The sequence below is a fragment of the Schistocerca serialis genome, chromosome 4 (assembly GCF_023864345.2).
Source record: "Schistocerca serialis cubense isolate TAMUIC-IGC-003099 chromosome 4, iqSchSeri2.2, whole genome shotgun sequence".
In the NCBI taxonomy this organism is placed as follows: domain Eukaryota; kingdom Metazoa; phylum Arthropoda; class Insecta; order Orthoptera; family Acrididae; genus Schistocerca; species Schistocerca serialis.
Window position 1 is genome coordinate 221,271,335 of NC_064641.1, and position 72,089 is coordinate 221,343,423.

The 72,089-nt window shown below is 42.7% G+C and overlaps 1 non-coding gene across 1 annotated transcript; it reads left to right on the forward strand.

Annotated features, from left to right (window-relative positions):
• Nucleotides 1–41,161: 41,161 nt before the first annotated feature.
• Nucleotides 41,162–41,245, forward strand: Trnal-cag (transfer RNA leucine (anticodon CAG)). Its single transcript has one exon. It is a non-coding gene; the product is annotated as a tRNA-Leu (tRNA).
• The last annotated feature ends 30,844 nt before the right edge of the window (nucleotides 41,246–72,089 follow it).

Genomic DNA, 72,089 nt, shown 5'->3' on the forward strand with positions numbered 1-72,089 from the left:
TTTACCGAATGACAGAAACAAATACTTTCCTTGCACCAGACACACCGGGCAAAGGAAAAACTGATGCAGTGACGCACTTTGCAGTAACCACTGGTTTTATTTAGACAGAACTGAGATGGAGTCAGAAATAGTTCCGGCCGTTGTTCTGCATATTGCGCTGCATACCAGGCATATTTGATCAAATTCGTAAAGCAGAACGAAGAAAACTGGGAATGCACAAATGACTGGAGCTTAACAATACTGTTCCGCTGATAAACAAAAAATGAGAGATAAGTATCGGAAATTATGTTGCCCGATAATTTCCTGAAAATGCTTTCCACTGTTGAAAAAATTCTTTATCGAGAGGTAGAATCGCACTAGCAGTTCCAGGCGGAATCCACATTACATCTACATATTTTTCGCCGTCCTCCACAAAAGCAGAGGCGTCGTTATATCCAGACCCTGAATCCAACGAAAGCAATGAATTAGTATCTGCAGCTGGTGGGAATACGTTTCGAACGTAATGTTTAAAATTATTCTTTCCAATTTCTCCAGATTTTGATACGTCGATTACAAGATTTTTTCAACTAAATAGTCCATTTTTTTATTTTTGGTCCTAATTTACCTTGCGGTTCATGAAGATAGGTATACAGCTCAGGAAACAGCAAACCACTCATACTTATCACTGACATTATCATATACGAATGTGTCATTGCGATCATTGATCGGGCAACCGACTCCGTCTTTTTTTTTCATCCTGAAATGATGAAGTGCGGTGTGCACACAGTTCTTATCACGAAACCTGACTGATCAGCGTTATAAACAGCAGTTGCGGGGATGACAGCAAGTTTCGTCTTTACGTCAGCTATGAATTTCTGCGTAGCACTGTCTATCACTGGCAGCTGCTCTACACGTTTATGTGACGTAAACTTGATAATTTTGGGACTTCCTACTATGTACGATTTCTTGAACTTGCGTAGCCAAGTCGACGCAGTCTGGATATTAGCAATGTTCATGTCAGATGCAATTCGAAGGGCCCAGTCTCTATCTCCATCGGTAACGGTGCATAGCCTCTAACGAGCAGTTCTAAATCTTTCGAACAGTTTTTCATTCAGATGGTTTCGGTTTTCCGTTTGGCGCATAATTCATTCTTCCATTTGTACAGTTCACGCTCTGATTTTACGAAACGAAAACGCCTTTGCACACTGCGTAACTTCAAGCGTTTTTCCCTCCTTCGTTTAACCAATTCTTCACTGCCTTTTCCCCGCTGAAAGCTGTTGCAGTGCGTGGCCTTTTATTTCCTTCTCTTTTTAGGCTTGGAAGGTATTCTTCTTCAGAACTGTTACGTCGTCCGAACCCCAATTCATGGAATTCTCACAGTTATTTCCTATTTCTTCTAACGTATCCACAATTTCAAACGAAACGTCGATATCATTCGAATGAACGTCAAGGAAATCAACTATCATACGAGACATATGTACGTCCTCAAGAGAAGTAGGTGATTTCGGCTGGAAACTACTTTCTTCCTATTTCATCATTGCCCAAATGAGAACGTTAATTGTATTCCACATTACTGTGAAACTGGAAGAAAAAAAAGGTGTTATTAGCAGACATGTCTTACGAAAGCACAATAAATATTAATTCAGCTTTAGCTGTATTGTCAATACTTACCAATACTGCAAAGAGCAACTGACAATTTGTAATAGATGTTACTTGAGTGGTTAACTCGAGAGAATAATAACTGTACTGTAGTGTCAATGAACGGTAACCTGAAAAGTCCTTTACAAATTACGATCAGGCTGTGTCGTGTTTCCTGTTTACAAATGTAACCCTGACTTCGGCTGTGTGTGTGTGTGTGTGTGTGTGTGTGTGTGAGAGAGAGAGAGAGAGAGAGAGAGAGAGAGCGCTCGCAAGTGCGCGCACCTAGTTGCGCATGCGTAGTTGCTACAGCACCAGTAGGGGTGTGCATTTCTACCGCCGCCTGAGGGGTCTACGAATTTGGCAATTTTCAACTATTTTTTAAATACTTGCAGTGCCTCTTAGCAGCTACAATTTTGACAGTGCCTTTCTTTCGTTGTCTTCTTCCTGTGTAAATAAGTTTCAGGGTAGGTTTTAACATGTCTTATTGGATCATTTTCTTGTCAGCTCAACCCAGTCGTTCATCAGCAAATCTAATCAATGACACTGAAATTAGATATACGTCAACGCCGAATAAACTGTCTAAATATAGGAAAAAGATGTATATAAGGAATTTTCAGTTTATTAATAGTGGGAATTCTATGTGGTCGCGAAGGCGCGCGCCCATGTGTGTGTGTGTGTGTGTGTGTGTGTGTGTGTGTGTGTGTAGGGGAGGGAGGGGGTCGGATGGCCGAGGGTGCGCGCGCAGTTTCAGATTCCTGGTGGTTGTGCCAGTCAAAAGTTCCCAAATACACTACTGGCCATTAAAATTGCTACACCAAGAAGAAATGAAGATGATAAACGGGTATTCATTGGACAAATATATTATACTAGAACTGACATGTGATTACATTTTCACGCAACTTGGGTGCATAGATCCTGAGAAATCAGTACCCAGAACCTCCACCTCTGGCCGTAATAACGGCCTTGATACGCCTGGGCATTGAGTCAAACAGAGCTTGGATGGCGTGTACAGGTACAGCTGCCCATGCAGCTTCAACACGATACCACAGTTCATCAAGAGTACTGACTGGCGTATTGTGACGAGCCAATTGCTCGGCCACCATTGACCAGACATTTTCAGTTGGTGAGAGATCTGGAGAATGTGCTGGCCAGGGCAACAGTCGAACATTTTCTGTATCCAGAAAGGCCCGTACAGGACCTGCAACATGCGGTCCTGCATTTTCCTGCTGAAATGTAGGGTTTCGCGGGGATCGAATGAAGGGTGGAGCCACGGGTCGTAACACATCTGAAATGTAACGTCCACTGTTCAAAGAGCCGTCAATGCGAACAACAGGTGACCGAGACGTGTAACCAATGGCAACCCATACCATCACGCCAGTATGGCGATGACGAATACACGCTTCCAATGTGCATTCACCGCGATGTCGCCAAACACGGATGCGACCATCATGATGCTATAAACAGAACCTGGATTCATCCGAAAAAATGACGTTTTTTCCATTCGTGCACCCAGGTTCGTCGTTGAGTACACCATCGCAGGCGCTCCTGTCTGTGATGCAGCGTCAAGGGTAAGCGCAGCCATGGCCTCCGACCTGATAGTCCATGCTGCTGCAAACGTCGTCGAACTGTTCGTGCAGATGGTTGTTGTCTTGCAAACGTCCCCATCTGTTGACTCAGGGATCGAGACGTGGCTGCACTATCCGTTACAGCCATGCGGATAAGATGCCTGTCATCTTGACTGTGGCCGAGCGATTCTAGGCGCTACAGTCCGGAACCGCGCGACCGCTACGGTCGCAAGTTTGAATCCTGTCTCGGGCATGGATGTATATGATGTCCTTAGGTTAGTTAGGTTTAAGTAGTTCTAAGTTCTAGGGGACTGATGACCTCAGAAGTTAAGTCCCATAGTGCTCAGAGCCATTTACCATCATCTCGACTGCTAGTGATACGAGGCCGTTGTGATCCAGCACGGCGTTCCTTATGACCTTCCTGAGCCCACCGATTCCATATTCTGCTAACAGTCATTGAATCTCGACCAACGGGAGCAGCAATGTCGCGATACGATAAACTGCAATCGTGAAAGGCTACAATCCGACCTTTAGCAAAGTCGGAATCGTGATGGTACGTATTTCTCCTCCTTCCACGAAGCATCACAACAACGTTTCACCAGACAACGCTGGTCAACTGCTGTTTGTGTATGAGAAATCGGTTGGAAACTTTCCTCATGTCAGCACGCTGTAGGTGTCGCCACCGGCGCCAACCTTGTTTGAATGCTCTGAAAAGCTAATCATTTGCATATCACAGCATATTCTTCCTGTCGGATAAATTTCGCGTCTGTAGCACATCATCTTCGTGGTGTAGCAATTTTAATGGCCAGTAGTGTACTAACGTAGAGGTTAATCAGATCAATTCCCTGTTACTACTTCAGCAATGTATGTGAAGCTCCAGTGATACATTAATCGATGCGTAGTAAGAAATTCCCACGCCCGTTTATCTGTAATGTCGTGCATATCTCGGGGTGAATGAGATAAACGGGCTGGTCGATAGCTGTCGCCTCTGCGAAGACAGCCGTTTCTTATCAAACGCCGTGAGTGCCCGCAGAGAGCAGGAATGACGAGTGTTGTTCGCTATCGGACGTCGTCAGCTCCGAAGGTGTCGCCACTGACGCAGCGTTTCTGCGTAGCGTGACGTCGGCCAGACGGCGACCAGCGTGTGCGAAAGCGGAGAAAGCGTCTGCCAGTCTCGCGCTCAGCCCGAGGGTCAAACCGCAGCCGCGGGAATCGAGTTCGGCTATTCGTGCGTTCGCGGGTAGCCGTCGACGCAGTGGTTAAAAAGTGGAGACAGTCACTGGAGCAGACTCGTAGGAAACCTTGTATTCGAACGCCGTAAACTTTTTGACGCACACACTCCTTTCCTGTTCCAGTCGCGATTTCTCTGTAATGCTCTATGGCACCGGTCGTCAGACAATTTGCTCAAGAACCAATACTAAGACTGTAAGGCGATATGTCGGGCCGCATATGCACCAATCTCATTATTAATTAGTGACCTTACTATGTTAAAGCGCCGCGCGGGATTAGCCGAGCGGTCTACGGCGCTACAGTCATGGACTGTATGGCTGGTCCCGGCGGTGGTTCGAGTCCTCCTTCTGGCATGGGTGTGTGTGTGTGTTCTTAGGATAATTTAGGTTAAGTAGTGTGTACGCTTAGGGACTAATGTAATGACCTTAGCAGTTAAGTCCCATAAGATTTCACACGCATTTGAACATTATGTTAAAGCTCCAATAGACTTTTCACTCCACTCCACACCTCACGTGACCATTCCTTCAACAATGGCTTTTCCCCTCTCTCCCAGTGCAATATCCATCCCTTCTGCAGTTTTACAACTAAAGTGCGAGGTACGTCTATGCCTTGTACGTTTAAATTGTACAAACTTTAGGCGTCACTCTAAGGATATTGTGTATAAAGTGTATAATTTTTTCAAAGCGCTGGAAAACTGCCAAGAAAAGGTTTGTGATTTTTTCAGAGATACGCAAAAAAATACAAGCGCAGAAGCATAAAGTGTATAATTTTTTCAAAGCGCTGGAAAACTGCCAAGAAAAAGTTTGTGATTTTTTCAGAGATACGCAAAAAAATACAAGCGCAGAAGCATATCATGTCGGGGTAAGAACAGTGAAACGCATCTCTGAGGAATCCAATACAAGTGAAATCCAAAATGAAGATGCCATAGCGCCAAGCGTTTCCTCTCCAAGAAAAAAGAAAAGAGAAACACTACAAGCTAAAGACCTGTCACAGGGTTAGGTGATTTCCAGAAAGACATAATCCGTCGTTCAGTTCATGAATTTTATGTTAATGATGAATTCCCAACACTTAAAAAAACTTAAATCTGTTTTAAAAGTTAAAACAGATTGCGCAGGAGGTATTATTTCTTTGTATATAATTTTAAGAAAACTTCGCTTTAGATATCGAAAAGTTAGTGACACTCGGAAATTTTTGTTGGAGAGAAAAGATATTGTAGCCGCAAGAGCCTCATTTTCAAGAAGAACGCATGAGATAAGGAATGATCATCTTCGTCATATTATTCACATATATGGAACTTGTCACTCAAATCTGCTCTAAAAGTTTTATCTGGCAGGATTCTAAGAGAATCGGTGGTCTAAATTCCCGTAAGGTAAAGGACCACGTCAGATAATCTCCCATGCAGGATGGGTCAAAAATGATTTCACAGAGGGGGCAGAATTGGTGTTTAAATGCAGCATTGATTATCATCAAGAGATGTATTGCGAATACATAGAAAGAAGGATCCTTTACTGTATGATTATATGATAGTGGAACAAACACTGGTAGCAGTTACTTCTGTAAAATATCTGGGAGTATGCGTACGGAACGATTTGAAGTGGAATGATCATATAAAATTAATTGTTGGTAAGGCGGGTGCCAGGGTGAGATTCATTCGGAGAGTCCTTAGAAAATGTAGTCCATCAACAAAGGAGGTGGCTTACAAAACACTATACGAGGTGCATTCAAGTTCTAAGGCCTCCGATTTTTTTTCTCCGGACTGGAAAGAGATAGAAACATGCGCATTGTTTTAAAATGAGGCCGTGTTCATTGTCAATACGTCACAGAGATGGCAGCACCGTACGGCAGATGGAATTTTACCGCCAGCGGCGAGAATGAGAACTGTTTTAAATACTTAAAATGGCGACGTTTTCCTTACTTGAACAGCGTGCAATCATTCGTTTTCTTGCGTGGTGTGAAACCAATTGAAATTAATCGACAATTGGAGGAGACATGTGGTGATGAAGTTATGGATGTGTCGAAAGTACGTTCGTGGGTGCGACAGTTTAATGAAGGCAGAGCATCGTGTGACAACAAACCGAAACAACCTTGGGATCGCACAAGCCGGTCTGACGACATGATCGAGAAAGTGGAGAGAATTGTTTTGGGGGATCGCCGAATGACTGTTGAACATATAGCCTCCAGAGTTGGCATTTCTGTGGGTTCTGTGCACACAATCCTGCATGATGACCTCAAAATGCGAAAAGTGTCATCCAGGTGGGTGCCACGAATGCTGACAGACGACCACATGGCTGCCCGTGTGGCATGTTGCCAAGCAATGTTGACGCGCAACGACAGCATGAATGGGACTTTCTTTTCGTCGGTTGTGACAATGGATGAGACGTGGATGCCATTTTTCAATCAAGAAACAAAGCGCCAGTCAGCTCAATGGAAGCACACAGATTCACCGCCACCAAAAAAATTTCGGGTAACGGCCAGTGCTGAAAAAATGATGGTGTCCATGTTCTGGGACAGCGAGGGCCTAATCCTTACCCATTGCATTCCAAAGGGCACTACGGTAACAGGTGCATCCTACGAAAATGTTGTGAAGAACAAATTCCTTCCTGCACTGCAACAAAAACGTCCGGGAAGGGCTGCGCATGTGCTGTTTCACCAAGACAACGCACCCGCACATCGAGTTAACGTTACGCAACAGTTTCTTCGTGATAACAACTTTGAAGTGCTTCCTCATGCTCCCTACTCACCTGACCTGGCTCCTAGTGACTTTTGGCTTTTTCCAACAATGAATGACACTCTCCGTGGCCGCACATTCACCAGCCGTGCTGCTATTGCCTCAGCGATTTTCCAGTGGTCAAAACGGACTCCTAAAGAAGCCTTTGCCGCTGCCATGGAACCATGGCGTCAGCGTTGTGAAAAATGTGTACGTCTGTAGGGCGATTACGTCGAGAAGTAACGCCAGTTTCATCGATTTCGGGTGAGTAGTTACTTAGAAAAAAAATCGGAGGCCTTAGAACTTGAATGCACCTCGTACTTGAGTATTGCTCATCAGTGTGGGATACGTACCAGGGTTGACAGATGAGATAGAGAAGATTCAAAGAAGAGCGGCGCGTTTCGTCACAGGGTTGTTTGGTAAGCGTAATAGCATTACGGAGATGTTTAGCAAACTCAAGTGGAAGACTGGAAGAGAGACGCTCTGCATTGCGGTGCAGCTTGCTGCCCAGGTTTCGAGAGGGTGCGTTTCTGGATGAGGTATCGAATATATTGCTTCCCCCTACTTATACCTCCCGCGGAGATCATGAATGTAAAATTAGAGAGATTCGAGGGCGCACGGAGACTTTCCGGCAGACGTTCTTCCCGCGAACCATATGTGACTGGAACAGGAAAGGGAGGTAATGACAGTGGCACGTAAAGTGCCCTCCACCACACACCGTTGGGTGGCTTGCGGAGTATAAATGTAGATGAAGATGAATAATGTAGTGATTACGGAATGGTTTACCAATCTGCTGCGAAGCCTGGAAGACGCATGTGTGATAGTCATGAAGAATGCAAGCTATCATTCCATGCTTAACGAAAAAATTTCCAATACAAATTCCAAAAAAAGCTGACATTTTAGAACGGCTGCAAAGCAAAAGTATACCTCATGATCCGCCGATAGCTGAACTGCAATGCACTTTCAGGCAACACAGCAGTAATTAGCCAATTATAGGCGATATGAACTTGATGATGTAGCTGCAGAAATGAGACATGAAATAATACGGCTTCCTCCATATCACTATCAGTATAATCCCATGCAACGGATATGGGCTCAGATAAAGCGAGCGGTAGCAGACAAGAAATATAGATTTAAAATTATAGACGGAGAAAATTAATGAGGATGCCATTAAACACGAGACGACAAAAGACTGGCAGAAACACTTTGCCCATGCGGAGCGACTGCAGGAAGAAGACTTCGCGAAGGAAAGATTCTGAGATGAACGCATTCAGAACATTGTAATAGATCTGCGTGAAGATAGTGACGACGAAGGCAGTGAAGGCGATGTCTACCCTCTCTAATAATTATTTTAACTTAATAATCTCAAGAGTCGTGAATAAACATATTGCAAAGTGCAAAACAAAGCTCATTAAAGTGTAATAAATTAATTCTAAAACCGACAATGCTTATTATCGTTCGTACAGTACCTTGTTTAAGCGGCAATAGCTGTTGACCGTGTAATGTAGTTCGGGAGAGCGTGTGGAGTGGGGATAAAGCGAGGCAAACTTGAGCCGCCTGGCCAGGATGAAAGAGTATAGCTATAGTAATCTGTCCGCCGTCCCCCAACCACTGATCGTTAAAAGTCGGTGCCATTCGAGCACAAAGATGTGACATTGCAATTGTCTTACGAAGTGATGTGTTGTCTGTGCGAACAGCCGATTAATTAGTAGCAGTAATTCCACTTGTATTTAAATGCATTCTGAAATGTGTGAATGTAAAACGCTCTTACAAGGGAATGGTCAGACTTGTCATGTCGAAACCTGTGTTGATTTTTTTACCACTGTGAGTTAACATTGCAAGAAGTCTGTATGCAGAATTTTAGCTGCTGACATGACCTGGAAGTCTGTAAACAATTTTATGAAGTAAGACATTATTGTCGCACGGTTTCCGAGCTTATAACTGCCTCTTGTACAACCCTGACCTCTCTCGCTACGTTATACCAACGCCATCTAGGGACAAGGTGGCGTTAGCTACGCGCCGCTCTCTTGCCACAGCAGTGAGAGAGCTGATTCCCCAGTGAAAGCGATCGTATGATAATTCAACATTCGTTGACAAATATGACTGATATGTTATCTACAACATTCTTTCCAAATAGCTATGAAATAGACACAAATACACTCCTGGAAATTGAAATAAGAACACCGTGAATTCATTGTCCCAGGAAGGGGAAACTTTATTGACACATTCCTGGGGTCAGATACATCACATGATCACACTGACAGAACCACAGGCACATAGACACAGGCAACAGAGCATGCACAATGTCGGCACTAGTACAGTGTATATCCACCTTTCGCAGCAATGCAGGCTGCTATTCTCCCATGGAGACGATCGTAGAGATGCTGGATGTAGTCCTGTGGAACGGCTTGCCATGCCATTTCCACCTGGCGCCTCAGTTGGACCAGCGTTCGTGCTGGACGTGCAGACCGCGTGAGACGACGCTTCATCCAGTCCCAAACATGCTCAATGGGGACAGATCCGGAGATCTTGCTGGCCAGGGTAGTTGACATACACCTTCTAGAGCACGTTGGGTGGCACGGGATACATGCAAACGTGCATTGTCCTGTTGGAACAGCAAGTTCCCTTGCCGGTCTAGGAATGGTAGAACGATGAGTTCGATGACGGTTTGGATGTACCGTGCACTATTCAGTGTCCCCCTCGACGATCACCAGTGGTGTACGGCCAGTGTAGGAGATCGCTCCCCACACCATGATGCCGAGTGTTGGCCCTATGTGCCTCGGTCGTATGCAGTCCTGATTGTGGCGCTCACCTGCACGGCGCCAAACACTCATATGACCATCATTGGCACCAAGGCAGAAGCGACTCTCATCGCTGAAGACGACACGTCTCCATTCGTCCCTCCATTCACGACACCACTGGAGGCGGGCTGCACGATGTTGGGGCGTGAGCGGAAGACGGCCTAACGGTGTGCGGGACCGTAGCCCAGCTTCATGGAGACGGTTGCGAATGGTCCTCGCCGATACCCCAGGAGCAACAGTGTCCCTAATTTGCTGGGAAGTGGCGGTGCGGTCCCCTACGGCACTGCGTAGGATCCTACGGTCTTGGCGTGCATCCGTGCGTCGCTGCGGTCCGGTCCCAGGTCGACGGGCACGTGCACCTTCCGCCGACCACTGGCGACAACATCGATGTACTGTGGAGACCTCACGCCCCACGTGTTGAGCAATTCGGCGGTACGTCCACCCGGCCTCCCGCATGCCCACTATACGCCCTCGCTCAAAGTCCGTCAACTGCACATACGGTTCACGTCCACGCTGTCGCGGCATGCTACCAGTGTTAAAGACTGCGATGGAGCTCCGTATGCCACGGCAAACTGGCTGACACTGACGGCGGCGGTGCACAAATGCTGCGCAGCTAGCGCCATTCGACGGCCAACACCGCGGTTCCTGGTGTGTCCGCTGTGCCGTGCGTGTGATCATTGCTTGTACAGCCCTCTCGCAGTGTCCGGAGCAAGTATGGTGGGTCTGACACACCGGTGTCAATGTGTTCTTTTTTTCATTTCCAGAAGTGTAAATATACGATTTACAACACGTCCAAATTTTATTTCTTGTAATTACCGCAAAAATGTGAAATATTGATACAGTGTTCAAAACATAGGTTTTTTGTGCACAAAGAACATACAAGCAAAGACGACATATGACAGCTCTGCGAATCACAGACGTTGTTAGATGTCCGTGACAAAACTGGGCTGGTGTTAGGAATGAATCAGGCCTATTATCAGTATATTTCGAGGAGTGCCACGCATATTTAATCAAATTCTGAAACCGTGGGGAGGTAAATTAATAATGTACTACTGATTGCAGCTTGAGAATATTGTCACGTTGATAGACAGGAAACTGCAGTGATCTGCACACAATAATTTTCTCTGTTAGTTTTCTGTAAAATGCCTTCCACTGACGGAAAAATACTCTGTCTAAAGGTTGAATTACGTTCGTCGTGCCGGATGGAATCTGAAGTATCTCTACTTCTTTGTCAGGGTGGGCTCGAAATACAGCTTTTAATGAATTTGTTCCCGCAGAACGGAAGAAAAGCATGACGCATGAAAAGTGTAACGTTTTCATTTCCCATTTTTCCAGACTTCGATGCGTCTAGAGAAGATTGTTTGCGTAGAACATTGTTCTTTTGACACGTGGTCCAAAACGTCCAGTTGGTTCTTGAAGACACACTTATAGTTTAGGCAGCAATGAACCATCCAGACTAATTATGAGCATTATAGTGTATGAATGGGTGAGTGCAGTCGTGGATTGCGCAATCGCCTCAATATGTTTTTCCCCTTTGAATGACAGTGCTCTTTTCGCACGCATTTCTCTTTGAAAACCTGACTGATCTGCATTGTACACGTACGATTCACTAAAACTAGCGATCTTATTTTTTGCATTCGTAAGAAAAGCTTCTATCATTTCGATTTGTGTCACTTCATTTTCCGACCTGTTTCTCGATACAAATTTTGTTACGAGGGTTGTTTTTTAAGTTCGCGCTTATAGTCCCGTAGTTCGTGCGGACGCCGCAACAAGCCACCGCGCCACTTGCCGGCATCCTTCCCGTTCACACTGACGGAAGTTGCAGCTCTGTAGCTGACGTGTACGCATCACTGTGCTACTTTATAATGTTTACGATTATTGAATCGCCCGCCGCGTGTGAGATACGGTCAGTGATACGTTTTTTGACCGCGAGAAGCGTATCAGCTGCAGAAATTCATCGTCAGTTAACATAAGTTAATGGCTTGAATGCAGTGAGTGAAGGTAAAGTGCGTCAATGGGTTAGAGAGTTTAAAAATGGCCGTCAAAACGTCCATGACGAAGAACTGATGATTTGGTGGCTGCAGTCGAAACAAAGATTCGTGAGGACAGAAGATTCACAATTTCCACTCTTTCTTTGGAATTTCCACAAGTTTCAAGATCGGTTTTGTACAAAATTGTGTCTGAAAACCTAAACTTTAAGAAACTGTGTTCTCGGTGGGTACCCAGACTCCTCACAGAGGACCACAAAGGGAAGAGATTTGCCACTTCATTGGACTTTTTGATTCGTTACGAGGAAGAAGGGGATGACATGTTGAGTCAAATTGTCATTGGAGATAAAACATGGGTATCCCGTATCAATCGATGGAATGGCGACATACAACCTCAACCGTCAAGGTCAAAGCCAAACAGACGCTGTCAAAGCGCAAGATTATGGCTACTGTGTTCTGGGACTGGCGCGGTGTTTTGCTAGTGGACTTTATGCCACGAGGAACGACAATCAACTCAGATGCCTACTGTGCAACTCTAAAGAAGCTCCGCAGAGCAATTCAAAACAAAAGGCGCGGCATGCTGACAAAACGAGTTTTGCTCATGCACGATAACGCTAGGCCTCACACCTCTCAAAAGACTTGGGATTTGATTGATTCTTTTGGCTGGGAAGTTTTGGACCATGCACCATACAGCCCAGACCTTGCTCCTAGCGATTTTCACCTTTTCCGGTACCTGAAACACCATCTTGGCGGGCAGCGCTTCAATAACGATGATGAAGTGAAAGCGGCCGTGAACTCTTGGCTGTCGGAGCAGGTGGCCAAATTCTTTGAAGAGGGAATTAAAAAATTAGTTGTACGGTATGACAAGTGCGTAAATAAACAAGGCAACTATGTAGAAAAATAGGTAAAAGGGTGTAGAATCAGAAAATAAAAAGTTTTTTTACAAAAGTATTTGTATCTTTTTTAAAAAATAAAAACGGCCCTTACTTAAAAAACAACCCTCGTATTTTTATTGCCACAATTTTATGTGATCTTGTGAAGCGACTACTCCAACTTTGAGAAGCTGTAAATTCTTTAGCGCCTATCGCGTTGGCAATCTCAAACGCCCAGTCACGCAAAGCTGTATCGCTGACACTAAATGACTGTTGTCTGGCTTCGGTAAATACCTCAAAAAGTCGCGCATTTGTCTCCGTCATAATTTCCAGTCGACTCTTAAGTCGTCCAGCGACTTCCTTTTTCCATCTATACAATTCACGTTCAGAACAGACAAAGCGATACTTATTTTGAACAGTACTGACACGTAGGCGTTTCTTATCACTGTCGTTCAACCAATACGTCACCGCTTTTTCTTTGTCTGATAAGGTAATTGTAGTTGCTAGTGTTACTTTCAGAGATAATTGATGATGGTACGTGGCACTATCACTCGGAGAGTCTTCATGAGTGCAACTTCCGTCGGTGTCTTCACCGTCTGTAGATTCACAGTCTGCAATATCGAGTGTTTCAGTTGCTTCTAGCCACATGTCTGCGCCATTTACATTCTCGTCTGGAAGTTTAACAACCATGTCGCACAACACATAGTCTTCACGCGTGTTTTCTATTGATTGCTTCATTTGGCGTCTGTGGTACATCTCCATGGCAAGCAGCAAAACATTTACAAGGTTCGCCATCACCTGTGAGGGGAGATTGAATGTTCACCGTAAAGTGGCTTGCGGAGTATAGATGAACATGTACAGAACATCTTTCACATATCTAACCAGTTTCAGGACGGTATGTTTCGAAATACGTACCAGAAATTAAAAGGACGTGCATGCGACAGAAACGAATATTCGTTTCCCCTTTCCACCAAAACCCTGCAGCGATATTCCTCTCTAGTGAACGCCGCGATAAGACGGCCGCACTTCCCGACCATGCGAACAACGCTCGCGACTCGCCATTTCCAGGGGTGGCCAGCCGTCACTCAAGCGCCAAGCAGGAAACACAGCCATGTTCGTGATTTTTTTTAGGTGACTTCCAGTTCATGTCAGCAGCTACAATTTTGCATACGGACCTTTTGCACAGTTAAATAACAGTGCTAAAAAAAGCAATACATGTTTCGGCATGTCAAGTCTGACCATTCCCTTGTTAGTGACTTTTCCCACGAAAAGCGTTATCAGTGCTACTGTGTAATCTGTTGCATGTCTCTACACTTATTTCAACTATCAAATCACAGAAGAAATGTTTCAAACATCCATTACTGGATGGCATGTTCTTTTACCAAGTAATGCTTCCCCATATATTCCAAAGTGCCATACATACAGGTCTCCTCTATCATGAAGCCTAGAATGGTTTGAAGAGAGATCGCGCACGTTTTTCACGAAGAACCAAAACTCAACACTAAGAGAATTTTTTCTTGAATTTAATTATGTTATACATTTATAAAAATGTACAATAAATGGCAACTGGTTTTTGTTGACTAGCCGGCCGAAGTGGCCGTGCGGTTCTAGGCGCTGCAGTCTGGAACCGCGAGACCGCTACGGTCGCAGGTTCGAATCCTGCCTCGGGCATGGATATGTGTGATGTCCTTAGGTTAGTTGAGTTTAACTAGTTCTAAGTTCTAGGGGACTAATGACCTCAGAAGTTGAGTCCCATAGTGCTCAGAGCCATTTTTTTGTTGACTACAGTTTCACTAGTTAAATTTACTGCTGCATTTCTGTACCTCTATTATCACAAATAAAACGTAGAGCTTCTGTATTACTAACAGTTGATACAAAAACTTTCCTATTGGATCTTAAGAGCCAAGAAGTTTCCTGGTGTGACACTTTGAGTGTTCTTAATTATTTATTTCTTCATTTGTTTCATTTTTTTGCAGTAATGAAATGAACAACATATTTTTGTGGTATCAGAATACCTTCTTTCTTTTTTGAATATAAATTGAGAGGCACCCACATGCCTTGCTCATACTGTGGCATCAAGCAGTCAGGCCTGCAAGATGAGTGGTCTGCCAAGCGAGTGGATTCATTCTTATTTATCGAGTAACATGAACTCTAGTACTCACACTTAAGTTACAAATTATCCACCTGTATGAATAATACGCAACGGAAACGCTCATCTGACTATCAGTGATTTACAGAACTCTGACTGTTCACTACGCACTGGCAATACCACATTTTCTTTTTGTCTTTTATTTAACGGCTTTTATCAACACGTGGCCACCGCACTGAATATGAATGGCGCACACATAAATTCGGGACATTATGACAACATACAATTCAATGGAAAAGTCCACCCATCTTTTTCTTTTCACTATCTTATTTATTCCGATAAATTCTCTAACCTAAACACACAAATTCTATAACCTACAACAATAACACATGAGAAATTCCGCCCAGTGGGCATGGCTTTACAATGGTGAGTCTCTATATTATGGTCTCGTAATTATTTTTAACGCTACAGTGCACTTTCTGGACAGGATGGTGGATCTTTTATTATACCTCACTCTTCGACTCTCACAATCATCATCACGAAACTTTCCTCCAGACCGAGCGGTACCGAAGGAACAAGCATAGCCCACTAATCTTTTGAAACTACCTCGCTACTCTCCCATGCAAACCACACATACCCAAATTACATGACATACACCACACTACAACATGAAATACTACACAGAGAATAGTCACAACATTATCACTTTCAGCTTTCCCACTTCAATTAATATTTATCCCAGTTTCACATGACACTGCCCCACTTTGTAATTCTACTTTCCTACTGTGAACTCTGGAGATATATGCACGTCTTCCTGTGCAATGCAAGCCAAGTGGCGTTGCTGGATAGACGGCCGACTCACCTTGATTCTCTCTGAGTTTAAATCTAGCGTGACATGGAATCATATCACACAATTTAACTTTAAGAACATCACACACGCGAGTCCTCAACTGATACCATGGACGAGTACTTCTCTTTATCCTTTGTCTCATACACAGATTGAGACTCACACAGTATTCACCACGTGGAAGTACTCGTCTCTAATTTCAAGTCCTGCACACGCCATTTCTTAAATATTTCAACTTATTGTACACACGCTAGTAATTCAGCTTAACTTAAGCACACGGAAGTATTTCAACTTAATGCTACACGTGGTTTCATTGTGACCGTTGGTCACTTCCAATGATTCCTACAATCCCATTAATATTACCTGCCTGACATTTAATTCTCCCCACAAAAGTTCCTGAAATAGAGAAATTAATATTTCAAACTACTCTTAAATATTCCACATGCATACCATGTCTCCACTCTTTCGTCATTACGGAGCACAACTACAACAGGTCTTAATAGCACAAGATCCAGCGGCAGAGTGCTGAAACATGGCCGTTCTCTAGGTGCTCTCCCATCTCTGTCGAGGTGGGGGAAGCACCATGCTATCGTATTGGTCAGCCACATTTCAGGCGCTCAAAGCTCTGGTAAATTTCATCTCTTTGGTCCCAACAAAGGTGGCCAAAGGATCGACTCAAAGATGATCATATATTCACATTCACTATCTGCGGTTAGCAGACGACCATACATTCATTCATTTCACAGATCTCACCAAACTGGATGTAGGGATTTACTTTGTGGGAGTGCACATGTGATCAATTAAATAAATAAATTGTCATTCTTTCCCACACTGGTATCCGGCTTCGCTGTATTAATTGAAATTTAGTTATTTTACAAAAAAAATGTGTTGTTCTGACAAAAGTAATGAAGTATGTTGTACCTATTTTCAATGTTGGGCGGTACTGCACCCTTTCAAAATAATTCATTTACCAAAAGTGCTACATTGCTTTTTCTATTCTCCTGACAAATGTGGGATTTGGCACTTAGAACCTTTCCCAGTTCCAATATGCAAATGCTTATTAAATGTTTGATTGACTTGGCTGCATGAGGCCCACGGGCCGCAATTTGATGATCACGGCTCTGTGGTGTTAAAACCAGTCCTGTAGGACTTTTGGAAGAAAATCGTTTACCTCCATACCTATACACGTGCAGCTAATGGTAATGATAGAGTTGTGGTCTTCAGTCCAGAGACTGGTTTGATGCAGCTCTCCACGCTACTCTATCCTGTGCAAGCCTCTTTATTTCCGATTAACTACTGCACCCTTTATCCTTCTGAATCTGCTTAGTGTATTCATCTCTTGGTCTCCCTTTACGATTTTTGCCCTTCAAGTTTCCCTCCAATACTAAATTGGTGATTTCTTGATGCCTCAGAACGTGTCCTACCAACCGATCCCTTCTTTTAGTCACTTTGTGCACACGAATTCCTCTTCTCCCCAATTCTATAAATTACGTGATCTACCCATCTAATCTTCAGCATTCTTCATTTCGAAAGTTTCTACTCTCTTCTTGTCTAAAATAGTTATCGTCCATGTTTCACTTCCGTACATGACTAAACTCCATACAAATACTTTCAGAAAGGACTTCTTGACACTTAAATCTGTACTCGATGTTAAATTTCTCTTCATCAGACGCGCTTTCCTTGCCATCGCCAGTTTACACTTTATATCCTCTCTACTTCGACCATCATCAGTTATTTTGCTTCCCAAATAGCGAAACTCATCTACTTTGTGTGTCTCATTTCCTAATCTAATTTCCTCGGCATGGCCTGATTTAATTCGATTACATTCCATTATCCTCGTTTTGCTTTTGTTGATGTTCATCTTGTATCTTCCTTTCAAGACATTCCCATTCTGTTCAACTGCTCTTCCAGGTCCTTTGCTGTCTCTGACAGAACTACAATGTCGTCGCCAAACCTCAAAGTTTTTATTTCTTCTCCACGGATTTAAATTCCTACTCCAAATTTTTCTTTTGTTTCCTTTACTGCTTGCTCAATATACAGATTGAATAACATCGGGGATAGGCTACAATCCTGTCTTACTCCCTTCCCAACCACTGCTTCCCTTTCTTGACCTTCGACTCTTGTAACTGCCGTCTGGTTTCTGTACAAATTGTGAACAGCCTTTCGCTTCCAGATTTTACACCTGCCACCTTCAGAATTTGAAAGAGAGTATTCCGGAAGCAGGACAGACACCACAGAAATTAAAACAAGGATAGCAATGGCAAAAGAGGCATTTGATAATAAAAGGTGAATTTTCTGCAGCGGTCTGGACAGAGAACTCAGGAAGAGACTCATAAAATGTCTTGTATGGAGTGTTCTTCTATATGGCGCTGTAACATGGACTATGAGGAAGAAAGACAGAGAAAGGCTGGAGGTTTTTGATATCTGGACATGGCGGAGGATAGAAAGAATAAGGTGGATGGACAGAGTAAAAAATGAAGAGGTACTGAGAAGAGTGGGAGAGAAAAGACAGTTACTAGATGTGATAAAGAGAAGAAAAAGAAATTGTATTGGGCATCTATTAAGAAAGAATGACGGACTGATAAAAACAGTTTTAGAAGGTTATGTAGAGGGAAAAGGAAGCGAGGAAGGAAGAGATTCCAGATACTGGCTGACATGATGGACGGTACAACATACAGCAACTTTACGAAGGAAGCAATGGATCGCAGAAAATGGAGAGGCAAAAGACCTGCTAATACAGCAGATAACTGATGATGATGATTTCGGACAACATGGTCAATATCTGAAACAATCAGCACTATCTGCGAGTTTCCTGGGTGTAAGATGAGCTCCTGTTGATCCGCCCTATTACATAACTAAAAGACGTCATGAGGCTTACGAAATTCACAAGACCATTACATGTACACGTAACTGAGACACAACACTGGCCATCAGCGAGATAACGTGCTTCTTAAATACATTCTTCTTCATCATCATCATAACGCAGCAGGATGAAGGAAATGGTTTATTTATCTTGCATGAAATGTCCACTGGATGACAGTTATTTATCTAAGACAAAAAGCGAAGCCTAACAGTGAATTCGTTGACTGAACACAGAAAACAGCACAGTCACTGCAAAAACAGAATTCCGTAACTCAACGTACTCGGGTTCTTGGTCACATTCTACCAACCATAAGTAAGAGACCGACAGTCTACGCCTCTACGGTCTTCCCTTCGGAGAAACCTGTCTTGTGAAAGTAGAAGAGTTACTTCGTGACAAATGAGAGTCGTACTTTCGCGCTGTTTCCTCGATATGGCGCAAGAATTGCTGCCGATACTTTCAACGTCTAGATTCTGTCATTTGAAATATATACATATGATAATGGCCTTGTTACATGCATTCCTAGCCATTGTCTAAGTTTTGCTTACATACGTACTTTTTTTCACTATAAGTTCAAAGCTAATGTAAACTAACACAAACGCATCGACGAATCGTCCGGCGCAGGGCGTCGGTTATTTCGTTGTTATTATAGCGTGACTGATACGCCGAGGCACGTTAAAACACTGGAAATATGTAGTGTTTTTGCCAGTCTCCGTGTTAAATGCGTAACTCGTGTTCTGAGGGCGTGCTGAAAATTAACGCCTCCGAGTTTTTAATGCGAAAACTGTTCATGTTTTTTAAATAAAACAAACGTCATTCATATTTACCTATTTGGTTTACAAGTCTACATATCTGCAGTTCTCTGCTGTTACAGGGCACCGCACATTACCGTATAACATGGCGGAGAACATCTTCATTCCTTACGTTATCAGTCCATTTAATTTTCAACATTCGTCTGTAGCACCACATCTGAGATGCTTCAATGCCGCTCTGTTCCGGGTTTCTCACAGTCCATGTCTCACTGCCGTACAATGCTGTGCTCCAAACGCACATTCTTAGAAATTTCTTTCTCAAATTAAGAACTGTGTTTGATACCAGTGGACTTCTCTTGGCCAGCACTGAATTATGTGTGATTTTTATTTTGGGTACACAGTACTTCCACATTATTCAAAATAAAAGGCCAAAACAAATTTTATTCTTATGATTATTAACTTGTTGAAACAGTAAACCAGAAATGTTTACCAATTTGTTGTTTCGTCGTATTTAAAAAGCGTTTTGTAAAAGTCACTTTTTTCTCGTAATAATTTAAGAACATATTACATGCTCCTGCTTAAAACATTTAATAGAGAGTTGAATAATGCTGTTCACTGTAAGCAAGCACTGTTATTAGTATTCACGAAAAATTTTGTTTTTGTGTCAAATAATGGATGAGATAATGATACTCAAGTGTGCGAAAAAGTTGAGTACGGGAAATTGGAAGTAAAGATTTGCATACAATTTTTTCCTGAGTGATAACATCAAAACGCTCCATCTCCATAATCTTGTTGACTCCGAATGTCCTTGTCAACTTCTTTAGTTTTGTTTCTTTTCTTTGTTATTCTTGCGTCATGTTACGCTTTCGCCAATTTTTCCAGTTTCAATGACACGTTACCTGTTCATTTACAGCAGCCCACTTTCTATGTTGTCCCCAGTGTTGAAGCTTGGTCTGCTCATGGTTTTTAATGTTTGTTACACCAATATTAAAACATATGACATTCATCACGCCAATCTGAAAAGATGACATGACAACAAAAACAGTATTTGGCAAGTATTCCAAATGTAACTATTGAAGTTTTTATTTTGATTCTATGTTTTGCCATGTAAACATTTTTCCAGGAGATAGAATCTGCAAACTCTCTATATACTGGGTTTGGTTCTACTATAACAGTTTCTGGCATGGGCTGTGCATGTGTATCTTTCCGTCCATTTCCTTCTCATCTGTTAGACTTGCACCACGAAGTGTTTCCTTTTGGGCTGAGTCCATGCTGTGAAAGCTCGTCAGTGGATATTCTGTGATATCGAGTTGCCCAAATTGCTTTTCTCATCTCTCTTAATTTTCCCCGTTTCCCTCGATGACTAGACCATAATATACTTCGAGGTTTTCTATTTTTGATTTGGTGAGTCTGCCTTATCCACTAACTGCTTTGCCCTCAGAGTGTTTTTTTCCTTTAACGTCTTTGTAGAGTTTGCTAAGGTTTGCCCCCATTCTCTTCTGCACATGTCCTACGCATTTCACCTTCTTAATTTCAGTTTCACCACATGGTTTAAAAGCCACTACACTACTGAAGCCTTAGGAGTTACCATCACCATAGTAGTCAGTGTATCGCACACCACATCTACCAGCTGACTACTAAAAGTCTAGACTGCCCCTTGCTTTCCCTACCACCTCAAAAACCTTCACATTTGTATTCATTTACCTTATTGGCACAAAACTGGCAGTGTTTTGTCAGACATTCATAGTCCAGTACCTTGCTTCTATCTACAGAGAGAACTGTGAAAACTCTATTCAGTGATAATAAGGCCACTCTTCTGCCAAGAACCGTCCAACACAGCAACAATGTCAATTCATTGACAAATACCTACAGTTTCTTTCGCTGCTCTCTGCACAGATGCTTCACTGACTTGTTACTTCATAATGCAAACCTTTACAATACCCAAATTTAGCAGGTGGCGGTAGTAGATTTATCATATCACAAAATATTGCGCTGCTTTTCTTCCCTCCCAATATACCTCATGGCATAAGCAATGTGAATATTCACTTCACTATCTTTTTTGTGCATGTTATAGGTGATTTCACTGTATGACTCACTATTTTCAACACTTGAAATTCCACTACAATTTTGCTGGAACTATCTCTTCTTTTACTTATGTCCTCATTAAACGCAAGGGATTTTTCACTGTTACAGTATTTACATTAATCAACAGACAAAAGTAGTTCTGAAAGCTTGCACTTATTAATTAAAATGTAACCGCTAACTTCCTGTTTACAAAACCAACATCTTGTTCATTTTCCGTAAGATGTTTCAACGTGCATATTGCCTGGCGGACTTTGAGGCTTAACCTCATTTCGCTGTGTCATAATTTCTTCATTTTACGATACCCAATAATACGCTGGTGTTGTTACAATAAAATTTACGACTGCAATAAACTACTTCGTCGTTGGCGTTTTACGATAAAAATGATTGAAATGCGCAGTCACAACTGGTTTACAACACGAACGCACGCGAAAAACACAATGTCTTACGTTTTGTGTCGACAGAAAGGCCGGCTGCAATAAATCCCTGGGCATAGTACAGTCGATATTTTCTTCAAGGAAATCAGACAAATGAGTCGGTATATAAATAGGCAAGGTTTTGTGTTTGATAGTAGCCTGACAGCTAGGCATTCACGCGCCGCATCTGCTTCAGAAAGGCATTTAAACACGAACATGATGTGATGCTATACGTGAAGTACACATATTTGGAAATCAGGAAATATCACAGAATTTTCTAAATTGTACCAAGTGACCATCGTCATAAAAATAAGAGAAATGAGTGCTCGTATCTAAAGACACAGCCATTTTTTTCCACGTTCTATTCTAGATTGAAACGGTAGAGAAATACCGGTATTCTAATAATGGTTTTTGGAACGTTCGCCAAACACCGAAGTGTAAATTGCAGAGTAAACGTGTAGGTGTAGAAACAGAATTTGAACTTATACTGTTTGCTAGTATTCATCGTTTTTACGGATTTCATATACAGGAAACTTGAAATTAGATTAATGCTGGTTATCACTGTTAGCACTCAACCGCGATTCTTATACATATATTTTAACAACGCGTTTCAAGAGACAATGCTCTCATCATCAGGTTGTAAAGTCTATGTCATGAAATTAAACGGACTAAAAAGACAAAATACCATCACAAATAGTTGGGAAGTCCATAGAGTAAAACAGAATTAAAAGCATATTGGACTGTGGGTCCTCGTCTTACATAGCGATGAATAGCGGCTACAGAATAGATATGGTTAAAAAACTGTTATGGAAAAGTAATAAGCACAAAAAGAAAAAACCTAATGGAGAGAAAGAGAAAATTATCACGATGCCATACTACGGAACACTCTCACAAAAGATAGCAAATATTTTTAAGCCATACGATGTTAAAATAGCTTTTCAGACTAATAACCTAGTGAGGTATAGCGTTAAGCACGATATTGGCGAGAAGAGAAATAAGTTTGAAAAATCGGGAGTTTATAAGATTCAGTGCAGAACTTGTGATGCAAAATATATAGGGCAGACAGGAAGATCATTTGCGATCCGGTATAAAGAACATAAAGATGCGTTCAGGTTAGGAAATTATGACAAATCAGCTGTTCCGAAGCATATATATGAAACAGGCCATCCCCTTAATAGCATAGAAGATAACGTAGAAATATTGCGTGTAGAAAAGAAAGGGAAGAAACTTGATTTACTAGAGGAATTCGAGATAGCTATCCATGAAAAGAAACAAAGCAATATTCTAAATGCACAAGATAATTTTAAAGAAATGGGATTTTTTAGCGGGTTTTTGGAATTATTTTAGGGTAGGTATGCGACGGAGTTGCGAGAGGCTAACTGCCATCGCAATGCAATAAGGAAATAAGGCGCCCAATAGCATAGCGTTACCGTCAAGCACACGGCTGTAACCACGCCACAACACCTAGGCACAGTCCACAACAGCTCCCGAGCCGGCACAGTGCGACAGAATACTCGGTAGCTATGGGACGGCCATCGACTTGTGTCAACAACTTCAATGTAAGACGAGGACCCACAGTCCAATATACTTTTAATTCTGTTTTACTCTATGGACTTCCCAACTATTTGTGATGGTATTTTTGTCTTTTTAGTCCGTTTAATTTCATGACATAGACTTTACAACCTGATGATGAGAGCATTGTCTCTTGAAACGCGTTGTTAAAATATTTGTATAAGAATCGCGGTTGAATGCTAACGGTGATAACCAGTATAACGACAACTGCTACCTCGACTCAATAATGGATTATATTAGATTAATGCTCCTCGCGGCAGCGAGGACAGCGCAGCTGACCGTAATACTTACAAGTAATTTGAATACACTCGACAGCGTATGATGTACTTTCCGCTGTGAGCATACACCAATGAAGTAACAAGAAACGCTGTTTGCTTCTGTGTTAAAATGAACTATGAACGGAGTATAATACGGTAGGCCAGACGTTCGAGCGTCCTCTTCACCTGTCTTCATCTAAATCTACTTCATATTCCGCATGCCACATTACCTAGTGTGTCGGAGGGTAATTCTGGTACCAGTGACTGACTGGCCCTCCCTTCCCCGACCCACTCGCCAATAGCGCGTGGGAAGAGTGATTGTCGGCGGCTAGTGGTTTGCGGCGTTCTTACTTTCTTAGCTGAGTGGTCAGCGTAAGAGAGTGTCAATCCTAAGAGCCCGGGTTCGATTTCCGACTGAGCCGGAGATTTTCTCCGCTCAGGGACTGGGTGTTGTGTTGTCCTAATCATCATCATTTCATCCCCATCGACGCGCAGGTCGCCGAAGTGGCATCAAATCGAAAGACCTGCACCAGGCGAACGGTCTACCCAACGGGAGGCCCTAGCCACACGACATTTCCATTTATTTACCTTCAGATTAAGTTCCACACATACAGAGCTACTACAAATGATTCACTCATTTTCAGAATTCTATATTTTCCATAGTATTACATGAACAGTATGATAGATACACGAATGAAAACAAACATTTTGCATTGTGCGCAGCAGTTAGCGTTACGAATGCAGCGCCTTCACAAAATTGTGACAAAGCAAACAGATGAGCATTTCATCTTCAACCTGATATTCCGCACCGAAACGACATTCCATTTACAGGGTGACAATTATTGAACTACAGGGAGTCCATTGTTAGTGACCGGGCCAAATATCTTACGAAATAAACATCAAACGAAAAAACTACAAAGAACGAAACTCGTCTAGCTTGAAGGGGGAAACCAGATGGCGCTATGGTTGGCCCGCTAGATGGCGCTGCCATAGATCAAACGGATAACAACTGCGTTTTTTAAAATAGGAACCCCCATTTTCTATTATATATTCGTTTAGTACGTAAAGAAATATGAATGTTTTAGTTGGACCACTTTTTTCGCTTTGTGATAGGTGGCGCTGTAATAGTCACAAACGTATAAGTTCGAGGTATCACAGTAACATTCCGTCAGTGCGGATGGCATCTGCTTCGTGATACATTACCCGTGTTAAAATGGACCGTTTACCAATTGCCGAAAAGGTCGATATCGTGTTGATATATGGCTATTGTAATCAAAATGCCCAACGGGCGTGTGCTATGTATGCTGCTCGGTATCCAGGACGACATCATCCAAGTGTCCGGGTCGTTCGCCGGATAGTTATGTTATTTAAGGGTATACGGAATGAGTTTTTCGATGAAAAAATCAATTTTTGGGTAAATGCATTTTCGAAAAATTTAGACTCTCCCGTTTAATACCATGTATAAAATATTTGGATGACGTGAATAGAACTATTTTAAATAATTTTTTAAAATAATTTCGACACACGATGTTCCGCACCTTGTATATGAGACGCGAAATATACCTGACATAGACAGCCTTGCCAGAGATATAATTGAGCACAAGAGAGTTAGCTTTTCTGTTGGCTACACTGCTAGACAGTTGACAATAGATTCTGCACCATTTGTATTGTTTCCTTTGTGAGTACATCCATGTCATTGTTGTGAAAGTCGTATGTGGAGAAGTCATTGAGTTTTCTTTCCTTCAACATGCCAAGACCTAGTCTGAAGGTATTTAGAAAGCTTGTACATTGGCGCAAGAAAGTAAAGTGTACTAAAAATTCGTCTGATTCATCTTCATCAGTATCTGATGTCCCAGTAGCGACAAACCTCAACACTGGTAGTGATACATTGAGTGATGCTGCTGCCACTACACCGGAAAGTGCTTCAAGAAGAAAACTAGCTGGAATTGAAGAAGAATACAAGAAACTAAATGCTGGGACTACAAAATATGAGGTAATTAACGTCTCTTTATTATCAGACGTTTTGGGGAACAATGTGTGCTGCATACAATGTGGAAAATGTGGTGTTTCATTGAAAACAAACTTACATGTAGGACTTGCTTGTGAATTACAGTTGATGTGCAGTTATTGCAAACACAGTGTTACTTTCTTCAATTCCTCACATGTTACTGCAGATACAGGTAAACTATACGATATAGACATTAGACTGGTTTATGGATTACGGTGTATAGGAAAGGGCAGGGCTGCAGGTGCCATGTTGTGTGGTGTGATGAACCTCCCCCCTCCACCTTCAAAATTTAACAAACACAGAATTGCAACAGGCTCTGCTGTAGAAGATGTGGCACAGGAAAACATGAAAGATGCTGTTGAGGAAGCAGTTGCTGAAAATAGTAATAGCAGAGACTTGTCCATAGCTTTTGATGGAAGTTGGCAGAAGAGAGGCCACACATCTCTGAATGGTGTAGTAACAGCTACAAGTGTGGACACTGGTAAGGTAATTGATGTGGCAATACTTTCCAAGCATTGCAGATGCAAGGAGAAAATGAAAAATAAACATGAAGAGGAGTGCATGGCAAATTACTATGGGTCAAGTGGTGGTATGGAAGTTGTTGGTGTAAGAAGTATTTATCAACGCTCAGTAAAATGGTACAACGTAAGATACATAAATTATCTTGGAGATGGTGACTCAAAGGCTTTCAAAGAAATTGAGGAACTGAGACGCTATGGTAACGATTTGAAAATTTCCAAACTGGAGTGTGTGTTGGCCATGTTCAGAAAAGGATGGGATCAAGACTTCGACGGCTCAAGGCTAGCATGAACGGCAAGAAATTGAGCGACGGAAAAACTTTAGATGGGAAAAATAGACTGACAAATGCTACACTGGATCATATTCAGAAGTGCTATGGTGTAGCAATAAGACAGAATATAGCAGATGCAGAATTAATGAGAAGAGCAGTCTGGGCTCTGTTCTTTCATACAGCTTCAAACAATGAGAATCCCCAACATGGGCTATGTCCAAAAGGAGACGATAGTTGGTGCAAGTACAACAGAGGCAAGGTAACTAAGAAACCAATACAATCACCCTCATTACCTGCCATAATGGATGAAATAAAACCAATATTCCGAGACCTCGCAGATATTAGTCTACTAAAGAAATGTCTTCATGGCCGGACTCAAAATCCAAATGAGTGTGTGAACCATGTGATATGGAATAGACTGCCTAAAACTGTGTTTGTGGGTATAAACACACTTCACTTTGGCGTTTATGATGAAACAGCATCATTCAATCAGGGCAATATAACAAAGTGCAAAGTTCTGCAGAAGTTGGGGCTCTGTGTAGGACTACGAACTGCCGCAGCTATGCTTTGTTTGGACAAGGAACGGCTCAGGTCTTCAGATAATGCCATAAAAGTATATTCAAAGATGACTAGACAGCGTAGCAGAGCCATCAAGAGGAAGCTGTTGGACGATTCTGATGATAAAAGCTATGGAGCAGGCTTGTACTGAAGTAAAAACTTCGAAGCTAATTTCCCGTAACTTTAGTTTTTTTGTGTATAAGGTACATTTTCTCAGGGCCTATTTATAGTAGAAAGATGAAATTTTCTGTAGTTGTCCCTTAAGACCTTCTAATATATCTGAATTAAAAGATATGTGGAATTATTTTGTATTAATGGATGTAAATTTTAAAATACTTGTTAAAATGTATAACTTTTTTAACATTTACAAAAAATGAAATATCTGAAAAACTATACATAATGTTTTCAAAATTTATAATTCGGCATAAAAGCAGAATATATCTCTGCGTTCTGTGAAAAAACCAAGATATCGTCCAAATAACAAATGAGAAAATGTTCCTAACTTTTAACTCAATTTAACATTGTAAACATAGGGCGTTCCGTATACCCTTAAGGAAACAGGAAGTGTTCAGCCACATGTGAAACGTCAACCACGACCTGCAACAAATGATGATGCCCAAGTAAGTGTTTTAGCTGCTGCTGCGGCTAATCCGCACATCAGTAGCAGTCAAATTGCGCAAGAATCGGGAATCTCAAAAACGTCGGTGTTGAGAATGCTACATCAACATCGATTGCACCCGTACCATATTTCTATGCACCATGAAGTGGATGGGGATGACTTTGAACGTCGTGTACAGTTCTGCCACTGGGCACAAGAGAAATTACGGGACGATGACAGATTTTTTACACGCGTTCTATTTAGCGACGAAGCGTCATTCACCAACAGCGGTAACGTAAACCGGCATAATATGCACTATTGGGCAACGGAAAATCCACGATGGCTGCGACAAGTGGAACATCAGAGACCTTGGCGGGTTAATTTATAGTGCGGCATTATCGGAGGAAGGATAATTGGCCCCCATTTTATCGATGGCAATCTAAATGGTGCAATGTATGCTGATTTCCTACGTAATGTTCTATCGATGCTACTACAAGATGTTCCACTGCATGACAGAATGGCGATGTACTTCCAACGTGATGGATGTCCGGCACATAGCTCGCGTGCGGTTGAAGCGGTATTGACTAGCATATTTCATGACAGGTGGATTGGTCGTCGAAGCACCATACCATGGCCCGCACGTTCACCGGATCTGACGTCCCCGGATTTCTTTCCGTGGGGAAAGTTGAAGGATATTTGCTATAGTGATCCACCGACAACGCCTAACAACATGCGTCAGCGCATTGTCAATGCATGAGCGAACATTACGGAAGGCGAACAACTCGCTGTTGAGAGGAATGTCGTTACACGTATTGCCAGATGCATTGAGGTTGACGGACATCATTTTGAGCGTTTATTGCAATAATGTGGTATTTACAGGTAATCACGCTGTAACAGCATGCGTTCTCAGAAATGATAAGTTCACAAAGGTACATGTATCACATTGGAACAACCGAAATAAAACTTTCAAACGTACCTACGTTCCGTATTTTAATTTAAAAAACCTACCTGTTACGAACAGTTCATCTAAAATTGTCAGCCATACGTTTGTGACTATTACAGCGCCATCTATCACAAAGCGTAAAAAGTGGTCCAACTAAAATATTCATATTTCTTTACGTACTACACGAATATGTAATAAAAAATGGGGGTTCCTATTTTAAAAAACGCAGTTGATATCCATTTGGCCTATGGCAGCGCCATCTAGCGGGCCTACCATAGCGCCATCTGGTTTCCCCCTTCAAGCTAGACAAGTTTCGTTCTTTGTAGTTTTTTCGTTTGACGCTTATTTCGTGAGATATTTGGCCCGGTCACGATCAGTGGACCACCCTGTATATATAATTAAAAAAAAACAAAAAAAACGTAAATCTGTTACAAACTACGGCGTGCACACATTTTATTCAACATGTAAACGGATTTAGGTTATGACATGTTCGATATGCCTGCCTTTATTGGCGATGATGTGGCGCAGATGAATAGCGAAATTCTGCATGGCCCGCTGAAGTGTCGGAACATCGATGACTTCCCGAATGGCTGTTTTCAGCTCAGAAATGGTTTTGGGGTTATTACTGTACACCTTCTCTTTAATACGGCCCCACAAAAAGGAGCCAAAAGTGTTCGGATCGGAAGAATATGGCGACCTATTGAGGCCCAGGCCAGTGGCCTCTGTGTACCCCAGAGTCAGAATGCAATGCAATCCCCAAAGCGCTCCTCCAGGACATCAAACACACCTGCTTCGATGGGGTCGAGCTCCGTCTTGCGCGAACCCCATGTCTAAATCAGGGTCACTTTGGATAATGGGGATGAAATCATCTTCAGAAACCTTCATGTACCGATCGGTGCCATCAAGCAGTATCGCACCGATTATTCCGTGACTGGACATCACACAGTCGATCGCGAAATAGATTCTCAATCTTCCAAATGCGTCAGTTTTGCTTATTGACGAACCCATCCTAATGAAAGTGGGCTTCGTAGCTAAATCAAGCCATGCGCATACTAATTCCCATCATGCCCCGCAGCCAACCGTGCAGTTTCCTAACTCAAGCAGTTTAGAATTAATGACGATTTTATTTCATATAGTTCAATAACTGCACCCTGTATCTGGAAAAGTTAATCGCCACAATGTGAGAATCTGAGGCACTGAAAATCCGCATGAAATTGCGGCGCCTGAATCAGATTCGCTGAAGGTTAATGTTTTCTGTGTAATGTTACAGACGACGCTACATGGGCCTTTCTTTTTTTTTCTCTCTGGGGAGACGGTGAAAGGTTCTTCTTACCTTCATATGTTATGATTGCTTCCACAACAGATGCTGATTGAGAGAATTAATTCTGGTGATGACTGGGTGTTGTGTGATGTCTTTAGGTTGGTTCGGTTTAAGTAGTTCTAAGTTCTAGGGGACTGATGACCATAGATGTTAAGTCCCATAGTGCTCAGAGCCATTTGAACCAATTAATTCTGCCGACAAGACGGGGCACCCGCTCATTGGAGCATCATCAATGTTCGTCGCTACCTAAACGACGAACTTTGGCACCACTGGATTGGAGGTGATGATGAAGATGTGACTCTTTTCCCTTGCCTCCCTCGCCCCCCAGATCGCCTGCCCTAACACCTTGCTTCCTTTGGGGAGTACATTAAGGACCTTGTGTACGTACCCCACAACATTGGAACAGCTCAGAGTATGCACCAGTGCTCATGTGATAACCGCTGACAGGATGTCGCTACGAACTTGTGCCACTTGGACATATGTCATATGCACAGAGGGGCACTCATAGAAAAGCTGTAGAATTCAAAATGCAAGCTCGTTGAGTTTACGGTTCTATTCATGCATCAGTCATATTTGTGCATGTAATAATTAAGAAGGTATAGAACTCTGAAAACGAATTAATCGTTTATAGTTGTCCTGTATTATGTTGTTAACGTCGTCTTCGAAAGCTCCTTCCAATGCTGCAGAAAAAGCGTACAGTGTCATTAAAAAGACTGCTTCATAATTTGGCACCAATAAACGTTAAAAACTACCTGCATAATCACAAAATTCCCCACACTGGCTTCTAAAACTTTACGAAGAGCACACCTCGATACATGTAAATTCGTCTTTTTTTTATAACTGTCTCACCGTATATAATGCGGAAAACAATCTCAGGTCATATTTCACCTATTTATTAGTAGCTTAGCATTAAATAGATCTGCTTCTTTATAATAAACAGACTGCAACAGAACTGAATAATAGCACTTTATTTACATTGCTGAAACAATTTACCGCGCTAAAAAATTCATTGCGCTACAATACATGCTACTAGTGGAAAAAGAATTAACGAAATAATAGGAAAGAAAGAGACAAAGAGAAAAGAAGTAAGGATGAAGAAAAGATAACAACTAAACACTAAAACGTGAGGTAACTACGCGTAACTTCTCAGCACACTGTTGCAGCTTTATCTACTCTGCCACAGTTCGTATTTGGGCCACGTAGTGTCCATGCGCCAAAAATCTCTTTACCAGTTCTTATCCCCTACCCGCTGACTGGTTTCCACTTTGTGATCATAAAACCACCTACGGCTGTAAGTCTGAAGTCTCCTCGTTGTCTGGGCATCTGATCAGTCTCCCTAGTTGCATTTCTCTTCCTTACAGTAAGAGCCAGGTGTGCTCCGTAATTATAGCGACGTTGGCGTACCGCTAAATTCTTTTCAACCATACTTGCGAAACTAATTGAATTGAACGGCTTCTTCTTAATGTCAGGTACTGTACTAGGATTTCTCTGTGCCCTTGTTGAGTGTCTGCTTTCTTAGATATTTGTTGTTTCGTTGACAATCCAACATTTTGGAATATCACTTTGATGTGGGAGAGTATACCTTGGAGGCAACTCCTATCTTTTGTTTCTTTAACTTTTTCCGGCGGCTTGAATATTCCATTATCTTAAGTCTGTTTCCGATGTTTCCGCTGACAACCTTTCAGCCATTCTCAAGGTGAGTCGCTTGCAAGGTTTTTAAATTACTTTACACAACACTGTGGAGTAACTGCGCATGTGTCAGAGATAAGACTGTTGGTAACAAGAGCAAGGACGTATTGTACTTCCACGAAGAAGAGAGTCAGTCACAAATAAAACTTTGCGCTTCCAAGAGTAAAACAAAGCAAGCTGACGTCAGCGAATCCACAGGGCTTAAGAAATATTTGACTGGTTCTTATGGATGGCACATGTTTGAATCCCAGGCAGTGAACAGTTCGCCAATATTTCACGTCTATGCTCTCAAAGAAAATATTGTTTTAAATCTTTCATGCCGGCCGAAGTGGCCGTGCGGTTAAAGGCGCTGCAGTCCTGAACCGCAAGACCGCTACGGTCGCAGGTTCGAATCCTGCCTCGGGCATGGCTGTTTGTGATGTCCTTAGGTTAGTTAGGTTTAACTAGTTCTAAGTTCTAGGGGACTAATGACCTCAGCAGTTGAGTCCCATAGTGCTCAGAGCCATTTGAACCATTTGAACCAAATCTTTCATGCCCGGAATTCCAACATATGTTATCCATAATAATCTGCCAAATATTTTGCAACGACTGTAGATTCGCTGACTATGTGCTTACACAGGAAGTTTTATCTGTAGACGATCTTCTAACCAACAGTGTTATCTCTGACAAATGCGCGATTACTCAGTATTGTGTAAAGCGATTTAAAAATCTCGCAGGCGACTCACTTTGAGAACGGCTGAAACACTGTCAGGCGAAACAATCGGGACAAGAATTAATATCCCGGATGAACGCCTGGAAGATGAAGGAACTTATATCTCCTTTCCAGGAAGGCTGTTGTTTCTATGTTAAGAATAAACGCAAGTAAGTGCGTGAGATACGAAAAATGGAAATGATGTTCTTATACTATTCTTTGAGAGTATGCTGTATTGACCATTTATAAAAGGTTGAAACATCTAAGCCGGCCGGTGTGGCAGAGCGGTTCTAGGCGCTTCAGTCTGGAACCGCGCGACCGCTACGGTCGCAGGTTCGAATCCTGCCTCGGGCATGGATGTGTGTGATGTCCTTAAGTTAGTTAGGTTTAAGTAGTTCTAAGTTCTAGGGGACTGATGACCTCAGATGTTACGTCCCATAGTGCTCAGACCCATTTGAAGACATTTGAAACATCTAATTTGCCATAATAACCATGGTGTATCTAAGTCTACGAACTTTCGGTGCCATAAGGATATGGGTCTGTGTGATGGATTCATGAGACGGGGACTAGTACTTGCAACTATACAGGGTGATCGGAAATTCCCTTTACAAACTTCTAGAACTTTTAGAGTGGATTGAGTAGATAACATTTTGGATTGGAACCCTAAGGGGTCCGCGATTCCTTAGCCAACGATACATATTTTTGGCATCACATTGGCTGATAGTTGGCAAAATCGATTGTCAAGCGCCGCTGGCGCTTAGTGATTGAAGTGTTTGAACAGTTAGAGTTTGAAGTCTGTTGATTGCGGTCGGAATTTTACGCTCTCTTACCGCCTGAGTGAGTCACCACCGCCATGGGTTGACCCTCAGCGAAACAATACCGATTCGTGACATATGATATTCTTGACAAGTGTTTTACAAAGAGTTTTAAGTGTGCCGTATATTCGCGTTCGCGTCAACCGCGCCGGCCCCCTTTTGGACCGCAGCGAGGATTGTGTGTGATGACCATCGTTACAGCATGTGATGGAATACTAAAAATTCTAACCTGTGTGAGCCGAAAGTACTGTGTCTCATATTGCGTCCAAACAGAATAGATGTCAAACACCGCGAAACATCTTGGCATTGGTTATTGCAAAACCCTTTATCATTGTGAGAATTTTGTTGAACAGTCCGCCCTCGTTAGAAACGACCCCCGACGCAGCAGAAACCGATTAGCGTTTATCTATTAGACCAAGGTCATATCAAAGTTGAAGCTAGGCTGCTGTTTCGGTGAACAACAGTCGTCATGTTAGAAGATGAAACATTACCGTGGCGAATTATTACAGTTCATCCGAAGCTTGCAGCTGTCATTTCACACGTCAATATGAAACTCAGCAATTGGAAGTACTGTATCATGTAGTCTGCTCTTCGTCGGCGATTGGAATGGAAAAGTTGAAGTTATTCCCATGAGTACTAAAAGAAATCAGCTAAATTTCGATTACGCGATAAGTCACACAAATCTGAGGGCTGTAAATTCAACTAAATACTTAGGGATTACAATTAGAAATAACCTAAATTGGAACGATCACATAGATAATATTGTGGGTAGAGCAAACCAAAGACTGCAATTTATTGGCAGAACACTTAAAAGGTGCAACAGGTCTACTAAAGAGACTGCTTACACCACGCTTGTCCGCCCTACTCTGGAGTATTGCTGTGCGGTGTGGGATAAGCATCAGGTGGGACTGACAGATGACATCGAAAAAATACAAATAAGGGCAGCTCGTTTTGTGTTATCGCGAAATAGGGTAGATAGTGTCACAGACACGATACGTGAATTGAAGTGGCAATCATTAAAGCAAAAGCGTTTTTCGTTGCGACAGGATCTTCTCATGAAACTTCGATCACCAGTTTTCTCCTCCGATTGCGAAAACATTCTGTTGGCACCAACCTACATAGGGAGAAATGATCATAACGATAAAATAAGGGAAATCAGGGCTCGCACAGAAAAATTTAAGTACTCGTTTTTGCCGCGTGCCGTTCGAGAGTGGAACGATAGAGAGACAGCTTGAAGGTAGTTCATTGAACCCTCTGCCAGGCACTTTATTCTGAATAGCAGAATAATCACGTAGATTTTTTTTTACATTTTAGAGCTTCGGCATTCAGAAGGAGCATGTCGGTGTATTCTGCAAACGTGTACTGAACCATATTGCCCACACTCACAGGCATGTGAATGAGGCTGGAACCAGGTCAAATAGATAGGATAGACGTCAAATGACGTCGGTCGATCCGACATAACACCCCCGTCCCCCAGCATGACTACTTTGTTGCATACCTACCTAGCAAACATGTGTTTAAACGGTACGTTTCCGGACATGAGTCCCTATTCAAGATGATATATTCTCACTCTCCTCTACCAGTCCTAGAAGTTTGTAACGGGAATTACCGACAACCCTGTACAAGTACAGTGCTTTGCAAAGTGATATGAGTTCTTTCGCCACATTACACACACGGCGTTTCAAAAAGAATGTATGTATGTATGTCGAGCGCTTATATTTATTAAACTGTAAGACATACACCTATGAAGCTTGGGACACACATTTACTAATCTTTTCAAGTTTAGTTGGCAGATGGTCAATATATCCTCCACCAGCGACATGAACAATATCACATTGATACTCTAAATCCTCCCATACTCACGTAAGAATGCCCATCATCACTGATGTTATCGTCGTACGGATCCGATTCTTCAACTCTTCTAGGTTCTGCGGTAATATTGGTGCGTAAACTTTGTCCTTAATGAAACCCCCACAGGAAGAAGTCACAGCATGTCAAATTCAATGACCGTGGAGGCCAGCTGAGAAGTACTAAGTCGCCGGCTATTTGATGACCAATCCAACGGCTCGGTAGAGTTTCCTTGCGCGCTGATATTCTCGCCTTTGGATGCCCATAAAGTCAAAACACACTCTCTCTCAAGAGTTTCGTTCAGACATTCACGCACTTGGCGGCTGCAGCGAGGGGGTGCCCCGTTTTGTTGAAAAATGAAGGTGTCCTCGTTCAGCCTAAAAAATGACCAGATTTGTAACATAGCAAGATACTGCTGACCGTTAACCGTGTTTGAATGAAAGAAGGTTGGACCATAAACAACTGAGTGGAATAACGAACACACTTTGCGTGAATCTCGTACACGATCAGTGTCTGTATGTGGGTTCTGTAGGCCCGAATTTCGAACATTGTGTTTCTTTACTTTTCCACGAAGCCGGAAAGTCGCATCATCATTAAACGAGATGTTTTTGCGAAAGTGTCAATAGCATTCTCAAGCTCGTCAGAAAATGCCACACGACTGGCTTTGTCGTCATTACGGAGAGCCTGTAACAGCTGCAACTAGTATGATTTCAAAACTAGCCGACGTCTCAAAACAAGCCAAACTGTTACTGTAGACAGTTGTCATTTTCGTCTGAAACACGAGAGCGGCCAGGACTCTCCTTTGCAAACACATCCTGTGCCTACAATCTGTCGATACCATCAGTGAGTCTTCCTTCCACTTGGAAGATCGGTTTGGTACCTCAACCTGAAACGTCTTAACGCCTTTTCAGTGTAATTACAGAATTACACTTCGCAAAACCATGAACACAAGATGATTTCTGCTGCGGAGAAGCTACTTTGGAATATGTGACAGTATAACAAAGCAAACAGAAAGCAGCCGACATCTAGCAGTAATGTATTCCTTCATTCAATAACCGAGCCGTAGCGCGGCGATCGATAGTTTTGACAACATACTAGTTTGTAACACACAAATTATTTTTGAAAGATCCTGTATTTCAATATGTTGAGAAAACATGTAATAGACGAAAGGTATGAATTACAACCCGTTAATGTGACTGGGCTGCTGCATGTGAACAACTAACTAAAATTAAGTTATACAAATTGTTTTCAACTGGTTGTAAGAACTATTTTTCTTTCGATTTTTTATGTTTTCTATATTGTTACAAAATATTAGAGGCGAGAGTCAAACAGTTTGTAATTACTTAACTATTCAGTGAATACGTTGTTTTTATTTATTGATTTTTCATGTTCTACAAATTTTTATGTTTGTCCTGGCCCTTGTGTAAGCGCTTATATGCTCGAACTTCTTCGATAAAAGTTTTCGCTTAACTACTTGTCACAACTGCTCCGTTCACTCCACCGGATATTGCCGGTAATACCTATTTCGTTGACTGATGACCATAGATGTTAAGTCCCATAGTGGTCAGGGCCATCTGAACCTATTTCGTTTGATCCCACAATTACTTTCACCTCATTTCTTGCTGCCTTGAAACCGTTTTTCAACTCTCTAATTTCCCTCACAACCTTAGAAGGCTCGATCATGGTATTAAGACCGCGAAGTTAATAGCTTTCCAATTTCTCTACAGTTCCGTTTATGACAGGTTCGGTCTATGACAGTTTAGGCTCTACGTCTTCACAGCAGTGTAACTGCAGTACCGGATGACACGATTAAAATGTTCAGCATTAATAACTCAAAACAGTAATAAACATCGAAATCTGTTCTTTCAGTAGCCGGCCGGGGTGGTCGAGCGGTTCTAGGCGCTACAGTCTGGAACCGCGCAACCGCTACGCTACAGGTTCGAATCCTGCCTCGGGCATGGATGTGTGTGATGTCCTTAGGTTAGTTAGGTTTAAGTAGTTCTAAGTTCTAGGGGACTGATGACCTCAGATGTTAAGTCCCATAGTGCTCAGATCCATTTGAACCATTGTTCTTTCAGTGACATTTCGAAGCGCTTTCTAATGGCACATGCAGTACTTCTGCAATATGCCAGTAACTACTGCGATAGCAACATCCATGACAAAACCATTCCACCTGGCCTGAAAGATATCAGACAGGCAAAATACCCTCAGACGTCACAAAGGTTGTAATAACTCAGATTTCACAAAAGGAAAGTGCTGACAAGTCTTGCTGAACTATCAGTTTAACGAGGCATGGTTGCAAAATAGTGGCGCGAATTATTTACAGAAGAATGGAGAAACTAGTAGTAGTCGACCTCGAGTGGGATCAATTTTGGATCCGGAAAAACGTAAGAAAACGCGAATTCTGGCTGACCTTAAGACATATCTGCAGATATAAGTTAAAGAAAGGGAAAATTTACGCTTATAGCATTTGTAGATTTAGAGAAAGTGTTTAACAATGCTGACTTGAATTCCACTCTTTGAAATTCTGAAAGTAGCAAGATAAAATACAGGGAGCGAAACGTTACTCACTACTTCTGCAGAAACCAGACGGCAATAAGAGTTGAAGGACATGACACGGCAGGGTAGCAGTGGCTGAGAAAGGAGTGATATATGGTTGTAAGCTATATCACTTATTAAGTATGTACACTGATGAAGCTGAGAGGGAAAAACCGAAGACAAATTTGGAAAGGGAATTAAGGTGCAGGAAACAGAAATAAAAATTTGGAGGTTTGCTGATGACACTGTAATTGTTGTTGTTGTTTTTTGGGGGCGGAGGGGAGGAGACCACACAGCGAGGTCATCGGTCTCATCGGATTAGGGAAGGAAGGGGAAGGAAGTCGGCCGTGTCTTTTGAAAGGAACCATCCCGGTATTTGCATGGAGCGATTTAGAGAAATCACGGAAAACCTAAATCAGGATGGCCGGACGCGGGATTGAACCGTCGTCCTCCCGAATGCGAGTCCAGTGTGCTAATCACTGCGCCACCCCGCTCGATCACTGTAATTGTGTCAGAGACGTAAATGGAGTTGGAAAATCAGATGGTGAAATGGATAGTGCCTTGCAAAGAGTTTATAAGATGCATACCAATAAAAGTAAAACCACGATAATGGAATGTAGTCTAATAAATCAGACCATGCTGAGGGAGCTAGATTACGAAAGAAGATATAATCCTCACTTGCGTTTTATTTTTGTTGACGTTCATCTTTTTGTCTCTTTGCAAGATCCAATCCATTTCGTTCAACTGCTCTTCCAGAGGACTTAGTATGAAATTAGGAAATCATACACTGAAAGAAGTAGAGGAGTTCCGATATTCGTGCGGCCGGCCGAAGTGACCGTGCGGTTAAAGGCGCTGCAGTTTGGAACTGCAAGACCACTATGGTCGCAGGTTCGAATCCTGCCTCGGGCATGGATGTTTGTGATGTCCTTAGGTTAGTTAGGTTTAACTAGTTCTAAGTTCTAGGGGACTAATGACCTCAGCAGTTGAGTCCCATAGTCTCAGAGCCATTTGAACCATTTTTTTTTTATATTCGTGCAGCAAAATATTTTACGATGGCCGAAGTAGGGAGGATATAAAATGGATACTAGTAATATCAAGAAATACGTTTCTGAAGAAGAGGAATTTGCTGAAGTTGAATAAAAATTTAAATGTTTGGTAGTCTTTTCTGGACACTTTTTTTTTTGGAGTGCTACCTTGCGCGGAAGTGAAACGTGGACGACAAGCAGTTAAGACCAAAAGAGAATAGAAGCATTTGAAATGTGGTGCTACGGAAGAATGCTAAAGATTAGATGGGTATATCGTATGACGAATGAAGAGGTACCTAATAGAATTAGGGAAAAAATTGTGTACGCACAAAAAATATGGACGCACATATGTGTGTGGTGGTGGTGGTGGGGAGACTAAAGCAGGAGACCAAGGTTCGAATATAGGAAACTGTTTCAAATCGATGTGGATTACATCAGTTATGCAGAGATGAAGATACTTAGACAAGACAGAATATCGTGGAGAGCTGCATCAACCCAATCTTTGGACTGCAAACCACAACTACTGCATTACTAGGGAATCATTTTTTTTATCAGCAGAACGTTTGATTGCAGTTATAGGTACTGAAAATTCATGGGTAAAATCTTTCATAAATCAAGCAGATACATCTCGTGAAAACGTGAAGTTTTTCCAGGAACCTCATCCACGAACTACACGCTGCGCTTCACAAATAAGTCGCTAATCAAGTGGCCAAGGTTCAAGCCGCATGTGACTCAAGGGCTGTTGACACAGTGTGCCTTTTTCTTCCTGACACCAAAGTGTTTCCGACATGTCCAGCAGATATTTCATCATCTATTTCACCGTCTCGTGTCTGCAACATAATTTCTAATATAGATCGCCACCAATTAAGAATGACACCAACATTTAAATACCATATTTTCACTTATCTAATAGAGTTGAAGCCCTTGTCAAATAATCGATAATGCTTATCTAAGAGGATGAGGATCTAAGCTCTGCGCGATCAATACGTAGCAACAAAGAACATAATTACGTTTGCTTCCGCAGTCTGTGTCACGATGATTGAAATTCTTATGGGTTTGCACGGTGTCGTTGTATGATATACTTTAAACTGTAAAACAAACGTTTCGACCGAATTTACAACGGCTTTCCTCAGGACAAGACTGGTTTTGGTGGAGCGAAGGTGGCTCTATTTATTGCAGAGGATCAGTCTGTCAAATTTTATTGGCCCTAGAATATAATAGGCTGGTCATGTCGGAAGGGACGAGGATAATAAAGAAGCAATTCATAGGTTAGCGGGATTGTCGGTGATTGGCGACAGTATGCAAATCATTGCTCGTTAAAAGGTGTACATGAAAGTATTTTTAAGTGAAGACAAAATACCTCTTCGTCAAGGTACTTTGTGTTCATCTACAGTACTTTGTGTTCATCTACACAACTGTCTCACCAGAACCCGAAAGGATTGGCACAAAAAAAAAAAAAAGAAATAGTGTTCATTAAGGTTTTCCCATCTAGTCCCAACCTTTCAGTTACTGGTAAATATCTCTTCACAGACACCACGAGATGAGAACTGCAGATTACCAGGTCTTGTCAGAAGAGTTGAAATTTCTCCAGTGCATTGGAAATGGCCCCAACTTGCAACATGTCGTGCTGACTCGGCAGTCCAGCTGCGGATGGGTCCAGAAAAACGCTCATCATCATTAGACCAGTTCAAGTGAGCACCGTCAGCTTAACGTGCATTTTGTGACATTACGTCCATGACTTTTATTTAGCAGTATTTTGATTAAGAATGACACGGCGCCATTCTTTTGAAAAAGAAAGTATCACGCCAAGATATTACTGCAGCAATTACTTAACACCGGGGCCGGTAGTTACCCGTTATCTTATTGCTTCTCCATCTCTTCATCTCTGAGTTCTCATCAAGTGTCTCCTTTACTCGTTGTGTAACTCTCAAAGTCAGAGGATATTTGTGTATTGTCAAATACCTACTGTGTTGTATGGCATCTATTTCAGTCGCATTGGTATTACAATTTTCACAAGCGCTAATGTATTTAACAAGTTATAGTATGCTCCAATCAAGCCACGCACAGGAAGGTCGAAGATAACGTAGAGTCTAAAATTGCAGTCTGATTAATTTACAGGAAATGCTCAACTAAGGCCCATTAGAACCCACGCGCATACTGCTGACTGGATGTGAGCAACGACCTCTGTTTTTCGGAATAGGAACGGTACCATAGGGCTAGCGATGGTGGGTGTAAACTGGACTGTTAAAAGGAAAGGAAGTGTTTAATGTCCTATCGACATTGATGGCATTGGAAATGAAGCACGGGCTCAGACTGGCCATGCATGGGGGAAGAGAGTGGTACTGTCATGTTTGTGGAACATTTCTGGCATTAACCTTAAGTAACGAAACCATTGAGGCGTTAGATACATGCGGCCGTTTGCCTGCCAAAACGCAACCGTTGTTTTTAGTGGTGTTTTTTCCAGCTGTTTTTTCTGCACAACTTGATCTGACGATCTCTGAGTCTGCTTGTGTTAATCTAATGATGCCTGTCACTGCTAAAAACAGGTGTGCCGTCTTCAAATTGTGTTGTGCGGATATTCTACATTATTAAGATCTCACTGGCAATAACGTACAAGAAATAAATAAAAATAAAATATTACTACTATAAGTGTAAGATCTCGACACACGGTCTCCATATGTCAGGATGGCCGAGCGGTCTAAGGCGCTGCGTTCAGGTCGCAGTCCACTTCTGTGGGCGTGGGTTCGAATCCCACTTCTGACAATTATTTTTACATCGATATTTAGGGGCAACAATTCGTCACCAACTTTCACATTAATTTTACTTGCGTGATTTTTAAATTTGCGACATTCTGTACTATGGTTAACCAAATGCAGAATGAAGGATCCTATTGTTTGTCGGTAGTTACAACGTACAGGGTGTGAAACCAATCGCTTGGGCTCCAAGGTCAAACTTACAAGGGAATCGTCCAATTTTAACATATCGAAACTCACCCTGACATTTTTTACGCAGCAATATTACAGCAAAAGAAATGCACTGTCAAAATATTAGGTGCCGAGGAACACTACAAGTATATTAAAAAAATCTTAAAGTTACTCATTTTTGCAGCAAGAACAGCTTGCAACAGCGGTTTGTACAGCCCTTCCTGCCTAGTGCCGAATCGGCGAATAAATAGACGCAGCTGTGACAAGAGGACGTAGCGCTGTTCTACGAAGTGCAGGCACGCGAATTTAAACAATTAACCATACCAATACTGTCTCAAATAGTTAATTTCTTGAAGAAATAGCAGCTGGCCGCGGTGGCCGTGTGGTTCTAGGCGCTTCAGTCCCGAACCGAGAGACTGCTACGGTCGTAGGTTCGAATCCTGCCTCGGGCATGGATGTGTGTGACCTCCTTAGGTTAGTTAGGTTTAAGTAGTTCTAAGTTCTAGGGGGCTGATGACCTCAGATGTTAAGTCCCATAATGCTCAGAGCCATTTGCACCATTTTTGAACAAATAGTAATTTATATCGATAGCTAAACTGCCGCAGATGTGACTAGAAGAGGAAAGAAAATCAAGGCCAAGGCACTTTACAAAGGTATATTCAAATATTTTATAACAATTGCTGTGGCACAGTTCTTATGATAATTTTTGAGCAATGTATAGTTTGCTAACAACGAAACAGTTCTCTGTTTATTCCCCGTGGTCGTTACAAAAATCCGAAGTGTCTTACGGATGAGGAAAAGAAAACGTTTTTCTTACACCAGAAGCACCTGATAAAAGAAAAATTAACACATTCAGGCACTTCACAGTATATACTAGTTTTATTTAGAGAGAACAGGAATGGAGTAAGAAATGGTTGTGGCTGCAGTTCCGCATATTTTGCTGCACGCCAGGCATGCTTTATCAGATTAGTAAAATGTGCAAACTGACAATGCAGCAATGACTGAAGTCTGACAGCATTGTACCACTGATAACCTTACATGACAAAGAGCCAGCGGAAATTACATTGCCTGAATTTTCAGAAGAAAAGGCTGAATCACACTATTACTTACAGATGGAAACCGAATGACATTAAGTCTTTTGCTCGTCCTCCTAAATACAGATGTCTTTATGTCCAGGCCAAGAGTCCAACAAAAGCAACGAATTATTATCTGCAAATGTTAAGAACGCGTTTCGGATGTAACATTTAAAATTTTTCTTTCCCATTTTTCCAGATTTAGCTACATGGAATACAAGATTTTTGCAATGAATAATGAGTGAGAACAGGGGGGCATGCATAAAATATAATACATAATGGAACCTTAAATAATAAAAAAAAAGAAATTTTGGAAGAATAATTGAAAGAAATTGGAAAGTACTCATATCCTTCACATTCGTGAATTTACGTACATCCTTTGCTATTGTGCATAGAGATTGGTATAACAATACTGGTTCCGGATCGCCCCCCCCCCCCCCCCCCCCCCCCCTGCTCACGCAAATTCTTCTGGTTTGCTTCGATCCTCTTGATGCAGGATTCTCGGCGCGGGCGAAATGATGAAGCATATATGAATGTACGAATAAACTTTGCTTTCCTTATCACTTTCTATAACACTTCTTTAATATACGGTTGGAATACACATTTTTTTAACAATATTCACTCGATGAAACTCGTAATACGTCCGCCCGCTATCATTTAGAGAAATAAAATGATGAAGATTAATCAATTGAACAGCGTATCTCTACTTGTTTTGTTTGTATGCCAATGTTCTCTACTATACAAAATTATTATTTTATGTATATATATATATATATATATATATATATATATATATATGTATAAAAAGAAAAGAACGAGGGAGAAAGTAATGATAATAATATGATTCACTAAAGCAAGTAAAGAGTCCTTTTTTAAATTTTTGGCCCTAATTTGCCTTGATGTTCCTGAAGACAGAAATAAAACTGCGGAAACAGTACTCCACTGATACTTATCACTGGCAACCGTCGTATACAAATCTATCAGAGCATTCGTAGAGTGCACAAACGATTTTATCTTTTTCGCTCGAAATGACAAATTGGGGTTGGCTCGAAACCTTACTGACTGGCTTTATATGCAGCATTTTAGAGGATAGCAAGGAGCTTCATCTTCACATCCGCTACGAATTTCTCTATAATATTACCTATTAATGATATCTATTGATGAAAAATGGCTCTGAGCACTATGGGACTTAACTGCTGAGGTCATCAGTCCCCTAGAACTTAGAACTACTTAAACCTAACTAACCTAAGGACATCACACACGTCCATGCCCGAGGCAGGATTCCAACCTGCTACCGTAGCGGTTGCGCGGTTCCATACTGTAGCGCCTAGAACCGCTCGGCCACTCCGGCCGGCATCTCTTGATGATTACTTGAGGAAAACTTTATAATTTTGCGACTTTCTTTTCTGTATAATTTCCTGGATTTGTTTAACAGAGTCGAAAAAGTCTGGAAATCAGTAATTTTTATCTCTCTTGCAATTCAGAGCGCCCAATCTCGTAGATCTCTCTCAGCAACAGAGCACTGGCTGACGACCTGTTCTATATCCTTCGAACAGTTTTTCTTTCACACTTAAGTTTCACCTTGGCACATACTTCGTGCTTTGTGTAAATCTTTCTTCCATTTATACAATTCATGTTCAGATTTTATGAAACAAAACTGACTTTGCACAGTGCTTATGTAAAGCGTTTTTTTTCCCCCTCCTCCGCTTAACCAAAAGCTTTATAGCATTTACTTTGTCACTGAAAGCTATTAGTGTAAATGATTTCTTTGGACTTGGTAGGTACTTTATTCCTGTTCGTCCGAACCACAATTCACGGAATCTACAGAGCTATCCCTGCTTCCTATGACGTTTCCACAACTTGTAATGAATTTTTCTACTTGTTTAGTTTCTAATGAAATGTCCATATCACTCGAATGAATATCCAAGAAAATAATTAATAAATAATACATATGCTCAGGAGAAGTAGGTAATATCGATTGGCTATCACATTCTTTATATTTCATCTTTGCAAGGTTGAAAACATTAACTGGATTCCACATACTGTGAAACTCAGGAACCTGCGCAAAGGCAGATGCCTTTAGCAAGCAAATACGGAGAAATCACAAAGAAAATTAATTCAGTTCTATTTGCTTTGTTAATTATTAATATTACCAATCAACATGAGAACAGACGATGTTGAGACATTCTTTATACTTTTAGGGAACTTAAGAGATGATGCTACAACTTTTTTCAGTTACATGTAAGAACAAAGGATGCAATTCAACGCTTCAGAGACTGTATCCAGCCATACACTTACTGCCAGTCACAGATGAGTATAAAAATGAAGCATTTAATTTTTTGTAATTTTTATACTGAATGAATCGACTGAGAAGATTTTGTAGTGGTTTGAAGTAGTAGGTGACATGCCAAACTTCCCTATGAAGTATTGGTAACAGGATAGTAGGGTATGGTGCAATGTGTCTTGTGACGAGTGGTTTCCACAGGATGTGGAAGGATAAGCGGCCATGCGTATTTTCTGATCCTTTCTCGTTTTTTCTCTTTTCCTTTTTTAATTTCAGAAACGATTTTTAACACTATAAACTGGAATTCCACTATTTCTATAAAAATAAATGTTGGTATCAAAATCTGAAGAAAATCCACAGAAATCCAGTCATAAGATGCCTGGAAAAATGAACCTATGCGTCACTACTGAGCATAATACTTGTATAAATATGTTTGAAAAGAACGAAAAACAGCAAGTTACTTACATACACAATTTTACACAGACTATTTTATGGACCAGTCACACTCCTCAGATTATTTGAGAGATTTTAGAAGATCAGTTTGTTTACATGCTTATAAAACTCTACAAAGCTCATTTGGAAGTTTTAAGTACACTGTAATATGCTCTCAGTTGCTGAGTTGCTGATACATCCAAACGACTCCGTTCCTCAATCCACTGAGCGCTCATTAATGAAGAAAATTTTCTCCATGTTAGAATTACGTGCTGTAATTGAAAAGAAATATCTTTACCAATTCTGACTTCTGAACGATGAACTCTGTATTTGTGAAAAATTTCAGCCATTTGTTCCAGGCAAGTAATACTGACTTCCAATTATCCTTAGAAACTTTTGAAACCAGAAAATTCTTCAAGTGTACATACTGATCAAACCTTGCTGACTCACAAATATCTACTTCCATTCCTTTTAAATAAACCAATGTGCTTAAGCACTGTCTTCTCATTCCACCAATTTAGTAAAAGACATCCATTCCAAAATGTCAAAACCTGATAGCCGATGAGACCATTTCGTACGATAAGAATTGACAGTTTCATAAAACACTTATGCCATTGAAAGTTTCCCATGATTCGTTACAGCAATGATTTCATGCAATTTTTTAAAAAAATTTCTTTAGTTTTCATACCCAAATAACAAGTTTTCTTTTTTTGTAATGAAACTATTGTATTGTCAATAATTAGCTTTACTTAGATCACAATTATGTTACTACGCCCAAAACTCAGCTCATGGTGAATAAATCAAAAGGAAGTGTCGTTTAAAGGAGCAGAGAAAAATTCTACCAAGATCTCTGATGGCTTTTCTTCTGACAAGGAAAAATATTTCAGAGCTTCCCCAGTTGTAAAATACACGCTCCACTGCAGGTATTAAAGACATTCTTTTAGTTTTAAAGAGTGATAAAAGTTCTCTAGAAGCTATCCGCAAATTCACAAAAGAGAGCAAGTTCTGAGGTTCTGATTGTTAAGACGGAAAAGTAATTAAAAAGTTGATCCAAAATTAACGAGTAAAACGCCTGTGGCAGTTGAAAAATTATTTTTTAAATGTTTGCTGGATAGCCCAATTCTTCCAAGTCCTTCCCAAGTTTCGTTTTTACGAGACTTAAAATGTTTGTTGTCTTCACCTCCACAGTTCAATCCCCCCGAAATTGGTGTTAAAGTTGTCGCCGCAAAATGCTACACAATGTTTTAAATTAATTTTAACATCTGTGAGTGCTGAAATTCTCCAGCTTACTTAGTCTATTTTGTATCCCTTCACCTGCGTCAGAACACTGAACAACTGCACGAAATAATTTCAGTGCTCTGTGATTGCCGCAATCAGCTGCTAGTCTGTAAAACTTCCAAATGAGCTTTGTAGAGTTTTATAAGCAAGTAAACAAACTGACCTTCTAAAAGCTCTCAAATAATCTGAGGAGTGTGGCTGGTCCATAAAATAGTCTGTGTAAAATTGTGTATATAAGTAACTTTCTGTTTTCCGTTCTTTTCAAATATATTCATACAAGTATTATGCTCAGTAAGTCCAAAATCGAAATGGATAAGAATGAGGAGAAAGAACATGTTTGATTAATGTTATGGCTCTTGGTCTTGCAACACTGCTTTTTTGCAACCACAGAATCAAGATACACAACTGAACACAGTTTCGCTGTACAATCACGTGACTTAATTTGTAAGGTGGCGTTATTTTACAACTTACAAACCGCATTTACATCCAATACGACGTAAATAAGCCCCTTCAATGATAGAACAGACAGGTTTTTGCCCGTTCATTAAAAAGATGTATGTGACTGACACCATCTAGTATACGTAATTTATTGTATAATGTCTGCATGTTGTGTGACGGGGGAACAAGCAGAACTGTGAAACTCGTGGTAGTGCGGAAGGACACAGGAAGCCCACACATTCCTTCCGACAATAGGACGGCACAGCCGCTTCCGGCGCTAATCCCAGGAACCTTCCGTGACCTGGACCACCTGCAAAACAGGAACACGTGGCCGGCATGCAGGCGTGAGAAAACGGCCTGGTCATCCAAAAACACATGACAGCAGGTATTCGCATACTTTCCTACGGACGTAGAAAGAAGTTCCAGAAACTTCGATCTGGATTTCAAACTGTAATTGGTCGGCGTTCAGAAACGAGCGCCTTCCGGAAAGATGAGTCACCACCCAAATTTAAGGCGGAGAAAAGACTGAGCAGCGAAAAGAGAAGTTTAAAGGAGAGTCGTCTTGGACGCGGGAAGTACAATTTTGCTATTATCTCGCTGAGGCTAGAAGTTATTCGGTTATAGCTTCTGATCATTACGGTGATGTTGCTTACACACTACTCAACCTAAATTATCCTAAGGACAAACACACACACCCATGCCCGAGGGAGGACTCGAACCTCCGCCGGGACCAGCCGCACAGTCATTGACTGCTGCACCTTACACCGCTCGGCTAATCCCGCGCGGCATGAACTTACAGTTAACGTAAATAAACATTTTTCAGTGGTTGTGAACAGATAATGTATTCAACGAAAAACATAATATATTTACAATTTAACGATACTCTGGTTTGAACAAAATAAGAAACAACACAGTAAATAACCATGACACTGATCATAATATAAAAATTTAAAAAAATACTAGGCAATTCGAACCTTCCTGCCTTTGCTTGTGCAAACTCTTTCACACGATCGTGTAATTTAAGTCCTCTGCAAGCTCGTGCTCAATCGATATTGTTGCAAGATCATTCAAACGAGTTTGGCTCATCGTTGATCGGAGGTATGTCTTTATCAATTTCAGTTTTGAGAAACTCCTCTCTCCACTCGCAGCTGTGACTGGGAGAGTTAGGTGAATTTTCAGAGCAATGTTAACATTAGGGAAAAAATTATGTCTTCCTATAAACTTCAGAGTCTCTTTTGGACCTGTTCCAGATTTCAAGAATGTTGAAAGAACTTTCAGTTCTTCCCTCAACTCCAGTGCATCAATGTCGCTTGACTCATGATCTTGCAAAATCGCTGCGAGTTTCCACACTTTGTGTTCAGGCTGTCAGGAGGTGCTTTCTTCAGCTCGACGATGTCGTAGAGAAAATCAAAATAATCACAATGAGATTTCAGTTGATTGAATCTCTCGTCCAAAGATGTGGTTACTATATCTAAAAGATATAGTAGAATTCAATCTTGTAACTTTTTTTTGGGTCATCTATTGTCTCATCCCTCCCTTCATAGGTAAAGTGTATTGGCTTCTTACTTCGTCGCCGGCAAACACTTATAAGTGGTAACGTTAGATATTCTAGCTCTAATTCTGTAGCCAATTCTTTGGAATCCGTCAAGAGAAGACACGAACTTTTCTTCTGTTCTGCAGGGCTCCAAATACGCTTTCGTTTCTCAATCATTTCCACGGCTTCAGAAACATTTATGTCAATGGCCTGGATGGTCTTACTGACTACACTGATGTGAAGCAGAATGTCGTACCAGATTACCAGAGAAGTGAGAAAGGTGTTAATTTTTTATTTGGTTCGCAAGTGACGTTGCTTCGTGAGCGGTCGTGCCATCGAATTCTCCTGATATCTGAACGAGTACATCATAAACGCCTCCAATTTGAAACCCCAGGGGAGTAAGTGCATCGATGCGACTTTCCTACCTAGTATCGTTCAGTGGCTTCAGCGACAGGTTAGGCAGATACTTCTTCAAAACGTCCCAACGAGAAGAAGTCATACAAGCTTTTCACTGTCGAAAACATGGAAACAGAATATTTAGAAGACATAGCGGCATCGTTTACAACGATATTCAATGAGTTACTGCTACGTGGTACGTAAAATGCTCTCTTGTTCGTATCTGAAGTTCTTTTCTGGAGACCAGACTTCTTTCCTTTCATGTTTGCTCCATTGTCGTATCCTTCAAAATGGTTCAAATGGCTCTGAGCACTATGGCACTTAACTACTGAGGTCATCAGTCCCCTATAACTTAGAACTACTTAAACCTAACTAACCTAAGTACATCACACACATCCATGCCCGAGGCAGGATTCGAACCTGCGACCGTAGCGGTCTCGCGGTTCCAGACTGTAGCGCCTAGAACCGCACGGCCACTCCGGCCGGCTGTCGTATCCTTGCTCTCTCATATTACAATAGGATTTTTTTTATCATCCAAGAACTTGAGTACGACCTACGTCAAAGTGGAGCTTTAAGAATCGGGCACTGGAAGAAATCCCAGGAAATGCTCCCGAATTCGGACATCGTATACTCCGTCGAGTCTTGTCTCCTGGACGAAACGTACCACAACTGTCACCTGCTCAACTTTTGAAATATCTGGTGTGCAGTCCAGAATTATACTCTAACACTTTGCAGGATTTCATCATTAATAGAATGTTGTTGGTTATAGATGATCCAATAAGATGAATTATTTCATTCTGTGTTTCTTTTCAGGATAATGGTGACCCATGTTCTCACCTTGCTTTCTTCTGTGCAGGTGCTCCATCATCACAGTGTCGAACTTTCCGATTAATTCAACGGATTTCAAGAAGTTTCCGTTGTCAGGCTGAAAAGAGTGTAACTGTATTTCCTCTCAAAGGCAGACATTGCCGACCCAGGAAATGAATTATTGCCATTAAGCGCTCAAGAACATTTTTCCAATGTTCGCTTTCAGTGTTCAGAAGCCTTTGATGATGGGCGTCGACAGTTCGTGACTTTTTCAGTCCTTCGGAAAACACGATCCACTTTTTATGTGAATTCAAATGCTCGTTAGACTTCCCGTGACTTTCGAGATAAGAAGCAAGGTGCCGCCAGTCGCTTATACCGTTCTTTGCAATTTTTACTGTAGATGATGAAAAAAGTTTGCAACAAAAGCAGAACACAGCATCCTTACTCTTTGAGTACCCCATCCAATGTCTATGTGCTTCTTCTAAATTCTTCAAGGAATAGCTGTAGTGCACAGGGCTGAAATACCGGTTGTCCGCGTTTTTAGGATATTCTTCAGCTTCCTTAATGCGCTCGGCAGGACTTCGCAGGACCAAAGTCGTTCGAATGCAGTCGGTAATAATTTCCGGCCATCCTCCGGGATCTGAGTCAACTGTGTCTTCCAGTTTAGGCTCGCCTTCAATCCCTTCTCCGGTGGTGAGTACCTCGGCTGATGTTCCTCCGGTATTTTCCGAATCGGTCGCCTCATTTCAGTTCTGCTTGATGTTTCAATCTCGGATTTCTCGTCACAAAGCAGGTCTTGAGTCCAGACGAGGTCTGTTGAACATGTTGTGGATGGTCCACCATCAGCATTGATAGTGTATGCGGTGGTCGCAGTACTATGTTCGTCAACTTTCTGGTCATGTCCTGAAGATAAAGATGTAGCTGCAGTAGCTCCACTAGTTTCTGTACTTTCAGGATCTATTTTTCCACTCTCGCCGCTGCTAGGTCGTTCTCTCTTTGGCTTGAAATATCGTTGTAGTGCATCCTTTTGCTTCTTATCATCATCGTCCTTCGGCGCCCGTCTTTTCCTATATTCACTGCCAGACAGTCTTATTCTGCCGTCTGATATGTTTTGATCCAGCTTGTAAAGAACGATTACGCGAAACTAAATGTTGATTTCAGTGTACTAACTTTATTTGCAACACATTTCGCAGACAATTTCCTGATATTCCACTGCACGTAAACGGAAAATTATATCATTGTAGTATACCCTGTTCAGGAGATGAAGTCATAAGAATTGAGCCGCGTGAAATTGAATTTCTGGCCGAATTTCACTACAGACGCAGGTGAAACGGTCAAAGACTGGGGCGGAAGACAATGAGATAGGAAGAATAAGGAGATGAAGTACATAATAATGCAATAAATACACACCCGGGCATCGACGGGTGCTAATGCTAGTCGAAATATATTAACTCACTGCACTGCCGTTGTTCATTTCAAAGAACGGACACTCGACATCTGTCGTAATTTCCATGTGTCACTTCTTTCGAGTCTGATTATGGAATAAGGGGTAACAGATTAGTCATCGCCGTATCACTTCACTTTTCTTCACTTTATTTTCATTCTAGCTATTGGGACGACGTGTGCTTATTTGCCGACTTGCCAATTTTTGAAATAACAGATCATAATAAAAATAAATTTTCCTATTCTGCAATCTTGTAGGAGAAAAATTTTAACTTATGAGTAACGTGCATGCGCAATACTAATTGTACTTTATATGAAAAGCACTTACCTATTACATCCCAAGTTGCAAGAAATTCGGACGCACCAATTCTTCTGTTCTTACGAAACGCAATGAAAGCGCTTCTGACCAATCTTGACTCCCTCGGCCAACTACCGAAACGAATTCTGGAGTTTTCGTTGTAGAGAACGCAACAATACCTATTGCTGGAAAGGCAAAGTGATGACGCGGCAGTGCCAGGAACTAGGTCACGTGACGAGGTGCAGTGAGGCTACGGTTAAACTAGCGCCCAGGAAGAAGAAGCAAGAAGCTCACAGTAAGTATGTGACCCATGATATGGATAAATGTATTATCAGGCACAAATTTGTATGGCATTACGAACAATAGAAAGAAATACGAACTTTTCCAAAACTACACTTTTGTCACACAGAAATGAGCTTCAAAGCTAACAAGGAAACCCTTAGAAGCAATGTTCTGTCAATGGATTTTCGTTTTAGAAGGTTTCAAATTCAACGTTTTGTTTTGTGCGGGCGAGAGGGCATTGTTGCCAAAAGACCATACTTTCTCAGGTTTTCATCAGAATCAAAGCTACTAGTAGTTTACTAAGATTAAACATGGATTCACACGCATTATACAGTAAACAAATCTTGCCAAAGTGATAGTGTGCGAGTAGTATTGTCAAACAAAAGTGCCGGTCAGAGTTTAATTGTTATTCATGCAGGCGGAGACAGGTGTTTCATGGCTCAAAAACCAAAACGTCCGGCTATCACTCAGAAACGGATAGCAAAAATTTTCAAAAATACGTCGAAAGCCAACTTATTCCAGGCTTATTAGCAACGTCTTTATCCCTTGTAATACCCATCCGGAATACTTCTAGCCATTGTAGGTGTTGGACATGTTTGACTGTCGTAATGTTCAACCATTTTTTTCCATAATGCGAGAAGAATGAAACACTCGGAAACTGCCATTGAAGGGCTTAGCAAAATTGCTTCAGGCTTAACATGTAACCGCCGTATCGAACATTGCATTCGAATTTCCAAATTAGATTGTCTTGTGCAAAATTAGTTGTGAATAAACGCACGGCGCGTAACAGGCTGGCAGCGCACCACTCATAAGAATACTGGCGTGTACGCCAGACTGCTTCCCCCTCTGCCGACCGAAGTGGCCGTGCGGTTAAAGGCGCTGCAGTCTGGAACCGCAAGACCGCTACGGTAGCAGGTTCGAATCCTGCCTCGGGCATGGATGTTTGTGATGTCCTTAGGTTAGTTAGGTTTAACTAGTTCTAAGTTCTAGCGGACTAATGACCTCAGCAGTTGAGTCCCATAGTGCTCAGAGCCATTTGAACCATTTTTTTTTTTTGCTTCCCTCACTCTGTTCCTCCAGCGTAAACACACTGTCACAGTGGCAATGAAGAAATTAGTCCTCCTCCCTTCCCTTGTTCAACAGGGGCGGTCGGCAGGTAGTCGAGGCGCCATACCACAGTTACTGAAGCCGCTCCCTCCGAGGTTTGGTTTCGAATCCCGTCTTGGGTTGGGTATGAATGTTGAGTTTGGGGGGGGGGGGGGGGGCACAGATTTGCCGCCCCTCGGAAAGTGCCGCCCCGTGCGGCAGCACGTTTCGCACGTGCCTTGCGCCGGCCCTGGGGACGAGACAGAATTGAGATTGGTCCGTGCGCAGGGAACTGGTGAGATAAGAACTGTTAATGAAGCTTAATTAATAGCAAGAAACGAGAAACGTATTGCTCGTGTTACTAAGGAGGAGACACTACAAACAGCAAAAGCAGGAAAAGGGGCAATACATAAATTGCAGAGTAGAATAAGGCGCGACGAAGAGACGCAATTGAGTGCGAAAGAGACACCGCCGAATGAAGTACCTAATGTGGAATTTGAGCTACTCCGAATAAGCATGAAAAGGGGAATTAAACAACTAGTCGAACAAACAAAGTCTCAACACAAATGTTCAGAAAATACGGAAACCCAGACTGATAGTAGTGCAAGACCAGCGAGAACGATAGAAGCAAGATCAAATTCGGTATACACAACCTTGTACAAACAGAAAGTAGCGAGTCTGACAGTAGTGTGATACACAGCGTAAACACAGTAAAGAAATACTGTGTGGCCAACTTTGGCATGGAACATGTTGTTGTTGATGTGGTCTTCAGTCCTGAGACTGGTTTGATGCAGCTCTCCATGCTACTCTATCCTGGGCAAGCTTCTTCATCTCCCAGTACTTACTGCAGCCTACATCCTTCTGAAACTGCTTAGTGTATTCATCTCTTGGTCTCCCTCTACGATTTTTACCCTCCACGCTGCCCTCCAATGCTAAATTTATGATCCCTTGATGCCTCAGAACATCTCCTACCAACCTGTCCCTTCTTCTTGTCAAGTTGTGCCACAAACTCCTCTTCTCCCCAATTCTATTCAATACCTCCTCATTAGTTATGTGATCTACCCATCTAATCTTCAGCATTCTCCTGGAGCACCACATTTCGAAAGCTTCTATTCTCTTCTTGTCCAAACTATTTATCGTGCATGTTTCACTTCCATACATGGCTACACTCCATACAAATACTTTCAGAAACGACTTCCTGATACTTAAATCCATACTCGATGTTAACAAATTTCTCTTCTTCAGAAACGCTTTCCTTGCCACTGCCAGTCTACATTTTATATCCTCTCTACTTCGACCATCATCAGTTATTTTGCTCCCCAAATCTGATCTGGCCCAGGAGCAGTGTCGGGGCAATGTGCAAGGGGACTGAGGAGCTCACATTCTGTAAATGGGGCGTTATAGGAAGCATGTAGTGAACGAGATGACTTTCCTTTCGGCTGCCATTTGAGAGTGCGAAAGGTTGGGGGGGGGGGGGGGGGGGGGGTAATTCTCCGACGCAGAGGCTCGAGCATAGTGCTGAGCGAAGTGCTCAGCAATCGCGATTGCGTCAGTAGATAACACGCCACTTATGGTAACACCGGGAAAACCTGTTGGGGCCCTTCAGTCCGGAACCGCGCGAATGCTACGGTCGCAGGTTCGAATCCTGCCTCGGGCATGGATGTGTGTGATGTCCTTAGGTTAGTTAGGTTTAAGTAGTTCTTAAGTTCTAGGGGACTAATGACCACAGATGTTAAGTCCCATATTGCCGGCCGCGGTGGTCTCGCGGTTAAGGCGCTCAGTCCGGAACCGCGGGACTGCTACGGTCGCAGGTTCGAATCCTGCCTCGGGCATGGATGTGTGTGATGTCCTTAAGTTAGTTAGGTTTAAGTAGTTCTAAGTTCTAGGAGACTGATGACCACAGTAGTTAAGTCCCATAGTGCTCAGAGCCATTTGAACCATTTTGAAGGATACGACAATGGAGCAAACATGAAAGGAAAGAAGTCTGGTCTCCAGAAAAGAACTTCAGATACGAACAAGAGAGCATTTTACGTACCACGTAGCAGTAACTCATTGAATATCGTTGTAAACGATGCCGCTATGTCTTCTAAATATTCTGTTTCCATGTTTTCGACAGTGAAAAGCTTGTATGACTTCTTCTCGTTGGGACGTTTTGAAGAAGTATCTGCCTAACCTGTCGCTGAAGCCACTGAACGATACTAGGTAGGAAAGTCGCATCGATGCACTTACTCCCCTGGGGTCCCATAGTGCTCAGAGCAATTTTTTGTTGGGGCCTGGTACCCGAAAACACGTTTGATTCTTGCCCAGACTTGTGCAGGTGACGTATGGCACCCAGTTGTCGGGACGTATCTCTCCCAACACTACTGCTTCCGTCGTTTGATAAGTTGGCGAGCGCGGGCATGGAGCCGTTTAAAGGTTAGGCGGTGCTTCCGGGAAGGGTGCCACTTATGCCGCTGAGGAGCTCGCCGACGCTCCTTAATTGCTTAATTGCTTCCGGCGACCACCAAGGGACTGCCTTTGGCCGGAGGCAACCTAAAGAGCGAGGGATAGTGTTTTCTGCCGCAGAAAGGATTGTTGTAGTCACCTGCTCAACCGTCACACCCATGTTCTCCTGTGGGGGAGATTCAATGGTGACAGCAGAGGTGAAAGTTTCGCAGTCTGCCTTGTTTAAAGCCCATCTGGGCAGGCGTCCGTGGGCCTGACGTCAGGGCAGTGACAGGACGGTGGGGAATAGTCACTACCACACAGGTCATGATGTGCTCTTCAGTGGATATATGGGAGAAGTCCTGGGCTCAAATTGATAAATCAATGGCAGAGTAACTACCATGAGCCACACTGAAATGTGTGGCGGCCCCAGTATTTAAGAGGCAGAGGTCGAATTGAGTCAAGTTTCGACTTCTCTGCCTTGGCCAGTAGGCACAATGCCACCCCATAAGGGGTTATGGACGTTCCCAAAAGAAAGAAAGATTTGGGGAGTTGATCAATCAGTGCAGCTAATACATTCGGGGTTACTGCACCATCTGGAGGAAGATATACACTGCGCAGACAGTTATTTCCTGTGTCGTCCATATCCTGAGAGCCACAGCTTCAAGAGAGGTTTGAAGGGGTACAGTCTCACTACAGATTGAGTTTAGCACATAAACGCAAATTCCATCTGACACACTATTATAGTCTCCACTGGAGGATGATGTCATCGTGAGACTGGGAAGGCATGGAACATTCAATGTGGCAGTTTACGCCTCAGGGTCACCTGCTGCCACCGACTTATTGCCTAAGCAGTCTATATCCATTGTGCCTGAGGGTCCGGCGAGGTATAGGTCCTCAGACCTCCGCAGATGCAGAGCTTGTAGGTAGCGGTGGTGTGGGTTCCACTGCAATTCCCTTGGTCTTGGGGATCTTCTTTTTGGATTTCTCTCACTGCTCCTTGTGTTTCCCTGGCTGAGAGGACTTCACTGATTCAGTCTCCGGGACTGAGGATGAGCATGAAGCCCTACGACCAGCTGCTTTTGGGCTCTTCAGCAACTGGTGGGTGTCATTTTTCCCACTAGCAGAAACCTGGGAAAGGAGTGACCCAAGGGACCCTTTCCTAGCGAGAGGAGCCGAAGACGACTGAAGCTCCTCCAGCGCATAAGTGGGGACTGATATCCCATGGTTGGGGGGGGGGGGGTGTTGGTCCTGAAGTAGGTGGCAACAGGGAGAGAAGTGCCCCCCACCATAAAGGGGCAGGTGTAGTCTTCCGGCTCCGAGAGGTGACTGGGGTTGGTGCAGCTGATGGGGCTAGAACTGTTGTAGAAGTGGCGTAAGACGATGTCATACGTACAGGATGTAGGTGTTCAAATTTCCTGTTAGCCCCAGTGTAGGTCAGTCGGTCCAGGGTCTTGTACTCCATGATTTTCCTTTCTTTCTGTAGAATTCTGCAGTCAGTCAAGCGAGCTAGGCAAATGGTACTCTCCGCAGTTGACACAGATGGAAGGCAGGGCACATGCAGTATTGGGATGTGATGAGCGTCCACAATCTCAACATGTGACGCTGGAAGTACAGTGGGAAGACATATGGCCGAACTTCCAGCGTTTAAAGCACCACATTGGAGGAGGGATATACGTCTTTACATCACAGCAGTAGACCATCACCTTGACCTTCTTGGGTAATGTATCACCCTCGAAGGCCAAGATGAAGGCACTGGTGCAACCTGATTATCCCTCGGACCCCAGTGGACACACCAAAAGAAATGTACACCTCGCCGCTCTAAATTGGAGTGCAGATCATCGTCAGTCTGCAAAAGAAGGCCCCTGTGAAATGTGATACGCTGGACCATATTTAAGGTCTTATGGAGCATGATGGTTACAGATACATCCCCCAGCTTGTCACAAGCTAGTAACGCCCGGGACTCTGCAGAGCATGCTGTTTTCATCAAGACTGACCCAGATTTCATTTTGGACAAGCCCTTCAACTCTCCAAAGGTGTCCTCTAAATGCTCAAGAAAAAACTGAGGATTCACTGTCATGAAAGATTCCCTATCAGCTCTAAAACATACAAGTACTGGGGCAAATAAGAGCCGCTGCCATCCTTAGCCTGATGTTCCTCCCATGGTGTGGCCGGGGAGGGGAACGATTTGGGCTCTTACTTGTGTGCATTGAATTGAGCCCGTGAACACTTAGAGATTGCTGGTGTTTGACCACCAGCAAGAGATGATGTACTATGCTTCATTGCATGTCATCTGTCCTGATACCACCCACTCTGACCAGGGCCCTCCCTACAGGTGCCACCCAGCCACAGCAAAGGCCACCTGGCAGGATGGCCATTGCTGGGAGTCCCGATGCTCCATGGTGATGGACATCTACTCTTTGGCATACGTGGGGAGTTAACGGCGCAGGCATCATCAGAGCGATCCCTGTGTGGTCAGGGTGCTGCAACCAACAGGGTACATGGCGGCCCAACCACAACAGACTGGCTACCGTGCTGGATATCAGGTGCAACCAAGCAAACAAGTCCACTATCATCATCAGTGTAGAAAACGATACTGCACTGTTGATGGAAAAATATGCACCCAGGAGGGTGACCTCGCCCAACAGCTGGAGAATGAGAAGAAGTGCAGATCCATGTTGACAAAGGATGCGAGAGGTCTCAGCGCATGACGGACACTATGCACCATTTAAGGCGCTCTTCCCCAATTGGCTCGCGCTTCGGGAAAATTTTGAAAAATGGAGGTCAAACCCTGCAGAGGACCATCACATGTAGGCCGAAACGACGGGCAGGAATACCTCGGGCCTATTCTAGCCCCCAGACCTGCAGGGGGGAAATCCTGGACGTGTACAGGTGGCAGAAGCAGGAAACGATGACTGTCTAGGCTAGAGATCGGGCAAGACACAGAAACAGCCCGAAAACAAAATCGGATTCGGTCAGGTAAATATTTTAGAATATGAAAATGTAGGAAAATTGCTGTTAGAAGAAAAGGAGGCAGAAGGCAATGCGGAAATTTACCCAAGGGGCACAATAAAAATAGGCAACATTAACTGCACTGCAATAATAGACAGTGGGAGTGAACTGCTGGCGATATCAGACTCTCTCTATAACATATGCAGGGACTCTGTGAATCCACCAACACTAGCGGTACAGAAGGTGAGAGGCGCACTAATGGGAAAGGGCACAGAGATTTCACAACAGACACAAATCGAATCTGAATGCCAGGGACATGAACTTATGGCAAATCTGTTTGTTATACCAAAATTAACACAAGACATAATTGTCGGGGAAGACTTTCTCTCTGCTCAAAAGGCGATAATAGATCTGGGAAGGGGTTAATTAACAATTAGAATTGACACTGCACAATAATGCAGAAGTCTTTTCGGCTACAACAGGGGAAATAAAAGGATACCAATACTGAATTAATGTGAGGAAACATAGACCTTTCCGTATTCCACCCAATGTCATTCCATGGTCATACCCGGTAGGGTTTTAGTAGAATTACAGAAAATGATGACGACGGCGTCATTGAACCGGCAACACCAGAATACAACAGCCCATTAAGAGTGGTATCTGACTTGTTTTTGACTCGCATCAAATAAACACAATTATTGTGCCAGAAACAGATCGCCCTGAGCGGTTAGAGGAACTGCTCCAAAAATTCCATTGGATTACGGTTTTTACCTCACTGGATATGAGATCTAACTTTTGGCAAATAGAACTCGATACTGCAGGCCGCAAATATACTGCATTTATTGCATTTGTGCAGTGCTTCCAATTCCGAAGGTTGCCATTTGGATTAAGTATTTCATCTGCAGCATTCATCAGAGGTTTTAGTAGCATATGAAGTTGTAAGCTGAAAGAAAGAATCAACATGTTATGTCGACGACATACTCATAGCTGAGAGCACGTGGAAAAAAAAATTGTACCTCTAAATGTAGTTGCATGCGTAGAACTAAAAATTTCAGTAATATTAGTATTAGCACTATTCATGTGTGTGTATCTATATATGTTGTAATCTGACTTTTCCACATCATATCGATAAACTAATCGTGAAAATGATCTACGGAAGATGACATAACTAAACTACCGGGAGAAATGCTGGGCAGACTGAAACAACATGGTGCGACGGTAAATATTAGTGAATCGTGTTTTGGGAGCAGTCAGGTGCACTTTCTTGGTCACATTATAACTAGTGAAGGGATCTCTCCCGTTCCAGAAAGCATGGCAGCTATTGCGGAATTTGCAAATCCACAAGAACTAGAAAACAAGTAAGAGGAGTCTTAGGAGTAACCAATTTTTACAAACAATTCATTTATGTCTTCTTTGGCTACACCTCTCCTCTGTCAGTTGACAAACGACAAGACGTCCTGGTATGGGATGAGTGCGCACACAGTTTCGTGCTCTCAAGTCACCACTTGTTGCTGCTCCTATACTGTCGCACCCGGATTTGTTGGGGTTGTGTTGTTTGGGGAAGGAGACCAGACAGCGAGGTCATCGGTCTCATCGGATTAGAGAAGGATGGGGAAGGAAGTCGGTCGTGTCCTTTCAGAGGAACCATCCCGGCATTTGCCTGGAGTGGTTTAGGGAAATCATGGAAAACCTAAATCAAGATGGCCGGACGCGAGAGCATCCGGATTTGTCTCAGGACTTTTGCATGGCGACAGATGGCACAAAGACGGGATTAGGGGTGATGACTTTGCAGGAGTACGAGCAAGACGGAAAGAGAGTGCATAAAACTATCGCGTTCGGGAGCAGACTTGAATTGTTAGGGGGAAGAGACCAAACATCGAGGTAATCGGTCGCATCGGATTAGGAAAGGATGGGGAAGGAAGTCGGCCGTGCCCTTTCAAAGGAACCATCCCAGCATTTGCCTGGCGCGATTTAGGGAAATCACGGAAAACCTAAATCAGGATGGCCGGACGCGGGATTGAACCGTCGTCCTCCTGAATGCGAGTCCAATGTGCCACCACTGCGCCACCTCGCTTCAGTCGGGAGCAGAGTTCTGACGAAGAGCGAAAGAAATTATTCTGTAACGGAACTCGAGGCATTAGTCATAGTCCGGGGCTTTCAAAAATTTAGGTAGGTAGGAAAACTAAAGTTTATACTGATCATAAAGCCCTTGAATTCCCGCTGACCGCCAAACTCACTTATGGAAGACTGACAAGCTGGATACTGGACTACAAGAGTATGAACTCACAATAGTGCACATGCTAGGGTCCACTAACGTCATTGCCGATACACTTTCGCGTTCACCCATAGGCATAACAGAGAGCAGGAAGCAGAAGAACTAGAACACGAATATTTTTCGTTGTTCTACCTCCGAAAGGTGGCGTTCGAAAAAATCACTGCCATGATGCAAAATATGACAGAGCGGGACAAAGACCCCAAGTTACTGGAGATAAAGAGAAAATGGAGGAATCGATCCCAGGCAAATATATACCAACATTACCTTCTTAGAAAGGGAATTCTCTTTTACACAACAAACGTGGATGAGTCATTTTGGGTGGTGTGTATGTCAGAAGAAGTTATTAATACACTCATTTGGTACATACACTTAAGCTACACATACTTTGGTGCTCGTAAATGTCTTTTGAAACTGAGGCGGATATGTTATTTCAAAAACATGGAAAGGAGGATAAGAAAAATATTGGCTGTCTGCAGAAGGTGCCAAAAGGCAAAAACGACCAACTGTAGCATTGCAAGGCCCGATGTATTCTAAGTACCCAAAAAATTGCGTCATATCGCGGCCACAGATTTAATGGGTCCTTTTCTGACAACGCCAAGGGGATTTAAGTACATTCTAGTGGTGTTAGAACTCACATCTAAGTTTGTGACGCTGACACCACTTCGGAGAGCCATGGATCTCACTGTAAGCAAAGCATTCTGCAAAGACTTCCTAACTTAGGTCGGATCGGTCGATGTGGTTCTCTCAAATAATGGAGCCCAATATAAATCAGAGATTTGGAAGAGAACATTAAAGAGACATAAGATCAAACCTTCTCTAGATTTAGGCCCAGTTCGAATCTTTCTGAGAGAACGATGAAGAGCCAAGGGAACCTTTGCCGTCTGTACTGTGGCAAAAGGCATGTGACATGTGATGTCTTCCTGAAAGAGTTTCAGGATGTCATCAATGAACTCCACCATAGCACCACTTTGATACCGCCAAACTCCATACTGAAAAATAGACCAGCTCTGGATAGAATAAGGGAACTAGTCGACTTCCCGCCAAGGAAACGACAACAGCATAGAGCCCTCATAGCAGAGGCGCTATGTAACATTCGTGTGGCAGGAGAGAAGCGCAAGACACGTGCGATACCAAAGCAAATGAGCAAGAATTTGTTTTTGGCCAATGAGTGTTGGTAACATCCCACCGTTTGTCCAATAAACAAAAGAAGCTACGTCACATATTCATCGCTGCCTGTGACAGACCTGTACGGATTAGGCGATTAGCACACGCAAACGCAGTGGAACTGGAGTCCGTTAAAACGGGTAAATCACTTGGCTTACATCACGTAAGCCTTATCAGAAACTTTGTGGAGTAAAACAAGGGATGGTAAACTAGTAAATGGAGAATGGGATGTTCATTGTATAAATTAGGCTATTTATAAGTTCAGAGATTAAGTAGATGTAGTAATCTGGTAGAAAATGATTAGAATTAAGCTGTAGTAGAAAGAACAATAGTTAAATTGATAACCAGCAAGTACAAAACCATTTAGTGATTCCATATTATCTGTGCCTGGGAAAGATATAAGAATCCCATTGAGTTTATTTGAGGAAAGTTATCTATCTTTAAATATGTTCATAGTAATATAGATGCGTGATAAAAGGATTACCTGTACAAATGGTATGAAATTTTCAGAACGACAAACTGTAAGAAATATTTAATTTGTGTGAGTACAGGATGTCAACAGTGAGTGATTTGATAGGCATTATTTATGGAGACAAATGTGTATGCCTCCCGTGTTATTTAGAAGTGTTGATGTTAATATAATTTGGTGGCCTGCTCGGCGTAAGGTACGTAAGAGCGCACCGTGAAAATGTAGAGCGAAACAATTATGTTTAGTGAGACAAGAGATTAATAATGGTGGCCTGATCTGCGCGATGGCGTATGAACGCACTAAAATCTGAAAAGTTTGCGGGAAGTTGACATCAGAATGTTAAGTATAGTTACTTGATTATGTAAGATCAAATACAAACAAGAAAGGGCTGGATTACTGAGAAAATATGGCTAACCATAATTACGCGCCGTGGCGCATTCTGTTCTTATGTTCACAGAGAAACCCACACAGCTTTCACAACCAGAGAACAACGGCGCGGGAGAATGCTTCTGAGATCACGGAAACAAAAAAGGGAGTATAGTAGAATAAGAGTAGAGTAGACACACTGTTTTTTTTTTTTTGTTTAATGTTGACAAATAGCGTAGAAAGATTTTTACTAAATGTCATGGGCCTTGGTGTTCGAGTTCACTATGTCCTAATGAAAATATTTCTCCCACATAAAATAGGACCGGTGGAAAGGAGAGCTTCATTAAGTACATGTACTTATAAAATTAGAACTAAAGTAATAATGTACATAGAACATCTGCCTTAAAAGTCACTGCCGTCCATCCTCAATAGATAATGTAATGTACGATGTTTATGTATATGTTAAAATCCATGTACAGGTATCGATGATTTAGACTGTGTGCATTAGTGGGTGCAGGTATTCATATGACCGGCACTAGTACGACGAGCTGTTCGAGGTAACACTGGACAAAAGGAGCCAGCTGCTGGGGTGGCCGAACTGATGGTGTGGATGCAGACGGTAAAACCGCTCCTGCCTAGCGCCTCACGGACAAAAGGTGACTACAGCGGACACACGCCGTCGCACTCCCAGATGTCAACTGGGCCCGCGCAGCTTGCTAATGATCTACAGAGTGGTGGCATGTTCAACAAGGCTTCGACAGCAGATGACATGGCAGATAAACTGATAGGATCAATGTCGCCACAGGCAGGCCCTCCAGAGATGAGGTTTGTGTACTGCAAAAGGAACCATTAGCGCTACCTTGTATCACCATCAAAGCTTAAAGAGTGACTTTCATGTCACGAACCCAACAGTTTCGTGTCTTCTGACACAATCCAACGGGAATCGAGGCAACTACAAAAATTCGCGTTTCGAAGCAAAACCTAAACCAATCCTAAAAGTCAAATTAACTTACAACGAGCTATGTTCCTTACCTAATTACAATAGTTTACAAGAGACAGAAGATCACGAAGCAAGAAGATTAGGAACGCTAAAATTAATGACTGAAGCTGAAATACATGAAGAGTGAAATAGGGACAGCTACACATGCTCTTAGTCAACGCAGAAGAAGTATAGGTTTCCTAATATCCACTGCCTGCACCACATAAAACCTGTGTACCTCTCTATCGAACAATTATCTCTCTCGGTGAAGAACACCAGACGAGACTGCCCATCAATGCAAACACTACATTGCTGCACACCTTGTGAACAGACGCCATACACCGACGTCACTGTACCTCGGCGATCAGTGCCAATCAACGAGAAAGCTGAGCGCCCATGGATCTTATTGCAAACGCACTACAGTTAATTCACACCAGAGACGCGCATCGGTTCACACCACTTACCATCACACACAGATTACAGTCCTTCTGTAAGTAAACTATCATCAATAGTGTCAGTGAAGTGTCAATCAGTGGATAGTATTAGGATCATACAAACAGTAGTGCCACATCTGATAGACTCTTAACTCCCACAGACAAAATTAATCGATGCTTTTCTGAAACATTTTTTGTAAACTGTATCAATTCAAAATGTATCATGCTAATCTACGTAGTTTCTACATGTTTCTTGTAAGCGAACACACTGAATATTTGTGCATTTCCCTTTGTTACTCTAACATTGAAAGGTCGATTCGAAAACGAACATTTGTAATTTTCTTTTAAATGCAGATCGTCAAAAGGAACAAAATGATTACAACCATATCTCTATTGAATTTATACTAAAAGTAAGCACTGGTCTTACCCAGGCCGTTTATAAATTATGTAAAGATAACTGACCTATGCACCAGGGACAGAAACACTTCCAGATACAATTTCACCCGAAAATTGTTATATGTAACGAATACTAATTGGCTGAAATGATAAAATGACAAAGTTATATCTGTTGAAATGATAAAGACGAGACTGCCCTCTTCTAATACATGAAATTTTAATGCTGGACGACCATATGTATCAAATGGTTTCTTTTCTTTTCTTTTTTTTTTTTTTTAATATGTTGTATTACTATAGATTCAGTTAGGGAAGGATGAGAGATTGTATGAAGGGAGTATAATTAAATAGAGGGACTACCGTTTGTCATAATTAACTAGATAAATTATATTGTCTCTTTGGCCGACATGTGTTATTTTCCACCTGAACATTTGTAACACGCCCAGGAGTACAATTGGGTGGGGTGGTACCTTAAACTGGTTGTCGTTTCTGCTTTTTCTTGACCGTGCGCCCTGTCCACACCACGTACCTGGTAATCCCGCGGCGGTCACTGTTCTGCTCCACACTGCTGCTGGCTTGCCTGAAATTATTTATGGAAATATGCAAGCGAATAAAGGGAGCCACTCAACGTTAAGCACAACACTGTTCTACGTCTGGTATGAACATCTATATTCTGAGACGATATGGAAATCACAGGTTGCACTGTTTACTCTATAAGTCGTAAATGTTAATCCCAACTGACTGTCTTGATGATTATCTGTCCACTTGGACGAGCGTACACGTACCGAACACGGCGCGGATGATTGTTGATGACGCGGAAGCCGAATGGTCGCACGAAAGTTCTTACGCTCGTCACGCATACACAGATATTTGGTACCAGTCCTCCTTGACACTAGTAATAAATTTTATCACTGTTCACAAGGTTAAATTTACAGATCACGGTTCTTCAGTTGTACGAGCGTGCGCGTAACCGTCGCGGCGCGGCTGATTGTTGACAATGCGGAACGCGATGATCGAACGCACGTTCTCACGCTCGCTACAAGACACTGGCACTTACATGCTCTCTTTTGTAAAAAATAGTATTACTGATTCACATTAGTTCATTCTGGGAGACCGAACACGGCGCGGATGATTGATACAGTACGATACGACACTCATCGAGAGGATACACAAATACGTTATCAGCAGCACTGCTCATTTTTAAATTACTTCTTGACGCACTTTCCCAAGATACTCCACAACTAAGCCAGCGATATGACAGTACGCTTACACATTGTATTAGTCGTGCTACAAACAAAAAATAATTCAGACTATAAGGCACCGATGAACAAAGTAGTAAATAATTACCATGTTTAAAGTTGGTAGCATCCCAAAACTGAATGTTTGGTGAATGGGTAAAGGCATATTGGTGTTTATCTGTCCCTCTGCTTTCCGTAGATTAATAAATTGATAAGGGCACAAAAAGAAATTGTACTGCATGAGATGACACTGTAAGAGCTCATACTAGTACAAAATTGCGGGGAACGGGAAGGTATTGTAAGGTGGCGTTATTTTACAACTTACAAACAGCGTTTACATTCAATACGACATAAGTAAGACCCTTTAATTATAGAACAGACAGGTTTGTGATCGTTCGTTAAAAACATGTATATGACTGACAGACTGACATCGTCTAGTACACTTAATATATTGTATAATGTCTGCATGCTGGGTGACGGGGGGACAAGCAGAGCTGTGAAACTAGTGGTAGAACGGAAGGACACAGGGAGCTCACAAATTCCTTCGGGCAATAGGATGGCACAGCCGCTTCTGGCGCTAATCCTGGAACCCGTCCGCGAGCTGGACCAAAAAATGGCTCTGAGCACTATGGGACTTAACATCTGTGGTCATCAGTCCCCTAGAACTTAGAACTACTTAAACCTAACTAACCTAAGGACATCACACACATCCATGCCCGAGGCAGGATTCGAACCTGCGACCGTAGCGGTCACGCGGTTCCAGACTGAAGCGCCTAGAACCGCACGGCCACACCGGCCGGCTGAGCTGGACCACTTGCAAAACAAGAACACGTGGCCGGCACGCAGGCGTGAGAAAACAGTCTGGTCAGCCAAAAACACATGACAGCAGGTATTCGCATAATTTCCTACGGACGTAGAAAGAAGTTCCAGAAACTTCTATATGGATTCCAAACTGCAATTGGTCGGCGTTCACAAACGAGAGCCTTCCGGAAAGATGATTCGCCACCCAACTTTAAGGCGGAGAAAAAGACTCAGCAGCGAAAAGAGGAGATTAAAGGTGAGTCGTCTTGGAGGCCCACGGCAGTCGACAGATGTCTTCGGCTGTAATTTTGGCGAAGTACAATTTTGCTATTATCTCGCTGAGGCTAGAAGTTATGCGGTTATAGCTTCTGATCATTACGGTGATGTTGCTTATGCACCGGCGTGTAGGAAAGTGAATTTACATTGGAGAATCATGTGTTCCATCCCTTTCTGCACTGAGGTTTCACACTGGTCATTGAGATAGTAGTTCCTTCTTGCTATTTGGTACAACGGCGGATGTCAGTTACTCCGTGCCTAATCACAGATCGCGAGTACATTATAGGGCAGAGCCAGACAGTTCAAGGGCCAGTATTAATACAGGAAGAAACTGAGATTTGTTATCATTATTTAATGTCTTTAAATTGTTTTTATGGTGAATAAATGTGTTAAAATCAAGGCATTTATCCTTTAGTAGATAGTATTTTCCTGTACCAATTAATCTGGTCGCTTGTGTACATTTTATAACTTATTCGTTAAAAGGGGGACTGAATTTAGTCAGCTTATCCTGACATTCTATCGTATCCACTGGATAAGATTACGAAACGGGTAGGTTATCACACGGCAATTTACAAAATTAATGAGAATAACGTACTCGTACTGGGGGACAAGTAAGTGTCTGGGCGACTTCAGTAGCGTTAAAATATTCACTGCGCAAATTATCACTTGTACGTACTCATGGCAAATCTACGCGATCGATAGCCAGTAGAAGTGGAGGTACGTTAGAAATTGAAAGGTGATGTCTTACAGTTCTATATGCTGTTGTAAATTCAGCGGTAGCAATGAACATTTCCTGTCTTGTAGTCGGTTTTATTCTCCCGTAGTATTTTTTTTTTTTTTTTTTTTTTTTTGGTGTGCTTTTCGGACTCCAGCAAAGTTTGCAGAATGCTTCGCCATAGGTGTTTCCTCTTTTAACGAAATGCCACATTTCTGTTTATCCGTCACCGAAACAGCGGGTACGTTTCGCTTTTGACATCACAAAACAATGGTAACTCTATACGGCACTGCAACGATAAACGCATTTATGGAACTCAAGTTACCCAACAATACGAACAACTGAATAATGGTTGCTATACAGCGTTACCAATTGCAATCAAATAAATTAGAAATAGTATAAGAGTAGGTCGCTGGCGCTTGTTATATGTTATATATTAATAAATGTTAATATATTGAACCAGTAGAATATAGATCTTCGAAACTCGTGCTTTAAAATCGGGATATTTAGCTTCCCAATTGAGCTCTTTTGGGACACTGGGGCAAAGAGTGAAAAAACGAGACGTTGACGATTGATCGGGACGTATGGCAACCCTAACTACTTCTCATGGTGCTAATTCAACTGGGTTTGGATCCTTTTCTCGGTTTGATTAGAGCTGGTTTTTAATGTAGTAATTAGTACCTCCAGATCTACTTCCAACGCGATAGAACAGGTAAGAACCGTTCAAAGAACTCATTTACATGTTGCCGTCACCGGTAGCCGGCTCAGGGCTCAAGAGAAATACACCCCCACCCGCGCGCAAAGAGCTTGCGACTTTACACCACTTGTGGCTTGCCTGCCACACTTTGCGAATGCACGGCTCCGTACAGTGATGACGAGAAATCAATACGTGATTGAAAACGTACCCACTAAAGGTCTTAACTTTGTCATGTGCTATTGAGAGCTTGCGCGAATTTAAACGCGCAGTCAAGAATTATTAAGCTCGTCTGAAATAGTTACTTGCTCCCCGTCGGACACGGTTCGGCTGCTGACACATAAGAACTGCAGTGTCCGGATCTGTGACGTACTTGCCACGGCCTGTCCTCCTCGGCTGTGGCAGTGGGGTTTCCCGACTTCCCACTACAGCTGCACGGCTGCCGTGTGCCTTATAACCTGGCGCGCAAATATGAAATGTCTCATACAGTGTGCCTCCCGGCAACCACGTACCGGTGCTGTTTAAACGACAGCTGGACAAGTGTGAAATGACGCAAGAGTTGCAGAGAGGTCCCAAACGGCCTAGGTATGCGCTATACAGCAAGATTACTATAGTCCGAATAATATTACTTGGCAGTTAACGTCTGTCACTTGCCACTACAGTGTTGCCAAATTGGCTGCCGGCTACCGCTCTGTTATAGGTGACACGCAGCAAACGCGGCGCGCACTTCACAAATCCTGTTAATGCGTAACACGGAACAGTGTTGGAAGTCGCCGCTGTGAAGTATGTCGGAAGTGCGAGATGCTCTGTCGACAGCTGATTTTAAGTGATCGATGACTGAACTGCGGCAGCCGACGCGTTTTGTGGGGTTGGAACATTATGCACGGGGTGACACTTGCACGGAGCCTGAGTCTCTTATAGGGCTAACCGACTTTCACGGGTACAGTCACACATCTGCTCGTGCCTGTTAGCTCGAACTCACACCAACTACGTATCGCTTCAGGGCGTCTCATTAACGCGTTTCGTGGCAAATTTATTTTTAAGACATATACACTCCTGGAAATGGAAAAAAGAACACATTGACACCGGTGTGTCAGACCCACCATACTTGCTCCGGACACTGCGAGAGGGCTGTACAAGCAATGATCACACGCACGGCACAGCGGACACACCAGGAATCGCGGTGTTGGCCGTCGAATGGCGCTAGCTGCGCAGCATTTGTGCACCGCCGCCGTCAGTGTCAGCCAGTTTGCCGTGGCATACGGAGCTCCATCGCAGTCTTTAACACTGGTAGCATGCCGTGACAGCGTGGACGTGAACCGTATGTGCAGTTGACGGACTTTGAGCGAGGGCGTATAGTGGGCTTGCGGGAGGCCGGGTGGACGTACCGCCGAATTGCTCAACACGTGGGGCGTGAGGTCTCCACAGTACATCGATGTTGTCGCCAGTGGTCGGCGGAAGGTGCACGTGCCCGTCGACCTGGGACCGGACCGCAGCGACGCACGGATGCACGCCAAGACCGTAGGATCCTACGCAGTGCCGTAGGGGACCGCGCCGCCACTTCCCAGCAAATTTGGGACACTGGGGTATCGGCGAGGACCATTCGCAACCGTCTCCATGAAGCTGGGCTACGGTCCCGCACACCGTTAGGCCGTCTTCCGCTCACGCCCCAACATCGTGCAGCCCGCCTCCAGTGGTGTCGCGACAGGCGTGAATGGAGGGACGAATGGAGACGTGTCGTCTTCAGCGATGAGAGTCGCTTCTGCCTTGGTGCCAATGATGGCCGTATGCGTGTTTGGCGCCGTGCAGGTGAGCGCCACAATCAGGACTGCATACGACCGAGGCACACAGGGCCAACACCCGGCATCATGGTGTGGGGAGCGATCTCCTACACTGGCCGTACACCACTGGTGATCGTGGAGGGGACACTGAATAGTGCACGGTACATCCAAACCGTCATCGAACCCATCGTTCTATCATTCCTAGACCGGCAAGGGAACTTGCTGTTCCATCAGGACAATGCACGTCCGCATGTATCCCGTGCCACCCAACGTGCTCTAGAAGGTGTAAGTCAACTACCCTGGCCAGCAAGATCTCCGGATCTGTCCCCCATTGAGCATGTTTGGGACTGGATGAAGCGTCGTCTCACGCGGTCTGCACGTCCAGCACGAACGCTGGTCCAACTGAGGCGCCAGGTGGAAATGGCATGGCAAGCCGTTCCACAGGACTACATCCAGCATCTCTACGATCGTCTCCATGGGAGAATAGCAGCCTGCATTGCTGCGAAAGGTGGATATACACTGTACTAGTGCCGACATTGTGCATGCTCTGTTGCCTGTGTCTATGTGCCTGTGGTTCTGTCAGTGTGATCATGTGATGTATCTGACCCCAGGAATGTGTCAATAAAGTTTCCCCTTCCTGGGACAATGAATTCACGGTGTTCTTATTTCAATTTCCAGGAGTGTATTAATGAGAACTGGCAATGAAATTCAACACCTCTTAATATTCTGATGATGCAAAGAACAGAGGGCAGCTAAGTAAGAAACATTGTATTTCTTCCGACTGTGGCAACCTAATGAACTGCCGCTTTTGGACGAAATTTAAATTGACAAATTTATATTTCGTTACCACTTTATTTAAAAATGGTTCAAATGGCTCTGAGTACTATGGGACTTAACATCTTAGGTCATCAGTCCCCTAGAACTTAGAACTAGTTAAACCTAACTAACCTAAGGACATCACACACATCCATGCCCGAGGCAGGATTCGAACCTGCGACCGTAGCAGTCGCGCGGTTCCAGACTGCGCGCCTAGAACCGCGAGACCACCGCGGCCGGCCCACTTTATTTAAACATAAACTTAAAAACACAGAATGTCGTTGAATATTATTTATTTTGCGTTTCACTTAAGGATAAGTGTCTGGTGCCACTTATCGAATAATGCTAATTCGAAAACAAGCTCTTAAGAAGTCTGCCAGTGAGCTTCTGTGAGTGGATTTCGTTCTCGTCATTGCGTAAAAATGCAGAATGCACGTGTATGCGTAAGCACTGACATGGTCGTAGCAGCAGACTTGTGAAGTCGTGAAAATTTACGTTGAGGAAACAGAAATCTACGAGACTAATTTTGCTATAAAACTTATCACGCAAAGTCACAGTAGGTGTATAAGTTCCAACTGTAACAGAGTCTGGACATTGTCAATATAACCCGAAAATCAGTGAAACTGCGCAAACCCTTTGCAAGCTGAAAAGCAGTATGGTAACTTGATTTAATTGCAGAATCATTCATTGAATGTTCCTCCTGAAAATAACCTACATTAAAATATATTTTCTTCGTCATTTTTATCTGTTTTTCGTCTTTTCATTAGTTGCTCTAAATTCGTGGAGGTGTGTACCGTCTATGCAACTAAATGAAGGCAGTTTGTTGCCATACACGTTTCGCTTCATTTATTTAGAAATAATCATCGGTGGCCTGAAATACATGTTTCTTTTTATACATACAATAAACGAACGTGATAGATATAATATGATATATCACATTTTGTCATGTTTTTCTCTTGCTTTTTAGGTTAGAAGCAACTTTTGTAGCACAAGTTTCGTATTGTGAATGTATCGTTCGGTGTTACTCACGATTTCCAGCGCTGTGAACACGTGTGTGTGTTCCTGGAGATGTATTTGTTGTTCTTCATACTCCAGCTGGCCGATTTCTGGCGTTGTTTCATACGCACTTGTCACATCGCATGTTTCACTTTCACTTCCATTTGGTGATCAACATATGTGTGTTTTCGGTGTGTAGTGTTGCCACTTTTCTGTGTTTGACTGTCTTATGTTTCTGTTGTGTTTGATGTTTTTCATTTGTTTTGTGTGTGTGTGTGTGTGTGTGTGTGTGTGTGTCTAACAACAACAAACTGCCTTCATTTAGTTGCACAGACGGTACACACCTCCACAAATATATTTTCATGCTGAAAACTGGAGAATTGTTGAGACGTTTATGTCTCTGCTCCCTTATGCTGAATACTTTCTTCAATCATGTCGCTAAAAGCATTTCTTTTTTTGCCCACATCGACTCCTCGCTGTTCACCTTCAAAGTGTCCATAATCTCTCTCATGGAATTTATTGTAATGCCGTCGTAAACTGAATTTTTGTTGTGTTCAAA